The following is a 72,089-nucleotide window of genomic DNA, read 5'->3' on the forward strand; positions in this document are numbered from 1 at the left end:
AAAGATGATTTCTTACTTATTCATTTATCTGCCCCCAGATGTTTTTCTGCTTTTTTCGTAGTCCGGACATGCACTTTAGGGCATGCCTCCCAGGGAAAGGAACCCCTAACGGAACTATTCTCCCTGGAAGATGTTTCTTACTAACCATGTAATATAACATAACTAGTTGGGCACTTGTCTGATAAAGCACTCATGACCCCTACGCCTGGTCTCCATGCATGCCCCGGTTCTTACATAACCGCGAGGGTATTCGGACACACTCCGGACTGTTGGGTCCCGAGGTTGAAGCGAAAAGGTCCGCTACGACAAACGATCTACAATCCGGCTAGAAGGCATTTTACATGTCATTTTAAATTACATAGTCAAATTGACTGATTATATTCCTCTTCAATACCATCTAATAGGCTGTCTAGTTTACAATCCTGCTGGGAATACTTTGCGGCCAACTCTACTTGGCCGTACACTAAGCTCACAGGGATCTCCTTCCCATCGGGCCCCACAGGTCCAACCTCGGCCATGTGGTTTGGGTCAGCCTTCGTGTACCGCATCTTAACCATGGCCCAGGCCTCCCTGGCGCCTTGACGGCAGGCCGATATCTTCCATAGCCGGAAGCGCCGCCGTGCTCCCTGAAGCCTCTCTGCAAGCTCTCCAAGGCCTTCGGGTAGGGAGATGGATGGCCACAAGGCCTGGGCGACGCCTCTCATCACCTGCCGAACTCGTTCATGCAGTTGCAGCAGCTCGGGAAGTAGGTCACCCGTTGAACCGGGCATTTCCTCGGCAGGATGACCTGTGAGCATACCTACAGACATATTTCTGTTAGTCGACTTCCTCACCGAACTCTTTTTTCAAATTTAGGTTTATGCTTTGTCACTCTCGCAACCCATCATCTAATAACTACTCCATAATACATTCCCTTAGTCCCAAATATGGTGAAGTGTCATGTAGTCGACGTTCACATGACACCACTAAGAGAATGATAACATACATATCATCAAAATATCAAACACATATCAAGTTCACATGATTACTTGCAACATGATTTCTCCCGTGACCTCAAGAACGAAAGTAACTACTCAAAACTGATAATTATGCTCAAGATCAGAGGGGTATTAAATAGCATAATGGATCTGAACATATAATCTTCCACCAAATAAACCATATAGTAATCAATTACAAGATGTAATCAACACTACTAATCACGCGCAAGCACCAATCTATAGTTCCGGTACAAAGATTGAACACAAGAGATGAACTAGGGTTTGAGAGGAGTTGGTGCTGTTGAAGATGTTGATGAAGATAGCTGATACGTCTCCAATGTACCTATAATTTTTTATTATTCCATGCTATTTTATTATCAATTTTGGATGTTTTATAATCATTATATAGTCATTTTATATCATTTTTTGGTACTAACCTATTGACATAGTGCCAAGTGCCAGTTGTTGTTTTCTGCATGTTTTTTACATCGCAGGAAATCAATATCAGATGGAGTCCAAATGCCATGCCAATACAATGATTTTTTATGGGCCAGAATGAACACAACGGGCCCTGGTTGCACCTGGGGGGGACTCCCGAGGAGGGGACAACCCACTAGGGCGCGCCAGGAAGCCCAGGCGCGCCCTGGTGGGTTGTGCCCACCTCGGGTGCCCCCTGGACCGACTCTTTCCTCTATAAATACCCCAATATTCCATAAACCATAGAGGAGTCAACGAAATTTTCATCCAGCCGCCGCAGAGTCTAGAACCACGAGATCCAATCTAGACACTATCACGGAGGGGTTCACCACTTCCATTGGTGCCTCTCCGATGATGCGTGAGTAGTTCTTTGTAGACCTTCCGGTCCGTAGTTAGTAGCTAGATGGCTTCCTCTCCCTCTCTCTCTCTTGATTATCAATACAATGGTCTCTTGGAGATCCATATGATGTAAGTCTTTTGGCGGTGTGTTCGTTGGGATCTGATGAACTTCGAGTTTATGATAAGTTATATCTTTTTATATCCATGAAAGTTATTTGAGTTCTTTGATCTCTTATAGCCTCATATTTCTTCTCCGATATTTGGTTTTTTTTGGCCAACTTGATCTATTTATCTTGCAATGGGAAGAGGTGTCCGGTAGTGGGTTCGATCTTACGGTGCTTGGTCCCAGTGACAGAAAGGGAACCGACACGTATGTATCATTGCTACTAAGGATAAAAAGATGGGATCCATATCTGCCGCAATAGATAAACGGATCTTGTCTACATCATGTCCTCGTTCTTATTGCATTACTCCATTTTTCCATAAACTTAATACACTAGATGCATGCTGGATAGCGGTCGATGTGTGGAGTAATAGTAGTAGATGCAGGCATAAGTCGGGTCTACTCATCTTGGACGTGATGCCTATGTAATGATCATTGCCTAGATATCACGATTATTTGAAGTTCTATCAATTGTCCAACAGTAATTTGTTCACCCACCATTTGCTATTTTTCTCCAGAGAAGCCACTAGTGAAACCTACGGCCCCCGGGTCTTCTTTCTCATATATTTGCCTTGCAATCTACTTTTTCCTTGCATTTATTTTCAGATCTATTAATCCAAAAAATACAAAAATACCTTGCTGCAATTTATTTGTTCGCGATCTATTTATCCCATCTACAAATATACCTCACGTCCTTTGCCTATCTTGAGGCGCCGTACCCCGAAAGGGCTTGACAACCCCTTTAACACGTCGGGTTGCGAGGTGTTGTTATTTGTGTGCAGGGGCTGTTTACGTTTTGTTGCTTGGTTCTCCTACTAGTTCGATAACCTTGGTTTCATATCTGAGGAAAATACCTACCACCGATGTGCTGCATCATCCCTTCCTCTTTGGGGAAATACCGATGTAGCTTCAAGCGACATCAATAGCCCTCCCCAAGATGGGAGAGTTGTTGATGATGATGATGACGATGATTTCCCCCTCCGGGAGGGAAGTTCCCCCGGCGGAATCGCTCCGACGGAGGGCAAAAGTGCTTCAAACCCCAAGTTTGTCTATGAAGAGCTAATATTTTAGGTCAAAATGACTTATATACCAGAAGATGGGCAGCCGAGGTGGGCCGAGGAGGGAAGCACCCACCAGGGCGCGCTTGGGCCTCCAGGCGTGCCCAGGTGGGTTGTGCCCACCTGGTGGCCCCCATCTGGTACTTATTGGCCTAGACACGCCCTGGTGGGTTGTGCCCACCTGGTGGCCCCCCTCTGGTACTTATTTCCTCCAATATTTCTTAAATATTCCATAAAAAATCCTCGTGGAGTTTCAACTCATTTGGAGTTGTGCATAATAGGTAGCTTGACATAACTTTTTCAGGTCCAGATTTCCAGCTGCCAGAATTCTCCCCCTTTGTGTATACCTTGCATATTATGAGAGAAAAGGCAATATAATTACTACAAAAAGCATTATTATACAATGAAACAACATAAATAACAGTAGGAAAACATGATGCAGAATGGACGTATCAACCATCGTCGCCCCTGCCCCATCGTTGGTGTCGTCGTCGCCGCCCCCGACGCCGTCGTCGCGCCCCTGCCCACGACCCCATCGGCGCGCCGCCCCTGCCCCGAGCCCTCGCCGACGCGCTCGGCACCGTCGCCGCGCCCCTGCCCCCGACGCTGTCACCGTGCCACTACCCCGAGCCCTCGCTGACGGTCCGCGCCGCCCCGCGATACTGTCCGGCCGCCCCCCTTTTCCTCCCTGTCCTCTTCTTGTGTTCATATAATTTTGTTCATATATGATGATGTTGTTGATGATAGATATGATGATGTTGATGATAGATGATGTATGCTTTTTTTGTTCATATGATGATTTTTTTTGCATTTTTAGAAAAATGTATGTATGTTATGTTCTCTGTATATGTTCATATATATGTAGAAGTTACATTTTTAGAAAAGTTTTATGTATGTATGTTCTCTGTATATGTTCATATGTGCACTTTTGGAAAAAACAAATTGTGTATGTATGTTCATATATGCAAAAGTTATGTTTAAGAAAAAAAGAAAATGTTTATATGTTCATATGCAAAGAATATGCAAAAGTTAGAATTTTTTATGTTCATCGATTTCTTTTGGTGATATTGTAGAATATGAACATATTGAATATGGAAGGATGGATGGATGAACATTTTGAATATGGATGGATGAACATTATGTCCATGTATGCATGTATGGATCCGGATGTCGTTGTCGATCTACCCCCCTCCCCGATAACTTCGACATGAGGGGGGGGACATCGGACATGCATGAGGAGGGAGAGAGAGATGTTAATAGAAAGTTTTCTCTCGAAATTTTACTAAGTTAAAATGTTACTACGTTACTAAGTTTTCTCTCGAAATGTTACTAAGTTACTAAATTACTAAGTTAAAATGATGTTAATAGAAAGTTTTCTCTCGAACGTTAATAAGTTACTAACTTAAAATTATCATATATTCAAAACTTATCAAGTGTTATACTTTCTCTCGAAACATATTCCTGATAACTTCGACATGAGGGGGGAGGTCGATCAACCCCCTCTCGCCCGACCAAAATCTCGAGTCCACCCATACCGGGAGTGAGATGTGATAGGTAGTTTTTTTTTCTTCTTAGAAAACTCCGGCAAGTCTTCAACATGAGGGGGGACGTCGATCGAGGTCACCCCAAACTCTAGAAGTGTTATCGAGGCCGCCGTACCCCGAACCTTAGAAGCATTGTCGAGGCCACCCAAAACCGTAGAAGCGTCGAGGCCACTAATATGATTCCTTGTTGTGATATTAGCTAGGTTATGTTTGCCACTAATATATACATCTCTCATGTTTGTATATTAATTGCCATGTTGTAATATTTGTAGAAACTATGGATAAAAGAGATTTGGAACAAGAAGAGTTGTTGGGCGACATAATCTGCGATGGACGTGATGTCTTATCGTATCTCAGCGACACCGATGGTCAGGAAGGAGAGGATGACGGCTCCGATGATTGAACAATGGAGGAGGAAGGACATGATCATGACGGCTCCGGTGACCGAATGGGGGAGGAAGAAGGAGACCATGATGATGGCTCCGGTGACCGAACGGAGGAGGTAGCTGTTGCAAAGTCCTGGACCCATTTCTGTAGGCAGACAAAATTACTATGTCAGTTTTGTTGATGATTTCAGCAAGTTCAGTTGGATCTATTCGTTCAAAAATAAATCTGATGTGTTTGAGAAATTTCACCTCTTTCAAGCTCATGTTGAACGTCTTTTCAATCGCAAAATTCTTGCTATGCAAACAGACAGGGAGGTGAATACCAAAGGTTAAACTCCTCCTTTGAGCGCATTGGCATTGTTCATCATGTGTCATGCCCCCATGCTCATCAATAGAATGGATCCACAGAAAGAAAACATAGGCACATCGTGGAAGTTGGTCTCTCCCTTTTGGCTCATGCATTCATGCCACTGAAATTTTAGGATGAAGCATTCCTCACCGCTGTCTATCTTACCAATCGTGTTCCTAGTAGAGTTATCAAAAATCAAACTCCCCTAGAACGTCTCTTTGGTACTAAACCAGACTATACTTTTCTTCGCATTTTTGGGTGTGTCGTTGGCCCAATTTGCGCCCTTTCAACAAGCAGAAACTTGAGTTTTGCTCCAAGCAATGTGCCTTTTTGGGTTATAGTAGTCTTCACAAAGGATATAAATGTCTAGATATTTCCTCCGGACGTGTCTACATTTCTCGCGACGTTCTTTTTGAAGAACAAGTCTTTCCATTTGCTAAACTCCATTCCAATGCCAGCGCACAACTTCACAAAGAACTTGTCCTTTTACCCCCTCATCTTCTGCCATCTAGCTTGCTTGAAGGAGTGGATTCAGCTGCGGGCCCTATGTCAATATCTAATACTTTTGGTGATAATCATGCTGAAAGTGTGCAGGGAACATGGCAAGAAATCAGTGAAGGAACAGGTGAAAATAATCTTGATTTTATGCAGCAAGGTATGCATGCAGCAGAGGATTCGGGCGCAGCTCCTGGAGCTGATTTTGGCGGGAGTATCTCCTCGGGATCGGTTCCTGACGCAATGGCAGCACAATCTACCACGGGGTCGGCGTCGCCAGACGCGTCAGGCGGGCGGCCAGGAGGGCCCTCTGCCGCGCTGTCCCCTAGTCGGTCATCATCCGCACCAAGGACAAGCGGGGCACCTGGTCGGCCCGCTTCTGCGGCTTAGGGCGGCCCATATGGCGGTCCCGGTGCTGTGCGTGCGGGCTCAGGTGCGCTCCCGCCGTTGCAGTCTCTGGAGGCCAGCCAGGATCTGCCAAGTGGCAGTTCCCCACGGGCGGCTATGCTGGATCTTGCTGGCTCGCTGCAGGAGTTCGCCTCGGGATCTGCTGTGGTCGGGTCTGGATCTTCTGTGGTTGCATCCGACTTTGCCATCTCCGCTCCAAAAAATCGACTTCAACTTCAAGCCGCACAACCGGCTCCGCCTCCTCCTATGCGTCTACAAACCCAGGTCACAAAGTGGTATTGTTGAACACAAAGTTTATAAAGATGCTTGCGTTCGTTGGGGGTCTTTTTGTGCCACAAGTGAAACAAAGAATGTACCTGAAGCTTTTGTTGATCAGAAGTGAAATAAGGCCATGGATGAGGAAAACTTGGCTCTCATGGACAACAAAACCTAACATTTGGTTCCACCAATCAGGGGTAGCAATGTGATTGACTGCAAATGGGTGTACAAAATAAAGAGGAAGTCTGATGGCACCATAGACAGGTACAAGGATCGTTTGGTTGCCAAAGATTTCAAACAAAGGTATGGACTTGACTATGAAGATACTTTCAGTCCTGTAGTGAAGGCTACCACCATTAGGTTAATTCTCTCAGTTGCAGTCTCTAGAAATTGGTGCATTCGACAACTAGATGTAAAGAACGCGTTTTTGCACGGTGTTCTGGAAGAGAAAGTCTTTATGAGGCAACCTCCTGGGTATGAAAGTTCAAGCTCACCACATCATGTTTGCAAGCTTGATAAGGCTCTATATGGTTTGAAACAGGCACCCTGAGCTTGGTACTCTCGTTTATATTCCAAGTTACAGTCTCTTGGGTTTATTGCATCAAAAGGAGATACCTCATTGTTCTTCTATCGTCGGCATGGAATCATCATCTTTATGCTTATCTATGTTGATGATATTGTTGTTACAAGTTCCTCTCCTGCAGCAGTTGAGTCCCTTCTCAAGGACTTACGTATGGATTTTGCGCTCAAGGATTTAGGGCCTCTTCAGTTCTTTCTTGGAATTGAGGTGAAGCCGGTTGCAAGTGGTATTTTGTTGTCACAAGAGAAATATGTGCAAGAAATCCTTCAGCGCATTGGGATGAAAGGTTGCAAATCTTCGCCTACACCTTTGTCTCTCTCTAAAAAATTGTCTCTTCATGATGGAGAACTACTTGCACCAGATGACTCCACTTGGTACAGGAGTGTTGTGGGAGCACTACAGTACCTTACTTTGACTCGACTAGATATTTTCATATGCAGTTAATAAGGTCTGTCAGTTCTTGCATGCTCCCACTTCTGTTCATTGGACTGCATTAAAAAGGATCCTTAGATATCTTCAAGGAACGCAGGGTCTTGGACTTAAACTTTGCAAGTCTGACTCCATGCTTGTCAGTGCTTTTTCTGATGCTGACTGGGCAGGTTGTCCTGATGACAGAAGGTCTATATGAGGTTTTTGCACTATTTCTTGCAAGTAATCTAGTTTCCTGAAGTGCTCGTAAGCAAGCTACTGTATCCAGGTCAAGCACGGAGGCTGAGTCTAAAGCCTTAGCTAATGCAACTGCTGAGATTATTTGGGTGCAGAATATGTTAACAGAATAGGGCCTTCATCATCCTTGGGCTGCATCGCTTTGGTGTGATAACCTTGGTGCTACATATTTGACTGCTAATCATGTTTTTCATGCTAGAACAAAGCATATAGAGATAGACTATCACTTTGTTCGAGAACGAGTGGCCAATAAACTGCTGAATGTTCGGTTTCTCCCTACGGGTGATCAGGTTGCAGATGGGTTTACTATAACTCTTTCTTTGAGGCAGCTAGAAGCTTTTCGACACAATCTCAAGTTAGATAAGTTGTGATTGAGGGGTAGTGTCAAGCATTCTATAATACGGTGTATCTATAAACCGCATATAGCTATAGATTGTGTGTGTGTGTTTGTTGTAACCGTGTTAGGATATGTCAGGGCTGTTGAGATCTGATTTGGTTTAGCTAGTTTCCTTGTACATCAATCCACAACTCTAACCTTCTAACCTTCTCTGTAATCTTGTGCCCTTATATAACACGCACGCGTCCCTGCTTAACTGCATACGCTTTAGCCTCATATTTTACAGGGTTCGTGGTTCGTGGATAGCATGTGTGGTTTCCTCCTTCAACATCTTAGTCATGCAAGGGTGTGAGCTGGAGTTCGATGGCAATGTCGGGGTGTTGCCTCTGTCTGATTCGTTCAACGGTAATGGTTTCACCTTTGGTGAGCCACCTTGGAGGTCCACAAAACTGCATATCAGCGATGGAGCCGTATCGAGCTCGGGTGAGAAGGTGATCCGTCATTTTTTCTTTCTTTCGTGGCTGTTGTGATGGTGTCAGAGGCATGTGACGGATGTTGGTGTCAAACTTAGAGGATTCTTCGGTCTTGATTATAATTTTCGTTTTTGGCTGGTGTTACTTTGTGAAAAAGCTAGCGCTTTAATGTTTTTTTTTATTTTGTCAGGTCAATGTTTATATGGCTTTTACTATGATTCTTATATGATACAAATGAGACACTTATTATCATAAAAAAATACAACTGATTTATAGACCGGCCAACGGATCTATAGCAGCCGGTCGACCATGTGCAGCGCATGCATGGCCGCTGGTATTGCAAGTTTGTATATCAAGGCCGCTGGTATTGCAAGTTTGTATATCAAGGCCGCTGGTATTGCAAGTTTGTATATCATTGGTCGAGAGCGCTGAATACGTTCAGCTCTCCCTGTCTCTCCTGTCTACTCACTTATAATTAGTGCTAATTCTTCACCGCTGGATCTCAGACATCTCCGTGCCCCAGACAACCACTCCCTCTCCCCCTCGACTATTCTTTAGATCAATCATGTGCCTCTAGCTGGTCATGGTTGTTGATGATGCAACTTGCTTCATAACATAATGCACTGCTGGTGGGCTCTAGAGGCATTTTAGAACGCCTCGGATGCTCTACCGTGTTGTAGTGATTGCAAGTTTGTATGTCATTGGTCAAGAGCGCTGACCACGTTCACCTCTCCCTATCTCTCCTGTCTACTCACTTATAATTAGCGCTAATTCTTCACCGCTGGATCGCAGACATCTCCGTGTCCCAGTCAACCACTCCCTCTCCCCTCGACTATATTTTAGATCAATCATGTGCCTCTAGCTGGTCATAGGCTCATGGCTGTTGATGATGCAACTGGCTTCATAACATAAGAGCAACTCCAACGGGCCGACCCAAACGGATGGCGGATTTGTCCGTTTTTTGCCCGTTTGGGTCGGCCGTCCGTCTGACGTCCGCTCTGTTTTATATTTGAATCGGCAGTGCGCTCAACGCGCGGACCCATTTCATGTACGCACTTAGGCCCGCGGCCGATCATGCCAGCGGCCATGTCTCATGCCGGCACCATGCCAGCGCCGGCATACAATGCCGGTTTCAAAAAATATCACCACAGTTCATGCTGGCATGGCCGACACACATGTCAGTACACAAAAAAAGGGACTTGAGTTCGGCCACGCCATCGCGGCCCCCGTGGTCATGCCAGCACACCTGCCGGCATACAAAAAAATGGCACTCGCCGCCATAGATCACTCATCGTCGAACTTGAGCATGTCGGCCTGCATCTTCTCGAACCACGGCCTCTTCCTTGGCGACACGGTGTTGAGATCCACCTTCATGATCTCCACCCTGGTCATCATGCTCGCGAGAGCCACTTCTTTCGCCTTAGTCTTGGCATTGGTGGCCTCGATCTCTAGCATCTTGGCTTGCTTCTCCGCCTCCATATCAAGCATTCTTGTTTGCTTCTCCGCGTCCATCTTAAGCCCCCTCCTTTGGATCTCCATGAAGGCATTCATTTGTTCTTCGCTTTCTTGCTGGCGCTTCTCCTCCCTTGAGTCCTTCTTGGTGATATGCCCTTCACGGTTGCGATCAAGGCGATCGGTGCCGCATCTCGCTTGTCCTCCTTCTTGGAGTTGGTCTTCCCCCGCGGCCGAGCCTTCTCGCCGTCCCCAACCTCCTCCACAGCTTGCTTCCCACCATGCAACTTGAGGGCGGCATATTGCGCCTTAAACTTCTCCTCGTCTTTGATGACCCTAAAGCAATGGGAGAGGTTGAAGCACTTGCCATTGAGTTGGACCTTGAGTGCCTCCAAAGCTTGAAATGCCTACAAATGTATTTCATGCAAGCATATTGGCAAAATGGTATGCAAACAAACACGCAAGCATAAACTTGATGACACAAAAAAGGGCGGCTTGCTAGCATACCATGTCTTGCATGCCGATGCCGCTCACGGGGCGGGCCTTGACGCTCTCAAGATTGGCACAAAACTTGTTGCACTCTTGTTGGATCACCCTCCATCGCTTCGAACTGGACACGCACCCGCGCGCGCTTACTAGTGGTACGGCGGAAACTTCTTGCGCTCATGGACCTCGCGGTGGACACGAATCCAAAAAGTTGAATGCTTTTGTTCGGCGCCCGTCTTGGGGTCTTGCCCAATGTCTATCCAACACTCGCAAAGAAGCTTGTCCTAGGCCGCCTTGTATGCCTTGGTCTGCTTGCTCTTGCGCTTCGGCTTCGCCCCGGCGGCTTGGTTGGCGAGCTCGTCCTCGAACAAAGGCTCCCCTTCGATGTCGCACTCGTCCTCTTCCTCTAGCCCGTAGTCCTCCGGAAACTCATGGTCGAGAGGAAAGCCGTCCAGGTCCAGGCCGACCTGATCACGCATGAAGGCTGCCTGATCTTCATTGTAGCCAGCGGACTGCGTGAACGCCCCTCGGTCATCCTGGCTTTGTGTCTCGTCGGGATCGAAGCCAGCGGCCTGCGCACCAGCCCCGAAGATCATGTTCTGCATGTAGTCACCGTCGCCGGCGGCCGGCATTCCGTCGAACAGGTTGCGTGCGCCCGGCAGCACGTCGGCTGGCGTCTGCGTGCGCGTTTCCTTCGCTCCTCCGGTTGACGAGCCACCAGCCACCAGTGTGGCATTGAGGTCGATGGGCGCGGGCGCGGGCGTGGAAGGCACGACCACGCTCACCTCGCGCGAGCACTCTCTGGAGAGGTGGGAGGCCTGCGGGTAGACGTGGAATCCGGACACTGGGGTGCAAGCCGATGCGCGGGGCGAGTCGGGTAGCACCGTCCGAGGGAAGGTGGATGAGCCGGTGCTAGCCGCGGCCACGGTGGCGTTGACGAGGCCGTGCTGGCCAGGGTTTAACCCTAGCATATAGAGCACCTCCCTCGTTGCCACCGCGACGCGGGTGTTGGTGACCTCCTGCTGCGCGGCGGCGGCGGCGGCCTCCCGTCCGCCGCGTGCCTCTAGTCCTTCCTCTTGGCCGACTCCTTTGCCCGTTGTTCGGGGATCAGCACCTTTTTCGGCTTGGGCGCGGCGGTATTGCGGGGGGCGCGAGGCTTGCCTTTGCCGAAGGGGGTGGCCGGCATGCCGGACGAGGCGAGGAAGCGAGGCCGGCGGAGGCGTCGAGGTCATCGTCCATGGCGGGGTGGGACGGGAGCGCGCACGGACGGGAGGGTTTTGGGGGGAATGAAGGAAAATGGTGGCGGCTGCCACCGACTAGCGGGCCCGAGGAAGGAGAAGGCGCGCGCACGTCGACCTCGTGTCCGCGCCGATGCAAATCCGCTCAAAAATGGGACGGGAATGGGTCGTCAAGTGGACGCCAAACGGACGCGCGTCCATTTGGGTCGGCGCGTTGGGCCGACTTTTGTGTCCGCGTCGATCCAAACGGACGCCAGCGGACAAAATGAGGCGCCCCATTGGAGTTGCTCTAATACTCTGTCAGCCAAGGACTCGTCTTTTCTTTCTTTTCTATCTTCTCAGTCTTGATAAAGCATCTGCAAATCGCGAAGAGTAGCACAAAACTCTGCATCTCCGATCCAGCCATCCACCCTCCCCACAGAGTCGATAATCAAGAGAGCGGGAGAATGGAAGGCGTTGATCGAAACTTAAAAACACCTTGAATCATAGAGAAATACACACAAAAACAAATAAATTTAATGAGTTGTTAACATGATTATAAGATAATATTATTATATTAGCAGCTTAGCATAGTATTGTAGTAATAATGGACAGTTGCGTATAGAGTCAAGCTGATTACATGTTTTGTAGTAGAAGTTGGACCTAAGATCCATTCTACTAATTGTGTCATTGTGTTTTTTTGGTGGTTGGGTTACAAAGCAGCCATAAGTTTATAGTAAAAACAGAAATTTCATATTCACAGAAATGGAAAGTTCCGTTTCCATGCATGTTACACCGGAAAACACCGTTTCGTTTTTGTTTTCGGTTTCGCATAAAAAATTGCATTTCCACTTCCGTTTTGCAAAATTCCATTTCCATTTTGATATTTCCTCTTCATTTCTATTTTTCCTCCGAAAAAATGAAAAGTTTCCACTCCATTTTCATCCCTAATCCCTCGCGCCCGCCGTGTGCCCCCGGTCCTTCCTCTTGGCCGATTCCTTTGCCCGATGTTCGGGCGTCAGCACCTTCTTCGGCTTGCGGGGGGCGCGAGGCTTGCCTTTGCCGGAGGGGGCGGCCGGCATGCCGGGACGAGGCGAGGGAGGCGAGGCCGGCGGCGTCGAGGTCGTCGTCCATGGCGTGGGTGGGCCGGGAGCGCGCACGGGCGGGAGGATTTTTGGGGGGATTGAAGGGAAATGGTGGAGGCTGCCACCGACCAGCGGGCCCGGGGGAGGAGAAGGCGCGCGCGTCCGCCTCGGGTCCGCGCCAACGCAAATCCGGCTCAAAAATGGGCAGGGAATGGATCCGCAAGCCGCCAAGCGAACGCGCGTCCGTTTGAGTCGGCGCATTGGGCCGACTTTTGTGTCCGCGCTGATCCAAACGAACGCCAGCGGACGAAATGGGTCTCCCCGTTGGAATTGCTCTAATGCTCTGTCAGCCAAGGACTCGTCTTTTTTCTTTTCTATCTTCTAGTCTTGATAAAGCATCTGCAAAGTGTAGCACAAAACTCTGCATCTCCGATTCAGCCATCCACCCTCCCCACAGAGTCGATATTCAAGAGAGCGGGAGAATGGAAGGAACGACCGCCCAGCTTGTGTCCATCGTCGGGCAGCTGGTGGGTAAGGAGTACCGGCAGCTCCGCGGCGTGAGTGCCCAGGTGGCTGAGCTCAGCGACGAGCTGGAAACCATGAAAGCCATCCTCCGTATGCTGTCCGAAGCAGAAGAGGGCGCCGTGGACCACTTCATCCGGGTGTGGATGAAGCAGGTGCGCGAGCTCGCCTACGACGCCGAGGACTGCGTACACCTCTACATCTTCCGCATCCGGTGCCGGCCAAGAGACCGCTTCCTCGTCTGGTCCAAGCGTGTCCTCGCGACGCTCTTCCCTCGCCGCCGGCTGGCCCGTGAGATCCAGGAGCTCCGCGCTCGTGCAGTCGTCATCAGCGAGCGCCACGCGCGTTACGGCGTCAGCCGTGAGGCGCTACTGCGATGCACTACTTCTTCTTTAGCCGCTCCCACGCCCGTGCCCCGCCATGCGCTCGGCCTGCCGGCAGCAAACGACCCCGACCATCTCGTCGGCATCACGGCGCAGGCTGATAAACTGACCAACATGGTGAAGGCAGTTGGTGGGAATCTCAAGGTGTTATCCATCGTGGGATTTGGCGGGCTCGGGAAGACTACACTGGCGATAGAGGTGTGCCGGAAGCTGGAGGAGGAGTTCCCACACCAAGCGCAAGTGTCTGTGTCTCAGGCGTTCGGCGGCACAAAGGATTTCGAGGGTTTGCTGAAGCGCGTGCTTCTGCAGATTGTGAAGCCGAAGGCAGATAATGCCCAAGGCATGAAGATAGAGGAACCTCTAGATAGCGTGGACAACAAGGATGAAGGCGCCCTCATCAGGATGCTCCACGAGCTTCTCAAGGACAAGAGGTAAATACAAACACACACAAACTATCTATCCATATATATTACTCCCTCCGTTCCATAATATAAGAGCGTTTTTGACACCACACTAATATAAAAAAAAGCTTTTATATTGTGGGACGCAGTGGCGATTCTACTCAACAGGCTTCAATAGGCTCTAGCCCTACCCTCAAAATTTGCCACACAAAAAAACACCACCAATGATCAGCACACTAGTAGTTAGGTGCGCGCATAAAATGGCTTCCAACACCAAAAAATTAGTATCCTTGAAGTTGAGCCTGCCCTGCAATTACGTCCTAGATTCGCCACTGGTGGGACGGAGGGAGTACTTAGTCTAGCCAACAGTTCTCGCGGCATTCAATGAAAGACAAAATAAGTGTAGCTAGCCTATAAGATAAACCCAACAAATCATATGAAGATAAACAAAGTATGGCTATAATTTCAACATGAGCAAGGTAGTTTCATTTTTCCCAAGCACCTATCCAGTTATACCCAAGATCTTCTTAAATGTAGGTAAAGATCTTCTTAAATGGTTGGAGTCAGTTATACCGAAGACATCATTATTAGCCCCCATGAGTTGACCCTTTCTGAATGATGGCTTAGAAGGACCATAAATGCATGAAGAAGAAGAAGAACAAGCTTATTATTTGAACCAATAAAAAAACATCAGTAATGTAATTCTAAAAAACCATACAACTATTTTCTCTTATTTCAAATACTTATTGGGATATTCCTATTGCACTATAAATAATTAGTGAAGGCATACACTACAGCAAAAAAGGGGACTCTGCTTCTCTTTACACGAGGGATGACAAGGATTATACCTCTGCAAGCTGTACCCATGGTTTTACCTAACAATATAGGATCTGTAGAAATAGAAAAATGCTAGAAATAGTACAAAAAAAAGTGATGCACCTCATATTTTTCTATTTTGGAAGGTCACTGTCGCAAACAAAATCAAGTGCTCCATCTTAAGTGTACCACAAAACAAGGCAGATTTAATTAATAGGTAGGCCACCTACGACTGGAATATGACACAAATCATCCTGGACTAATAACTAAGACAAACAAGCGAGCAAAATATTTAAGATGCCATATTAATATGGTTCCATGGCTCCTCAATGAGCACCAGCTGACAAGAGGAAAAAAGTTGAACCTGCTGTCATGAGAAGATAACGAAGGTAATCAAGCCACTGATCGATAAATTCCCTAATTAGTCACTGCACATATACAACTAAGCTTTCCTGTAACTCGGAAGAAATTGATGTGATCCTGGCAAATGAAATACATATGCAACTATGCTTTCCTGTAACTCCAAAGAAATTGATGTTAGCCCGGCAAATGAAATACTCCCTCCAGTCCATATTAATTGTCGCTCATTTATTACAACTTTGAACAAAATCAGCGACAATTAAGATGGATTGGAGTGAGCAAATGCAAGTATGCTTTCCTGTAACCCGGAAGAAATTGATGTGAACCTGCCAAATGAAATAAATATATATGAAACTATGCCTTCCTAACTCAGAAGAAATTGATATCATCCTGGCAAATGAAATACAAAAGAACAATCCCAAATGTAATAAACATACATCATGTATGTATGCCTCAATGTAACCACCAACAGCATCAGTTTAGATTCATACTCACTCTTGAATATTGACTTCTTTACATTTGCTCCTTGCTGTAGTGCATACTCCCTCTGTAAAGAAATATAAGAGTGTTGAAATGCAACACTCTTATATTTCTTTACAGAGGGAGTACATAATATTCCTGAAAATTAGTTGTCATGTTGACCTTTTTTCACTTCAAAACAAATCAAGAATTATCATGTAACATGGGGTAGAAGCATATCAACATCAAAGCAAGTGCTGGAAACATCTAATATAGAAACGGGAAAAATATCTCACATATCCATATGAAAACAAATTGTAGAGCTCTTTTTGTTCTTCCTCACAACCCTAGATATCTGCTCGAGAAAATTAACCAACATGGAGCATGGTGGATGGACGAAGTGGAGGACATGAGCAACAGAGAAAGTGTTCTGCCGCAAGAAAAGGAAGCCTACGTCTTTTTCAAGTAGCGTACTACGGACACCCCTTATCCTTACCCTCCAACATTGTTTTAAGATCCGTGCTAGACAACTAACTTACTACACCAAATTTTCTTTTTTTGTTTCTTAAAAAAAAAACATGAACTTCAAACTTTCCAAGACACCAAAACATTCTAACTAGAATGTGGGAAAAAACTTTCAGATTTTTTGGGTTCAACATAAATATATGAAATGGGATTTTTTATTAAAAAATGTACCTTTTAGTATTTAAGTTGCACGAAAAATTCCGGAAGTTTTTTCTCACATTCTAGTTAGAATGTTTGGTTGAGCTGCCAAGTTTGAAGTTCATATGTTGTTCTATATGGGAGAAACAAAAAAGACAAAAGTACTTGCACAAATCGCGATGCAAAAATGAGTGGCTAGATAAGAGCATCTCTAGCAGACCCTGTATAATGCCCCGACCCACAAAATAACCGCCAAAATCTGGGTCCAAGCTAAAAATGCTACCCGATCAAACCCCGCAAACGCGTCGGACCCATAAAATTTTTGGCGGGGCGCGGCAAAAGTTCGCCATCAACCTTTAGATTCACGGGGTGGGAGGCCGACCCGAGCTCACCCCCTATCCACAGCGAGATTCGGCGCGAGGAAAATTTCCGCGCGGCCGTTCGTGCTTTCCACCCCGTTTGCCACCATCTCTCGGCCTCCACCTGCTCCGGCCCCTTTTCCCTGGCCATTCTTCGCCGCCATGGAAGCCTCCTAGCGTCCCCTGTCATCATGGATGTCGCGCACGTGCAATCCCCTCCGGCAGATCTCGTCACCGGCCATGTCGCCCCCGCCGTCACTCAAGGCATCACCGCGCCTGCTCGCAAGCGGCATGGCAATGTGGTCGTGCAGGGCGCAAATCCGACTGGCCCCGTCGGGAAGGCACGTGCACCCGGCGCCGCTGCCGCTGCGTGATCTGCCCGGCCGCCGCCAGAGAAGATGGGGAAGGTTTCGGGCATGAAGCATAAGAATATTCCTACGAAAAGGCCGGCACCTTCATCCTCTCCCTCCTCCCCGGCAAGAGGTAACCCGACGATGCCGTTTAACGGCGCTGCTTCCACCGCAGGCGAGGTGTTTGATGAAATGGCCAGACGGTATGCTTCTTCGATTTCTTCTACTTTATTCGCTTTTCGCCAATGTGGTATCTCGTGACTTGATGTCACTTACTATAGCGGTGGTTCAAACGATGCCACTGCCGAGTTTGTCAACTTGTTGGACTCCAACACCGTGGACGTCGATCAAGCCCCGTTCGCTGATTTCGATTACAATGAAATGGAGGGTGGCGTGGATGATCACGGTGGTGAAGATGAAGTTGAGGAGATAGACGAGGGGGTGTATGAGAAAGCGCAAGCAAAAAAAGGTGCGAGATCGAAGAGCTGCATGATGTTAGAAGACCAAATATTGATCAACGCTTGGAGTGCGGTGTCTCTTGATGCTTGCACCGGTACATCTCAAACCACCAAGAGGTATTGGCAAAGGATCGAAGATCAGTACTTCCGTATGATGGGAAAGTATCCCAATAGGACTCCACGCACCTTTGGGTCACTCCAAGGTTGTTGGGACGTGATCAAGCCGATTTGTAGCCGTTGGGCTGCTTGCTTGGAACAAGTTTGCAATGCACCTCCAAGTCTAACCGTGGAATCTGACTATGTGAGTTCGTTTTCACGTCCCACATTGTGCAAATCATTTGTACCATTTGAAGAGACTGCATCATTTGACATTGTTTTAATTGTGTAGGAGAAAATTGCCCAACAAAGATACAAAGGCATGGAAGCTTCCGAAGGCAAAAAATTTAAACTAGAGCATTGCTAGGAACTGCTCAAAGGGTGTGACAAGTGGAAGTTGATTGACAGAGAATCCCCACCGAAGAGAGGTTCACTTACGAACATGGATGAAGATGAAGATGATGATGGCCCACGAAACTTGAACAAGCCCGATGGAGACAAGAAGAGAAAGGAGAAGATCAAGAGGGAACACGATGCATCGAGCTTGCAGGACAAGATAGATACATGGTGCAATCAAATGTGTTGATGTTGGAAAGACATTGGAGGCAAAGAAAGAGTTGGCCGAGAAGAAGGCGCGAGAGAAGCAAGAGAAGTGGTAATTGCTCAAGGACAAGGGGTTGCGCAAGGCGGCCATTGAGGAGAGAAGAGACAATGCCGCTGAGAACAAAGCCATGGCCAAGCTTCTTGCCGAAGAGAACAGGATCATGACATTGAACAGTTATGGCATGGACGACATCACCAAAGAATGGCTTGATATGTCAAGGAGAGACATCTTGAAGAGGAGAATGCTAGCAGCGGCCCGTGGGTGTTTCGGTGCCGGCGATGCTTTCACATTCAGTGCGCCCGGCGATGCTTTCGGTACCAGAGTTGGAAGAAGTGCCGGTGATGGATTCGGAGTCGGTGATGGAATTGATGGCGGTGGTGCGGAGTGAAGATCATGACCACGGGTGAAAAGCAACCAAGATGATGATGGACGTGATCGTCGCTTTTGCATGAAGTCCTTTTGCATCTGTCATACAAAACTATGCTTTTATTCGCGCGTGAACAATGTTTTATTCTTCGAATTTGCACACAATTGTCGGACTCGCTGTCAAATTCGCTAATCGAAGGTTTTGGTTTGCGGGCAGACGCAGACTGCGGCCAAGCAGATCCTGCGTAGCCGACCCGTAAAACAGCATAAATCATTTTTTAGCGAACTATAAACAAATTTTGCGGGTCGACATTATAGGCTAGAGATGCTCTAAGAGGGTGTCCTGAAGCCTATGCTCTACAACATGTTTATCGCTAGCCCCCACTAACTTATTTCTCTTAAAATGCAAGGATGCAACCTACATGGAAAATCTTCCACTATGACCATGCATAAGAAAACGTCCATCAAAATGTAAACATGCATGATAATTTTCATTATATTATAATATTCATATTTAATAAAAAAATATAACTAATCGTACACAATAAATCATATAATTTTCAATTTTCATTCTCATATTATTACTACATATATTCATGTCTCATACAACCAAATATCATTGAAATATATTGGAACATATTCCCGCAATAACATGCGGGGTATCCTGTTTCAAAAGCGCCCACGCTAGATGGGCATGCACAAAGTGCTTAAGGTGTCCTGTGTTGGGGAACGTTGCAGAAAATTAAAATTTTCCTACGGTTTCACCAAGATCCATCTATGAGTTCATCTAAGCAACGAGTCAAGGGAGAGAGTTTGCATCTACATACCACTTGTAGATCGAGTGCGGAAGCATTCAAGGGGATGGTGATGAGGGAGTCGTACTCGCCGTGATTCGGATCACCGACGACCAAGTGCTGAACGAACAGCACCTCCGCGTTCAACACACGTACGGGACGATCGACGTCTCCTCCATCTTGATCCAGCAAGGAGGAAGGAGAGGTTGAGGAAGGCAGCTCCAATGGCAGCACGACGGCGTGGTGCAAATTGGTGCAGCAGTACTCCGACAGAGCTTCGCCAAACTCGTACGGAAGAGGAGAGGTGTTGGGGAGGGGAGGGGCTGCGCCTTGGATTGTGTGTTGCAGCCCTCCCCTCACCCCTCTATATATAGGGGGAAGAGGGCAAGAGGGGCCGGCCCTCTAGGGGAAACCCTAGAGGGGGCGGCGGCCAAAGGGAGAGGGGAAAGAGGGGTGGCTTGCCCCCCAAGCTAGGGGGCGCCCCCTTTAGGGTTTCCCCCTCCCAAGCCCTAGCCGCATGGGCCTAGGTGGGGAGGCGCGCCCAGCCCACTAGGGGCTGGCTCCCTCTCCCACGCAGCCCATGTGGCCCCCGGGAGGGGTGGCCCCTCCCGGTGGACCTCCGGAACCCTTCCGGTGGCCCCGGTACAATACCGGTATGCCCCCGAAACTTTCCGGTGTCCGTTTAACAACTTTCCATATATAAATCTTTACCTCCGGACCATTCCGGAACTCCTCGTGACGTCCGGGGTCTCATCCGGAACTCCGAACAACATTCGGTAATCACATACAAGTCTTCCTAATAACCCTAGCGTCACCGAACCTTAAGTGTGTAGACCCCACGGGTTCGGGAGACATGCAGACATGACCGAGACGACCTCAGGTCAATAACCAACAGCGGGATATGGATACCCATGTTGGCTCCCACATGCTCCTCGATGTTGTCATCGGATGAACCACGATGTCAAGAGTTCAAGCAACCCCGTATTCTATTCCCTTTGTCAGACGGTATGTTACTTGCCCGAGACTCGATCGTCGGTATCCCAATACCTCGTTCAGTCTCGTTACCGGCAAGTCACTTTACTCGTACCGTAATGCATGATCTCGTGACCAGACACTTAGTCACTTTGAGCTCATTATGATGATGCACTACCGAGTGGGCCCAGTGATACCTCTCCGTCACACGGAGAGACAAATCCCAGTCTCGATCCATGTCAACCCAACATATACTTTCGGAGATACCTGTAGTGCACCTTTATAGTCACCCAGTTACGTTGTGACGTTTGGTACACCCAAAGCACTCCTACGGTATCCGGGAGTTACACGATCTCATGGTCTAAGGAAGAGATACTTGACATTGGAAAAGCTCTAGCGAAACGAACTACACGATCTTGTGCCATGCTTAGGATTGGGTCTTGTCCATCACGTCATTCTCCTAATGACGTGATCCCGTTGTCAATGACATCTGATGTCCATAGTCAGGAAACCATGACTATCTGTTGACCAACGAGCTAGTCAACTAGAGGCTTACTAGGGACGTATTGTAGTCTATGTATTCACACATGTATTACGATTTCCGGATAATACAATTATAGCATGAATAAAAGACAATTATCATGAACAAGTAAATATAATAGTAATGCTTTTATTATTGCCTCTAGGGCATATTTCCAACAGTCTCCCACTTGCACTAGAGTCAATAATCTAGTTACATTGTGATGAATCGAACACCCATAGAGTTCTGGTGTTGATCATGTTTTGCTCGTGAGAGAGGTTTAGTCAACGGATCTGCGACATTCAGATCCGTATCCACTTTACAAATTTCTATGTCTCCATCTTGAACATTTTTACGGATGGAGTTGAAGCGACGCTTGATGTGCCTGGTCCTCTTGTGAAACCTGGGCTCCTTGGCAAGTGCAACAGCCCCAGTGTTGTCACAGAAGAGTTTGATCGGCCCCGACGCATTGGGTATGACTCCTAGGTCGGTGATGAACTCCTTCACCCAAATTGCTTCATGCGCTGCCTCCGAGGCTGCCATGTACTCCGCTTCACATGTAGATCCCGCCACGATGCTCTGCTTGCAGCTGCACCAGCTTACTTCTCCACCATTCAACATATACACGTATCCGGTTTGTGACTTAGAGTCATCCAGATCTGTGTCGAAGCTACCGTCGACGTAACCCTTTACGACGAGCTCTTCGTCACCTCCATAAACGAGAAACATGTCCTTTGTCCTTTTCAGGTACTTCAGGATATTCTTGACCACTGTCCAGTGTTCCTTGCCAGGATTACTTTGGTATCTTCCTACCAAACTTACGGCAAGGTTTACATCAGGTCTGGTACACAGCATGGCATACATAATAGATCCTATGGCTGAGGCATAGGGGATGACACTCATCTCTTCTTTATCTTTTGCCGTGGTCGGGCATTGAGCTGAGCTCAATCTCACACCTTGCAGTACAGGCAAGAACCCTTTCTTGGACTGATCCATTTTGAACTTCTTCAAAATCTTATCAAGGTATGTGCTTTGTGAAAGACCTATGAGGCGTCTCGATCTATCTCTATAGATCTTGATGCCTAATATATAAGCAGCTTCTCCAAGGTCCTTCATTGAAAAACTTTTATTCAAGTAGGCCTTAATGCTGTCCAACAGTTCTATATCATTTACCATCAAAAGTATGTCATCTACATATAATATGAGAAATTCTACGGAGCTCCCACTCACTTTCTTGTAAACGCAGGCTTCTCCATAAGTCTGCATAAACCCAAACGCTTTGATCATCTCATCAAAGCGAATGTTCCAACTCCGAGATGCTTGCACCAGCCCATAAATGGATCGCTGGAGCTTGCATACTTTGTTAGCATTCTTAGGATCGACAAAACCTTCCGGCTGCATCATATACAGCTCTTCCTTAAGATAACCGTTAAGGAACGCTGTTTTGACGTCCATCTGCCATATCTCATAATCATAGTATGCGGCAATTGCTAACATGATTCGGACGGACTTAAGCTTCGCTACGGGAGAGAAAGTCTCATCGTAGTCAATCCCTTGAACTTGTCGATAACCCTTAGCGACAAGATGAGCTTTATAGATGGTAACATTACCATCCGCGTCCGTCTTCTTCTTAAAGATCCATTTGTTTTCTATCGCTCGCCGATCATCGGGCAAGTCTGTCAAAGTCCATACTTTGTTTTCATACATGGATCCTATCTCGGATTTCATGGCTTCGAGCCATTTGTTGGAATCCGGGCCCGCCATCGCTTCTTCATAGTTCGAAGGTTCACCGTTGTCTAACAACATGATTTCCAGGACAAGGTTGCCGTACCACTCTGGTGCGGAACGTGTCCTAGTAGACCTACGAAGTTCAGTAGCAACTTGATCCGAAGTACCTAGATCATCATCATTAATTTCCTCTCCAGTCGGTGTAGGCACCACAGGAACATTTTCCTGAGCTGCACTACTTTCCGGTTCAAGAGGTAGTACTTCATCGAGTTCTACTTTCCTCCCACTTACTCCTTTCGAGAGAAACTCTTTTTCCAGAAAGGATCCGTTCTTGGCAACAAAGATCTTGCCTTCGGATCTAAGGTAGAAGGTATACCCAATGGTTTCCTTAGGGTATCCTATGAAGATGCATTTTTCCGACTTGGGTTCGAGCTTTTCAGGTTGAAGTTTCTTGACATAAGCATCGCATCCCCAAACTTTTAGAAACGACAGCTTAGGTTTCTTCCCAAACCATAATTCATACGGTGTCGTCTCAACGGATTTAGATGGTGCCCTATTTAAAGTGAATGTAGCTGTCTCTAGAGCGTATCCCCAAAATGATAGCGGTAAATCGGTAAGAGACATCATAGATCGCACCATATCCAATATAGTGCGATTACGACGTTCGGACACACCGTTACACTGAGGTGTTCCAGGCGGCGTGAGTTGTGAAACGATTCCACATTTTCTTAAGTGTGTACCAAATTCGTGACTTAGATATTCTCCTCCACGATCTGATCGTAAGAATTTTATCTTTCGGTCACGTTGATTCTCTACCTCATTCTAAAATTCCTTGAACTTTTCAAAGGTCTCAGACTTGTGTTTCATCAAGTAGACATACCCATATCTACTCAAGTCATCAGTGAGAGTGAGAACATAACGATATCCTCCGCGAGCCTCAACACTCATTGGACCGCACACATCGGTATGTATGATTTCCAATAAGTTGGTTGCTCGCTCCATTGTTCCGGAGAACGGAGTCTTAGTCATCTTGCCCATGAGGCATGGTTCGCATGTGGCAAATGATTCATAATCCAGAGACTCCAAAAGTCCATCAGCATGGAGCTTCTTCATGCGCTTGACACCAATGTGACCAAGGCGGCAGTGCCACAAGTATGTGGGACTATCGTTATCAACTTTACATCTTTTGGTATTCACGCTATGAATATGTGTAACATTACGCTCGAGATTCATTAAGAATAAACCATTGACTATCGGAGCATGACCATAAAACATGTCTCTCATATAAATAGAACAACCATTATTCTCGGATTTAAATGAGTAGCCATCTCGTATTAAACGAGATCCAGATACAATGTTCATGCTCAAACTTGGCACCAAATAGCAATTATTAAGGTTTATAACTAATCCCGTAGGTAAATGTAGAGGTAGCGTGCCGACGGCGATCACATCGACCTTGGAACCATTCCCGACACGCATCGTCACCTCGTCCTTCGCCAGTCTCCGTTTATTCCGCAGCTCCTGCTGTGAGTTACAAATATGAGCAACGGCACCGGTATCAAATACCCAGGAGTTACTACGAGTACTGGTAAGGTACACATCAATTACATGTATATCAAATATACCTTTAGTGTTGCCGGCCTTCTTGTCCGCTAAGTATTTGGGGCAGTTCCGCTTCCAGTGGTCTTTCCCTTTGCAATAAAAGCACTCTGTCTCAGGCTTGGGTCCATTCTTTGACTTCTTCTTCCCGGCAACTTGCTTACCGGGCGCGGCAACCTCTTTGCCGTCCTTCTTGAAGTTCTTCTTGCCCTTGCCCTTCTTGAACTTAGTGGTTTTATTGACCATCAACACTTGATGTTCTTTCTTGATTTCAACCTCTGCTGACTTCAGCATTGAGAATACTTCGGGAATGGTCTTCTCCATCCCCTGCATATTGTAGTTCATCACAAAGCTCTTGTAGCTTGGTGGGAGCGACTGAAGGATTCTGTCAATGACCGCCTCATCCGGGAGGTTTATGTCCAGCTGGGACAGGCGGTTGTGCAACCCAGACATTTTGAGTATGTGCTCACTGACTGAACTGTTTTCCTCCATCTTACAACTATAGAACTTGTCGGAGACTTCATATCTCTCGACCCGGGCGTGAGCTTGGAAAACCAGTTTCAGCTCCTCGAACATCTCGTATGCTCCGTGTTGCTCAAAACGCTTTTGGAGCCCCGGTTCTAAGCTGTAAAGCATGCCGCACTGAACGAGGGAGTAATCATCAGCACGAGACTGCCAAGCGTTCATAACGTCTTGGTTCTCTGTGATGGGTGCATCACCTAGCGGTCCTTCTAGGACATATTGTTTCTTGGCAGCTATGAGGATGATCCTCAAGTTTCGGACCCAGTCCGAATAGTTGCTGCCATCATCTTTCAGCTTGGTTTTCTCTAGGAACGCGTTGAAGTTCATGGTGACATGAGTGTTGGCCATTTGATCTACAAGACATATTGCAAAGATTTTAGACTATTGTTCATGATAATAAAGTTCATCTAATCAAATTAATTCAATGAACTCCCACTTAGATTAGACATCCCTCTAGTCATCTAAGTGTTATACGATCCGAGTCGACTAGGCCGTGTCCGATCATCACGTGAGACGGACTAGTCATCGTCGTTGAACATTCTCATGTTGATCGTATCTTCCATACGACTCGTGTTCGACCTTTTGGTCTCCGTGTTCCGAGGCCATGTCTGTACATGCTAGGCTCGTCAAGTTAACCCTAAGTGTTCCGCGTGTGTAAATCTGTCTTACACCCGTTCTATGTGAACGTAAGAATCCATCACACCCGATCATCACGTGGTGCTTAGAAGCGACGAACTTTAGCAACGGTGCACAGTTAGGGGAGAACACTTCTTGAAATTGTTGTAAGGGATCATCTTATCTACTACCGTCATTCTAAGTAAACAAGATGCATAAACATAATAAACATCACATGCAATTATATAGTAGTGACATGATATGGCCAATATCATATAGCTCCTTTGATCTCCATCTTCGGGGCTCCATGATCATCCTGTCACCGGCATGACACCATGATCTCCATCATCATGATCTCCATCATCGTGTCTTCATGAAGTTGTCACGCCAACGACTACTTCTACTTCTATGGCTAACACGTTTAGCAATAAAGTAAAGTAATTTACATGGCATTCTTTAATGACACGCAGGTCATACAAAAAATAAAGACAACTCCTATGGCTCCTGCCGGTTGTCATACTCATCGACATGCAAGTCGTGATTCCTATTACAAGAACATGATCTCATACATCACATATATCATTCATCATTCATCACAACTTTGGCCATATCACATCATATGACAATTGCTGCAAAAACAAGTTAGACGTCCTCTAATTGTTGTTGCATCTTTTACGTGGCTGCAATTGGGTTCTAGCAAGAACGTTTTCTTACCTACGAATAACCACAACGTGATTTTGTCAACTTCTATTTACCCTTCATAAGGACCCTTTTCATCGAATCCGCTCCAACTAAAGTGGGAGAGACAGACACCCGCCAGCCACCTTATGCAACTAGTGCATGTCTGTCGATGGAACCGGTCTCACGTAAGCGTACGTGTAAGGTTGGTCCGGGCCGATTCATCCCACAATACAGCTGAAGCAAGATAAGACTAGTATCGGCAAGCAAGTTGACAAGATCCACGCCCACAACAAAATTGTGTTCTACTCGTGCAAAAGAGAACTACGCATAGACCTAGCTCTGATACCACTGTTGGGGAATGTTGCAGAAAATTAAAATTTTCCTACGGTTTCACCAAGATCCATCTATGAGTTCATCTAAGCAACGAGTCAAGGGAGAGAGTTTGCATCTACATACCACTTGTAGATCGAGTGCGGAAGCTTTCAAGGGGATGGTGATGAGGGAGTCGTACTCGCCGTGATTCGGATCACCGACGACCAAGTGCTGAACGGACAGCACCTCCAGTTCAACACACGTACGGGACGATCGACGTCTCCTCCGTCTTGATCCAGCAAGGAGGAAGGAGAGGTTGAGGAAGGCAGCTCCAATGGCAGCACGACGGCGTGGTGCAAATTGGTGCAGCAGTACTCCGACAGAGCTTCGCCAAACTCGTACGGAAGAGGAGAGGTGTTGGGGAGGGGAGGGGCTGCGCCTTGGATTGTGTGTTGCAGCCCTCCCCTCACCCCTCTATATATAGGGGGAAGAGGGCAAGAGGGGACGGCCCTCTAGGGGAAACCCTAGAGGGGGCGGCGGCCAAAGGGAGAGGGGAAAGAGGGGTGGCTTGCCCCCCAAGCTAGGGGGGCGCCCCCTTTAGGGTTTCCCCCTCCCAAGCCCTAGCCACATGGGCCTAGGTGGGGAGGCGCTCCCAGCCCACTAGGGGCTGGCTCCCTCTCCCACGCAGCCCATGTGCCCCCCCGGGAGGGGTGGCCCCTTCCAGTGGACCTCCGGAACCCTTCCGGTGGCCCCGATACAATACCGGTATGCCCCCGAAACTTTCCGGCGTCCGTTTAACAACTTTCCATATATAAATCTTTACCTCCGGACCATTCCGGAACTCCTCGTGACGTCCGGGATCTCATCCGGGACACCAAACAACATTCGGTAATCACATACAAGTCTTCCTAATAACCCTAGCGTCACCGAACCTTAAGTGTGTAGACCCTACGGGTTCGGGAGACATGCAGACATGACCGAGACGACCTCAGGTCAATAACCAACAGCGGAATCTGGATACCCATGTTGGCTCCCACATGCTCCTCGATGTTGTCATCGGATGAACCACGATGTCAAGGGTTCAAGCAACCCCGTATTCTATTCCCTTTGTCAGACGGTATGTTACTTGCCCGAGACTCGATCGTCGGTATCCCAATACCTCGTTCAGTCTCATTACCGGCAGTCACTTTACTCGTACCGTAATGCATGATCCCGTGACCAGACACTTAGTCACTTTGAGCTCATTATGATGATGCACTACCGAGTGGGCCCAGTGATACCTCTCCGTAACACGGAGTGACAAATCCCAGTCTCGATCCGTGTCAACCCAACAGATACTTTCAGAGATACCTGTAGTGCACCTTTATAGTCACCCAGTTACGTTGTGACGTTTGGTACACCCAAAGCACTCCTACGGTATCCGGGAGTTACACGATCTCATGGTCTAAGTAAGAGATACTTGACATTGGAAAAGCTCTAGCAAAACGAACTACACGATCTTGTGCCATGCTTAGGATTGGGTCTTGTCCATCACGTCATTCTCCTAATGACGTGATCCCGTTGTCAATGACATCTGATGTCCATAGTCAGGAAACCATGACTATCTGTTGACCAACGAGCTAGTCAACTAGAGGCTTACTAGGGACGTATTGTAGTCTATGTATTCACACATGTAGTACGATTTCCGGATAATACAATTATAGCATGAATAAAAGACAATTATCATGAACAAGGAAATATAATAATAATGCTTTTATTATTGCCTCTAGGGCATATTTCCAACATCCTGATCTAACATATGTGAGCCCTAGCGGGCTCGCTCCCCCGCTCCCCTTCTGCCTAGGGTTTCCGCGCCGCCGCCGGCGGCTTCCCCCCGTGAAGCCGCCGTCGCCGCTCGCCTCACCCGCTCCCCCGCTCCTCTCCCGTCCCTGTACCCCCCGCGTTGCCTCCCGGGCGAGGCGACCGGGGGGCCCCGACGCTGCTCTCCTCTCGCGTGCCCCCAAGCTCCTCCCTCCTCCCGCCGCCGCCAGTGCGCGCCGCCGGGCCTTGCCCGCATGGTGCCGGCGGTGGCGGGCCTGCCTGTCCCTGCGCGCGGCCTCCTCTGCTCGGGCGATGGTGGCTGGCGATGGTGCGTCCTGGCGGCGGGGTTCGCGGGGCGCGGGCGTATCTGATGCGGTGGCGCGCGGTGGTGCGGCTAGCCGCCGGCCTCCGCTCCGCCCAGATCTGGGCTCTTCTGGGCCCCAGCTGGGTTGGGGCGGGCCGGTGTTCCGGCGTGCGGCGGCGTGGCTCCCTGGTGGTGGTGGCGCGGCTTTGTCGGCCGATGTGCTGCAGCGTGGCGGCAGGGGTTGTCTGGATCCTTTGGGGTCCGGTCGGGCCTATGCGGGCCTGGTAAGCTCCTGTCATCACGTCCGGTCGGCTCCGCATCGGCGGTGGTGGTAGTCCCCTCCCATCGGCTGAGTTGCGGCTGCCCCCGAGCCCGTTGGCCCCTCGTCCCTCCTCCAGATCTCGTGTCGGTGGCTCAGCGAGACGGCGTTGATGGTTCAATGACTGTGGTGGCACATGTTGGTGGGCGGCAGTTCTGGTGGAGCACTTCCGATCGTCCGGGATGGTGGTGGTTGTTTGGGTTGGGAGAAATCCCTGGTGGCTCGTCCATCACCGACGCGGTGACGCCTGCGGGCGCCGCCGGACCTTCCTGAAGGGCGTCGGATCTGCCTCTTCCCCACTACCCTCTGCGTACCGGGGAAAACCCTTGGACTTGTCCGGGCAGCAGCGGCGTCGTCGTCGCATTCCTTCCTGAAGGTGCTGCTCGGTACGCGATGCCTCGGAGTGCTAGAAGCGCGGTGGTACTTCTCCGGTGGGTGCAGCGGTCACTGGTCATCTTTGTTTCATCGACCTGCCGTTGTCGGCATTTGTTTCTTTTTCTTTTTCTTTTTCTTTTCCTTTGGGCGTGCTTGTGCTGCTTCCGCCCCAGCACCTATCGTTGGTTGTATCGGATGGTTGCTTTGTAATACAAAGCGGGGGGAAACCCTTTTTCTCACATCTAACGTCTGTGACCGATCTGGTGAACTCTTATTAGAATAGTTGGATATCCATTATTGATGGATCTTCAAAACTGCACCTAAAACCCTTCAGGCGATAGGTCTGCTGAACTCTTATTACTACCTTTCTCTCAGTTTACAGGGCATGCGCCTACCCCTAGGTCGTCAATTTGACCAACCTAATACAAGTCATATATTACAAAAAAAATACCAATAAAAACTTTAGATGTTCTATTTTCAAACGATATAATTTTTGTGTTATATAGTTTATATTAGGGTGATAAAATTGGCAACCTAGGTATACGTACGTGTAGGACTTGTAAACTGAAACGGAGGTAGTAGAATAGTTGGATATCCATATATTTATTATTACAGTAAATAGTATAAAACATTAATTATTTATAATATTGAATAATTTTTACAATAATATAAATCTATTCAAGAAAATCTACATTGCATATCTCATGTCCCGAAAATGAGTAGTTACCTAATACCATGCCTTTGTATATGGCCTTATGTTGCCGTGTTTATGCAGTTAATGACGATATATTATTAAAGGTAGCCTTCAGTTTTCACACGTCCTAGTTAACTATGGAATTCCTATGATGAAACCAGGTACCTTATTGTAGTCGATGATGTATGGACAGCAGCCACATGGGATGCAATCAGATTCAAGTTACCAGAGAATGAAAACGGCAGCAGGGTAATTGTGACCACTAGGATACAGACGGTTGCCGAAGCATGCAGTGTTGATGGAGATCTCATTCATCAGATGAAGTGCCTTGACTTTGATGAATCCAAAAAGTTGTTCCTCAGCAGAGCATTTGGTTCAGAGGACGCCACTTTGCATGATGATCTGAGAAGTGAAATGAACAAAATCTTAAAAAAATGTGGTGGGCTACCAATGGCCATTATTAGCATCGCGAACCTCTTGGCCAGCTACAAATCATCGGAGAGCAAAGATATGTGGGAAAGAGTTTGCAAGTCAATTGGTTCTCAAATGGAGAACAACCCTACTCTTGAGGGCATGAGGCAAATAGTTACTCTCAGCTATAACCACCTGCACTATTATCTCAAGGGTTGCATGATGTACCTCAGCATTTTCCCAGAGGATTATGTAATCGTCAAGAAACGGCTGTTGAAGAGATGGATTGCAGAAGGACTGGTTGCTGAGATCCGGGGTTTGACATTAATGGAGACTGCAGAAGCCTACTACGACGAGTTGGTGAGTAGGAACATGATTGGTCGGGCCGATGATATTGTCACCTGGTGGGATGGGACCGTGGAGACGTGTCGAGTACATGACATAGTACTTGAGGTCATGGTGTCCAAATCCCTGGAGGCTAACTTTGTTAGCCTAATAGGTGGCCCGTATGAAGGGATGTCGTATGGTAGCATGCGCCGCCTGTCCATCCATGGCGGAAAAGAGGTAGCGCCTGTGGACTCGCCGTCTAACAAAATTGCAGCATCACATGGTAAGAAGAATGCAATCGAGGGGATGGACATGGAGCATGTCCGATCATTGAGCATGTTTGGCCCTGAAGATCAAAAGAAGGTGCTTGACCGTTTGTGCAAGTTCACCCTGCTCAGGGTACTTGACTTGGAAGACTGCATGGCCATAGAAAACAAACATTTGAGAGATGTCTGCCGGATGTACCTGCTGAGGCTCTTGAATTTGAAAGGAACAAGTATCAGTCATATGCCTCCGGAAGTCGGTGACCTGGAGAATTTGGAGACCCTTGATGTTCGTGGGACGCAACTTGAAGATCTACCGGAAACGGTGACAAAACTAGAGAAACTAGAACACCTGCAAATCAACAAGAAGGCCGACATTTACTTCAGCTGTTGGAAAGCAAGAAAGGGCCTGGGTAGGATGAAGGCACTACGGACGCTGAATGTAGTAGTTTTCGATAGTGATGCTGATGCCGCCGAAGAGCTCGGTGAACTACAACAATTGGGAGAGTTGCGCATGAAAGTGGAAACTGATCCCCTTCATCTGGATGTTAGGCAAAAGCTTGCCAAGTCCCTGAGCAAGATATATTCCCTGCGGTGGCTGAACGTTACCGACCGTGTTAGGGACGGTCAATATTTGGACTTTATACATGACATCAACCCACCGCCGCGGCTCCTCAGGTATCTTAGGATCGGCTCCGGCATTAGCAAATTGCCTGAGTGGATCCGGTCACTGAATTATCTTACAGAGCTTTTCCTGTCTTGGACATACTTGGATGGTGACAAACTGTTTGGCCCAGTATGTAAGCTGCCAAATCTGTGGCACATACACCTGGAGGCTTGCTACTACGTGGGTAGAGAACTAGTTGCAGAAACTGCCCACGACTTTCCAGCGCTCAAGTACCTGTACCTGAACTTTGATATTGAAGGTATGGAAGTTCTCAGATTTGAGGAAAAATCAATGTCAAAGCTCGAGAAACTCCAGGTGAGGTTTCTACACAGAGAATCTAAGATAATCCAAGGCATGGAGAATTTGACAAGCCTTAAAGATGTGGTGCTCGAAGGAAACAAAGACAACCCTGCATTGGACGGTGCAGTGGAGCAATTAAAGACAATGAATACGAAGCGCCATGAATCCAATCATATCAAGGTTCTAGTTAAATACGAGACCGTGCAGTGGCTCGGTGTGTAGTTAGATGTTGTGATCACTCTGTTTTGTCACTCTGCTTGATTACAGGAGGTTGGTTTGGTTCTCTTTCGTTCAGTGTCTGTTTCACAAGTGTTCTTTTTCAAAGTTTTTCTTCAGATCTGTTTACTACTTTCCTGTAAATTGTTGTGATGTCGTTTGCTTATTACGTATCATGTAAAGCTAGCTGGGGGTCCTCGGCAGCTTAAGACTTGTGTTTGTTAAACACGAATTATAATTATGTAATAAAGGCAGTGATTGCTGCAGTTTGTACTGCTGTTGCTTTCTTGGACATTGATTTATCTTTCCAACAAATGTACATTTCTCAACATCTGTTTGAGATTCACAGGCAGTCAGAGTTCATTGGTTTAATTATTGTTATTGTTCTCACTGGTATTTCATAAGCTTGTGGTCCAAGAATAGGATCCTAACTCAACTTAACCAGACTCGTATTGTAAATAAGCTAAAACTAAGGAACCAAACAATCAAGATGCCACCCTTGTACAATTCAAGCTTGTCTGAGCACACCACAAAGAAAGCAATTATGACAAACAAGGGAGATTAGTCGAGCGTACCAGGCCTGCAACAACACCTTTTAGCATGCCAATAGCTTGCCTCGAACACAAACGATACCCCTCCGTGTGAAATATAACTGTCACAATATATATGAACGAATGGTCTATGGGTGTTGTAGGAAACACTGAACTCATACAGATTTGTTGACACACGAACACGTCACGTGTACCCTCGACGCCGGGGGTGATGCACCGCAGCTCACGTCGAAGGAGACCCGACCGACAGCGCGATACGCAAGACAGTCGGCGGGTGCTTTTGCAGACCCGAAACCCCGCGCACCCGGGAGGGACCCCGTCAGGGATTGCGGCGGCTATGGGCTGCCCTAGGTCGATTCGCTCGCCCCTAGAGCCTCGGGATTCGCAGCTCTCAAACACGAAGAACAGCGAAGAACGAGAGAGAAAAACGGTGGAGAGATAAAACGTAGACAGAAAAAAGTAGTATATTGATTTGTTCGATTGTGTGTTGTTTCAATCGGCCGTCACCCCCAACATATATAAGAGGCGGCTGGACTTCCCGTACAAGAAAAGGATTCATCTAGGCTTTCTTTACAAAAAAATTACATCAATTCACGTCCAAAACCCTAGTCAAATTCGGACTGGTTTTGTCCGAACTTTCCAAAACTGTTCGGTTTAAACTGACTGTACCTTGCGGGTCTTTTTTAATGGTGGTAAACGATCTCGGATGAAAACGAGCCCAAAAGCAATCTTGACCGTTTCGACGATACGAAAAACTTTCATGTTGAACGTTTTCCGATTCGAGGCCATCTTCTGGGGCAAAACACTCACGCATTACATCAGACACTTGCCAAAACATGTCTGGTCTCCCGCGTCATATTTCGCCTCTTGAGAGGGCTGCATTCAGATAGCTCTAACTTTTGCATACGAACTCGGATTGAGATGATTTTTATATAAAAATCGACCGATTTGACGAGACGAAGACAATCATGTAGAGCATTCCTTCATCCGAGATTGTCCTGGAGGCTTAATTGACCAAAAAGCACTCAGAACACCTAAACATGACAATCTGAGTGTAGTTTTGGTCTTTGACATGATGCCGAATAATTATGGTCCAAACATTAAAGTTGTTCCATTCGGTGATGTGAAACTTTTGATGCTGAAGACCCTTTCACTCTGTATCTTGCCAAAATCAGGCGTCAACACATGCCCCCCTGTTTTTCGGCAAAGCTTGCATGCCGAAAAATAATATGCATAGTGTTCGTTCTAAGGACGATGTCGACACTCCATCGGCCATTTATTTTCCTTAGGGCGATAATTATGTATCGGCCATGTTTGTGCTAAGGGCGATAGTCATATATCGGCCATTGCCTACTCAGGCTTCCTGCCACACACTCGGGTGGTACTTCTTCAAATATTTCCCGTTGAGAGCTCGGGGTAACAATGCCCCTTGTATTGATTCCACCAAATATGAATTTCCGGGAACAACCCTTGTAATTCTAAAAGGACCTTCCCAACTCGGAGACCACTTCCCGAATTTCCTATCCCTTGAACCAATCGGCAGAATCACCTTCCAGACGAGATCACCAACTTGAAAATTCTTCAACTTAACTTTCTTATTGTAAGCTCTTGCAACCCTCAACTTGTCTCTCTCTATGGACTTCAAAGCAACCAAACGTTTATCGGCAACTTCATCAATATTGTCCATCATCAAGTTATAAAAGTCTATTGCCGATAAATCATTTTGTTTGGCTATTCTCAAAGCATTCAAATTTACTTCCACTGGTAAAACAGCCTCTTGGCCATATACAAGCTCATATGGAGTCACCTTGGTAGCACCATGCCTTGAAATTCTATGTGCCCACAAAGCTTCAGACAACAACTCATGCCATCTCCTCGGATCACCTTGAAATTTTATTGCTAGACTCAGCTTGTCCATTAGCTTGGGCATAATACGGAGAGGAATTGAGCAACTTTATGTTATAAGATTCGGCAAACTCTCTGATTTGGTGTGACATGAAAGATGAACCTTGATCCGTAGTTAACGTTTGAGGAATACCGAATCTATGAATAATGTGCTCGGTTATGAATTGAATTACCTCCGTATGTGTCATGTTCTTGAGAGGTACTGCTTCAGACCATTTAGTGAAATAATCAGTTGCCACCAATACGAACCGATGCCCTTTTGAAGAAGACGGGTGGATTTGTCAAATGAAATCTAAACCCCAACCTCTGAAAGGCCACGGTTTGATAATAGGATGTAACATAGCAGCAGGAGCCAATTGAATATCACCAAACTTTTGACAAGCTTCACATCCTTTATAATATCTGAAGCAATCATTAATCATAGTCGGCCAATAAAACCCAGCACGTCGCAATAACCATTTCATCTTGGGAGCCGACTGGTGAGTGCCACAAATACCTTCATGTACTTCCCCCATAGCAACTCTTGCCTGGTCCTCATCCAAACACTTTAGAAGAACATCATCGACTGTTCGGCGATAAAGACCATCATCTCTCATTGTATACTTAAAAGCCATACGCCGAACAGCCCTGTCCACCCTTTCACTCGGATTGCACAAGTAATCAACAATGGGCTTTCTCCAGTCGGAATTATCACCTGCACTAGATTTTTTGTTAATGGCCGAATCAGTGGGTTCAGGTTCGGCCTCTCCCATATTGGCAAGACAAGACATCGGTCTTTGAGAGATATGAAACATGCCACGATCAACATGATATCCAGATGCTTGCTGTGCCAACTCATTTGCTTTCCAGTTGTCATGCCTAGATATATGTGTAATGCTAAAACAATCCAAAGTAGAAATTATATCTAGACATTTATCAAGATAAACATTAAGTGATTCGTCCAAACACTGAAAGACTCTGGATATTTGCTGCACCACTAGTAACGAATTACCGTAAGCCTCAATATGTGTAACACCTATAGCAAGTAGCATCTCTAAACCGAATAACAATGCTTCATATTCGGCTTGATTGTTTGTGCAAAAATATTCTAAGCGGCATGAGGCTTCAAAAACAGCACCATGAGGAGATACATAAACAATACCAACACCTTGGCCATTGCTACAAACTGAACCATCAAAGTACAATCTCCATGGCACTAATGAAACAAGGTTTATATCAACATCATGCTTGTCATTAATCCGATGTTCAACAATGAAATTAGCAACAATTTGGCCTTTCATGGATTTTATAGATTCATAAGACAAATCATATTCAATCAATGCATAAGCCCACTTTCCAATTCTACCACTAAGAATTGGCCTATGCAACATGTACTTAATGACATCGGTTTGACAAGCTACTACACAAGCACTCGGTACTAGGTAATGTCTCAATTTTGTGCAAGCATAATATAAGAATAGACATAGTTTTTCAATAGATGTATACCTTGTCTCGGCGTCCAATAAGCGTCTGCTCAAATACGTAATGGCATGCTCTTTTCCTTCGGTATCTTGAGTCAAAACAGCACCAATAACACCTTCCTCTGCTGCGATATAAAGCTTAAAAGGCTCTCTATGCTTGGGTGCTTTCATTACCGGAGGAGTGCACAAATAATTCTTGATCATATCAAAGGCTTCTTGCTATTTTGCCCCCCAAGTGAAATTAGCATCATTCTTTAACCGAAGGATAGGAGTAAATGCATCAACTTTCCCTGACAGATTGACTATGAACCTTCTCAAATAATTGACATTGCCAAGGAACTTTTGCATATCTCTCTTGCATGTTGGAGCCTCCACTTTCTGTATGGCCTCTATCTTTTTGGGATCAATTTCGATGCCATCTTCATGAATAATGAAACCCAAAAATTTGCCAGCTGACACGCCGAATGCACATTTCAAAGGATTCATCTTTAGTCCATAGCTTTTCATTCTCTCAAAAGCTAAACACAAATCGGCCAAGTGAGATTCAAAAGCATCCGATTTGACAACAATATCATCAATATAAACTTCAAGTATGATACCGAGTAAATCATGAAAAATCAAATTCATAGCTCTTTGATACATGGCTCCAGCATTTTTTAATCCGAATGTCATCACTGTCCACTCAAATAAACCAAGGAAACCAGGACATCGGAAAGTTGTTTTGTACATGTCCTCTTCAGCCATAAAAATTTGATTATATCCGGCATTACCATCTAGAAAGCTAATAACCTTATGTCCAGAAGCATCATTAATAAGCATATCGGCTATTGGCATGGGATACTCATCTTTGGGTGTAGCCCTATTCAAATCTCTGAAGTCAATGCACACCCTCAACTTGCCGGATCCTTTCTTCTCCACTGGGACAATGTTAGAAATCCACTCGGCATACCTGCGAGGTCGAATGAAATTAGCTTCAAGCAGTCGACCGATCTCTTCCTTGATCCGGTCATATGTTTTCGGATTAAACTTTCTGGTCGACTGTTTATAAGGCCTAAAACCGGCCTTTATAGGCAACCGATGCTCCACTAGCTCTCGGCTCAACCCTGGCATCTCATGATATTCCCATGCAAAGCAACAAACATATTCTTTCAATAGCTCGATTAATTTAGCTTTACAATCGGCTTTTAAATTTTTGTTTATAAATGCCGGTCGGCTGACTGATCCGTCTCCGATATCTACCTCTTCTAACGGATCGGCCGATGTAAAACCTTGTCCAGGTTTATCCATGTCATCCAACTCCTCAATAGACTCATACCTATCGTTCTCGCCGGACCGATATTTTACAAGATGTTTTTGTAACCACTCGGTACTAGAATCCATTTAAACATATCATACCTTGGAGCCGATTGCATTCAGTCGGCTTTAAAGACACGGGCACAAAACCATTCTTGGTCGCGCTGAGAAAATCAAACTCTGATAAGTCACGTCCCGTCAAGCAAGTAGCATTGGGATGTTGCCAATCCACCGATGCATCGGCCAAAGCAACACAGACCGAGTTATCCGCATGAATGACTTCCACTTCATCATCAACCCACTGAATCAAAAACTGGTGCATAGTGATGGCACGCACTGGTTTGCATGAACCCAATCATGGCCTAGTATAACGTTGTAGTTACCTTGCACCTCAGCGACAAAGAATGCAGTAGCCAAAGTTTTGCTTCCGACTGTAAGCTCCACATACATCACACCTTTGGCTTCAGTTCTCTCTTTGCCTTCAAACCCGTTGAGCACCATATTGGTCTTGATCAATTCTTCATCAGGCAAACCCAATTTCCTGAAGACCGAATAGGGCATAAGATTTACCACAGCACCACCATCAACAAGCATTCGACTGAGTGGCGATCCATTGATATGACCTCTGAGATACAACGGTTTCAAATGTGTTACTGGTTCTTTTGGCTTCTCGAATATTGCATTTTTAGGGCCAAAATCCAGTTGAGCCACTTCCCCTTCCTCATCTACAGCACGAAACTCAGCAGGTAAGTAATATATCATATTGATATCCATACCTTCATGGACCGGTGTAGACTCATAGTCTAACATATCAGCCTCTTCTTCAAGTGGATCGACCGATTCTGAAATCTGGTCGAGTGAAGGAGAAGTAAGAAGTGTTGCAGACGATGTAATAGTTGTCGCATTGTCCTCCTTGGGTGGTGTAGGCACCTCTGTGATAGATGTAGAAGCTGATGTATCTTGTATTTGTTTAGGCCTCCACACTTGTTTTGCTGGAACCATGGGTCGAGTGTCATTGAACAACTTATCCCTTTGCTTCTCGGCCTCCTGCCCTGCCATCTCTTGACTCCTTAACCTCTGTAGTTTCCTCTTCTGTGTCTTTGTCAGCCCTGGAGGACACCACTTTGGTAGAGTGTATTTAGCATCTCTCACCTTTACTTGGCTGGTGCTTGCTTCATGGTCATTAACCGAGTGCTTTGGCGTGATAGCAAGTATCGGCTCAGTCGAGTGGTTATGCACAGTCGGCTGCTGTATGGGGAATGTTTCGGTGCCCAAGATAAGTGAGTCGACATCCATTTTCTCTTTGCCTTTTCCTGAGTCAACTGCTGCAACACTTGGTGACTTAACACGCCATTCTTTTCGACTTTCCAGATGCATGAAATTTCCACTCGGGCGCACCTTTTTACTCGGATGGAATCCACTCGGATGGACGTCACTCTGATGGAATCCACTCGGATGGAACTCGGTCGGATGGAATCTACTTGGCCACATTTTTTCACTTGGATAGCTTCCACCAGGGTGCATTCTTACACTAGGATATTTTCCACTCGGTCGCATATTTTGACCAGCCGACTGATAGTCACCGATGTTCAGTCGACCATTATATGAGTAATCAAGTCGATTCCACACAGATTGCCTCTGCTCTTCTGAAAACTACGCCCTTGGTCCACTCGGTTTCACATACTGACTGAACATATCATTCGATGGTGACCTTGGTCGCTTCAAGTGTGATGGCCGGTTAGAGCTGGGACCAGCCGACTGATTAGCATATTTGGACAGTAACATATCAAAAGTTGGCTTGACCCACTTGCGTTGCACTTTAGCTTCATTCCTCTTCCATTTGCCAACTTCTGGACTCTTGGGCTTGACAAACTTAACTCGGGTGTCCTGCTGCACCTGTGTTTGCCCCCCGAGTGTAGGATTCTTGATGGTGATCTTGATCACTTCCTTGCCATCGGGTTGCTTATCAAGCACAACATGTCTCCCCATGACCTTGTCACCCTCCTTGTCTTTCCTGGGCTCACCAACAATGACATTAGCTTTATTAGCAGATTCGGCTACCTCCGGCCGAATGAGCAGCTTCTTCCCTTCTAAATCCATTGTGTTCATTGGATAGGGTTGTTTATCAACTTGCATCTCAGAAAAGTTCAATCGTCCATCATTAATGGCCGATTGTATCTATCGTCGAAAAACATTGCAATCGTTAATAGCATGAGAAAAAGAGTTATGATACTTGCAATAAGCACGCCGTTTCAGCTCTTCAAACGGCGGTAAAGTATGAGACATTCTAATAATCTTAGCCTGCAGCAAAGCATCAAATATTCTATCACACTTAGCAATGTTAAAAGTAAACTTCATATCTTCATCACGATTCTTATGAATCGGTTTCAGATCATTGCAAGTAAAGGGTTTGGCCTTAGATGGCCAAACAAATTCAGTAGCAAAAACATCACCCTCATCGTCCGAGTGATCACTATCATATTCCACCATATTCATCTTTGGACGATCGGCTTTGTATCTATGCACTTCTTTGAGATCTTTGCTTCGGCTTTCCTGAGCCAAAGCCCTTTGTAAGACTTGGTTAATATTTAAGAACTCATAGCCCTCTAACTTTTCTCTAATGGGAGTTCTCAAACCACTCAGCACTAGGTCTACCAAGTCTCTCTCGGTTATCACCAAACTAAAACATCGGTTTTTTGTTTCTCTGAATCTCTTGACGTAATCGGAGACCGATTCATCATGCTTTTGTTTAACCGATGTTAGATGTGACAACTTGAGTTCATTGTCGCCGCTGTAAAAGTGATCATGAAATTTCTGCTCTAGCTGCGACCAAACTCGAATGGAACAATGTGGTAAAGAAGAAAACCATGAAAATGCGATACCAGTTAATGATAAAGGAAATAAACGCACTTTCAACTCATTTAGTGAACCTACTTCACCTAATTGTGCCAAGTATTGACTAACATGCTCCCATGTGGTTTTTGTGCCTTCTCCATTGAACTTAACAAAATCTGGAATTTTATATCCTGGAGGGCACTGGATGGCATCAAAGTACTCGGGGTACGGCTTTTGGTAAATCCGATTCCGAGGTAACTCAACCCCAAAATTCTCTCGAAGCATCTTAGCCATCTCCTCTCTAAAATTAGCTAGACCATCATCCATAGTGGACGATGAAGCTTGTGGCAGTGGCATAGGAGGAGTATGATTACTAGCTGTAGGTAGGAATTGTGGCAGGTATGTCGACCCATAATTTGCTAGTGGTCGAGTGGTTGTAGCTGTAGGTAAGGTTGGGTTCGGCGTTGCCACCGAACCTGGCATGCTCATAATAGGATTAATGGGTGCAGCCACAATCTGATTTGTTTGGGTAGGATAATAAGCCATCGGCACGGGAGGCGCCGATGCAATAGGTAAAGCCTGATTAGGGTTTTGCACACTAGCAGCTACACCATCATTACCACTAGTCGATTGAGATGTATTCTTCTGAGCATTAGTATTTTCTATGAAAGTTTGATAGACTAGATTGTTACCATCAGCAATACGACTTTCAATCTCAGCCCACTGCTCAGGAGAAAAGGTAGTACTCACAGAAGGTTTAACCTGCTCGGCTTGAAGAGGAGGGAACTTGATTTCTTCAATCGGAGTGATGTTGCCTTGGCGATCCTTCTTGAACTTTGCAAGGAACTCCTGCAAATCCTTCTCTTCGCGCGCCTTCTTGTACTCCTCATAGACTTGGCGATGATCAGCCGATATCTCATCAAGACTGGGCTTAATGATGTTGCCGGCGTCTACCTCGGATGGCTTGGGAAGATCGGACATGGTGGATGATGATGATTGATCTTCGTTCCCCAGTGGAGTCGCCAAAAAGTGTGTTGACACACGAACACGTCACGTGTACCCTCGACGCCGGGGGTGATGCACCGCAGCTCACGTCGAAGGAGACCCGACCAACAACGCGATACGCAAGACAGTCGGCGGGTGCTTTTGCAGACCCGAAACCCCGCGCACCCGGGAGGGACCCCGTTAGGGATTGCGGCGGCTATGGGCTGCCCTAGGTCGATTCGCTCGCCCCTAGAGCCTCGGGATTCGCAGCTCTCAAACACGAAGAACAGCGAAGAACGAGAGAGAAAAACGGTGGAGAGATAAAACGTAGACAGGAAAAAGTAGTATATTGATTTGTTCGATTGTGTGTTGTTTCAATCGGCCGTCACCCCCAACATATATAAGAGGCGGCTGGACTTCCCGTACAAGAAAAGGATTCATCTAGGCTTTCTTTACAAGAAAATTACATCAATTCACGTTCAAAACCCTAGTCAAATTCGGACTAGTTTTGTCCGAACTTTCCAAAACTATTCGGTTTAAACTGACTGTACCTTGTGGGTCTTTTTTGTGGTGGTAAACGATCTCGGATGGAAACGAGCCCAAAAGCAATCTTGACCGTTTCGACGATACGAAAAACTTTCGTGTTGAACGTTTTCCGATTCGAGGCCATCTTCTGGGGCAAAACACCCACGCATTACATCAGACACTTGCCAAAACATGTCTGGTCTCCCGCGTCATATTTCGCCTCTTGACAGGGCTGCATTCAGATAGCTCTAACTTTTGCATACGAACTCGGATTGAGATGATTTTTATATAAAAATCGACCGATTTGACGAGACGAAGACAATTCATGTAGAGCATTCCTTCATCCGAGGTTGTCCTGGAGGCTTAATTGACCAAAAAGCACTCAGAACACCTAAACATGACAATCTGAGTGTAGTTTTGGTCTTTGACATGATGCCGAATAATTATGGTCCAAACATTAAAGTTGTTCCATTCGGTGATGTGAAACTTTTCATGCTGAAAACCCTTTCACTCTGTATCTTGCCAAAATCAGGCGTCAACACGATTATGGCCAATACTCCTACAGTACATCATAAGGTCAACAGATTTACATGGTAACTTTCATTAAAACCACATACAGCAAGCAAATACTGCGGCCTCAACTGATTTCAATAAATTTTTACATAAAAAACCCCACTTGGTACTCTTCATGTCTGTAACAAACCTTCCGTCCCGAATACATCGACACATAGGAATGTGTTTGCCTTCCCTTGTTCTGTCCAAGAATAAATGGCAGTCTCTCTGTGCAGACAGAGATACACAAGATTCTGCTTTTCTAGCGCCTCTGGTCTACACTGAACCCTACTTTCTTGCCCAGCTTGACAAACACGATCACGACCATGCTTCTGTTAGAATTTTACCGGCCCATTCCGGTTAGCCAGCATGTGCGAGGCGACTGGCAATGAGCATGCATGTGTCTTTTGTTCTCCGGTTGAGATTTGAGAATGAGAGACCTATTTCAAGAAATGTGGAGTACTGGTTGCCTCACTGCACGCCTGAGAGTTGGGAGTCATTGTTTTACTTGCGTTGTCTACAGAAGAGTTGGAAGAAATGCTAAGAGATGGGGTTCGGCGACAAATTAACCTGGCAGTGTGGGTCGTTGGAGAATTCGGGAATGCAGAGGCGCGACGAACGACGGAACGAGCTCGTAGAATTGCTCTTACGGCAACGTCGTCTCCGTCTCCTCTGTTTGTGGGCAACTTTAGAATTGCTTCTGATGGAGAAGTCTCAGCCCAAGCTTTTTTTTTTTGAGGGGAAAACCAAGTTTTATTCCGAGAAATCCACATGGTGTGGGATACAGTTCGGGTTGTGGGATTGGCCAAACCAGACGTGGCATCCCGAACCCAATGAAAGTGCGAACTTGGCTAACCTATGTGCTTCAAGATTGAAAGCACGACCTTCAAACTCAAAATTACAATGAAAAAAACTAGCTCTATCGATGATTTCACTAATAATAGCTCCGTAGTTCCCTCTACTTATGTCTTTGATATCAACAACAACTTGTTTTGAGTCCGACGAGACGATGAAGTGTTGTATATGTAGGTCCTCCGCTAGTGCCAATGCCTCCCGGCACGCAATTGTCTCCATCGTGGCCGGGTCATCCACCCCGCCGATGACAAGGGCAGAACTCCCCAAGAAAGTGCCATCTGTGTCTCTACATACCGCTGCTGCAGCTCCTCCCCGACCAGGTCTGATGCCCGCATCAACGTGTATTTTTGCATGTCCAGGTGGTGGTGCCTTGGGTCGTCTCGCAGGAGCATGAGATACGCCCCTGGCTTGATTTAAACGTGGTTCGCCCTCCTGTACCATCTGAAGCTCAAGGATGAATCTGGCAATGAAAGAATTAGTAGCTTGAGGGCTTTGAAACACTCCTTCGTGGATCGCTTTTCGCCTAGCTGACCAGATCGCCCACAGCGTTACCGTTATTTTTATAAAGACAGTATGTGAGCATGACTCCATGAGAGTGAAGAGCCAATTTTTTGCGTCAGGTTCAGAAGTTGCAACCAGCATCTGCGCTAGCTCCTCGTCTCCCAGTGCCCATATACATCGTGACATTGTACACTCAATGAGGGAATGTCGCCACGAATCTGGTGATCCACAGAAACCACATGCGCTACTGTCAGACATATTTCTATGCGCCCGAACATCATTTGTCGGTATAGATTGCTTCGCGAGACGCCATAAGAATTGCCTAATTTTCCCTGGCACCTTTGTTTTCCATAGCATCTTCCAACAGCCTTCCTCTTTTGACCCTGTAGATGATCCGGATGAGCCTTCCAGCCATGCTTCTCTCCTATGACGTGTTGCTATTAGCATTCTGTAGGCCGATTTTACTGAAAAAATCCCGTTCCTCTCGTAGCTCCAACTCCAGAAATCCTCAATGTTTCTGGTACACAGTGGTATCCCCCGGATAATATTCACATCCATGGGCAGGAATACTTCCTCTACCTTTTGTCTGTCCCAACATGCCGAAGTGTGATCAATCAGTTCAGAAACATAAATTGGGGGGTTCGGTACCCTGCAGCCATACGGTTGCATCATTTCATGTCTCGGAAGCCATCTATCATTCCAGATTCTTGTTGATGCACCGTTTCCAATTCGACGTATCAGCCCCTGTTTTAGTGTATCCCTGCCTTCTATTAGTGCTCTCCATATCTGGCTTGGATGCCCTCCAAGGGGCGCTTCCAGAATAGAAGTGTTTGGATAATAAACACTCTTAAGCAGCCTGGCGCTAAGTGACTGTTCATTCTGCAGTAGCCTCCATGCCTGCTTCGCCAACATCGCCATATTGAACAGTTCAAAGTCTTTAAAACCCAAGCCACCCATTCCTTTCGGTTGCGTCATAGATTTCCATGAGACCCAATGAGGCTTGTGTTTCCCATCCTTGTATCCCCACCAGAACTTCCTTATGAGCATGTTCAAATGTTCACACAATCCCCTTGGAAGCTTGAAGCACGACATTGAAAACACTGGCACTGCTTGTGCAACTGCTTTGACTAGAACCTCTTTGCCAGCCGATGACATAGTGTCTGCTATCCACCCCTGAATTTTGCTCCACAGGCGGTCTTTGAGGTACTTAAAAGCCCCATTTTTCGAGCCTCCTACATCTGATGGCATGCCCAAATACTTCTCATTCAGCGTCTCATTTGGCACATTGAGTAAATCTTTAATCTCCTGCCTCACAACATCTGGCACACCCTTACTGAAGAAGATGGAAGATTTCCCATAGTTTACACGTTGTCCAGTTGCTTGACAATAAATATCCAGGACTAGGTTCACCTCATTAGCACCCGTACTGTTTGCCTTAAAGAACAGCAGGCTGTCATCAGCAAATAAAAGATGGTTTACTGGTGGTGCAGAATGTGCCACCTGTATCCCAAGCAAATTGGATGACTCCCTTCTTGATTTTAGTAGGCACGACAGGCCCTCTGCTGCTATCAAGAACAAATACGGGGATATTGGGTCCCCTTGTCTGATTCCTCGTGAAGGCTTGAACTCTTCTAATTTTTGACCATTAAATAATACAGAGAAGTTAACAGTGGTCACCAATCCCATAACAATGCTTACCCATCTCTCTGAAAATCCGAGTTTTAGCATTATTGCTTTTAAATATGGCCATTCAACTCTGTCATACGCCTTCATCATATCTAGCTTAAAAGCACAAGCTTGATGTTTTTTTGCTTTGTTCCTTTTCATAAAATGCAGACATTCATACGCTGTTATAATATTATCTGTAATTAACCTTCCTGGAACGAAGGCTGATTGTTCCTCAGAAATAATATCAGGTAAGACTACCTTCAGACGGTTAGAAATTACCTTTGAAGCAATCTTGTAGAGGACATTGCATAAACTTATAGGGCGAAACTGTGTCAGCTGGGTAGGATTTTTCACCTTGGGGATGAGGACCAGCAATGTTTCATTTATGCATTCAGGAGACTCCCTGCCCTCCACTATTTTTATAACCGTTTTTGCCAACCGTTTTTTGTCACCTCGTCACCACATATGTCCCAGTGACGTTGGAAGAAATGAGCTGGAAATCCATCAAGCCCAGGGGCCTTAGTGGGAAACATCTGAAACAGGGCGGTTTTAACTTCCTCTTGCGAGTATGGTGCCTCCAGGGCTGCGTTCATTTCCACTGTTACTTTCCTCGGCACTGTATCAAGAACCTGGTTCATATTCTGTACTCCTTCTGAGCTATACAGGGTTTTATAAAAGGCCGTGGCCATTGACTCCATCTCGCCATTATCATCTGTTAACTGACCATCCGCTTTTAGCAAGCTTTTTATTTTGTTTTTCCTCCTGCACCTGCTTGCACGTAGGTGAAAAAAAATAGGTGTTTTGTCGCCATGCATCAGCCAGTCAACTCGCGCCCGTTGTCTCCATAGAATCTCCTCCCTGTGATAAAGTCTCAACCCAAGCTAAACGGAACTTCTCTTTTGTTTAATTTGGGCCTGTACCAACAAATCAACCAGCTTCAGCCCAAAACGAAACTGAAAACGCCAGCTTCAGCCTAAACCATCCCCGGGCGTTTGTTTGGGCCCATCTTGCTCGTGTCCGCTCTCTAGGGTTTTCTCAAAAAATTAATCGATCATTTTACCAGTGGAGATCCTAAAATAAAAAAGTTAAAAAAATATTACATGAATTTATAAGGTATCTTCCATTGCAATAACTTTTGAAAACACAACTATTTTGAATCATATTTCAGTAACGAAAACCATGCATGGTCTAAGATACACTGTCATTTGGTTTTATGCTCCCGTGACTCACACACCATATCCTTGCAAAAACTACACACCCTAGGTGGTCAATATCACTTTCCTCATAGGACCCATGGGCGGATAGTTGAAATCTCCACACAGTATACAGTTGCAGCCGTCGGGAACACAGTAGGACACTGAGTCACACTTGGCACCTTCTTTGCATTTCTCCCTTCCCCTCTGGTTATACCAGTCACTGCATGAACTGCTGCAAGTGTCGGGACTACATGATGTTGTCAGTGGCGGGATAATAAATGGTTGGCAACCTTTCCAATCTGCCGTGTCTGAAAAGCATCTCCGCAAGGAAAAAAAAACACCCATTGTTACTATAATTTGCTACGATGGATCGCTAGAGCAAGTTGTTGCATGAATGGACTATATACCTGATGGTAGGATGACGAAAGTGAGTGTCAGGAGTAGCGTAAGGGTTGCCCTCATCTCGGTAATGTTGTGGCGTAGATATGAAACGTCGATAGTTGTGTTGGTAGGTTGTGATGGAGAAATTATGCAATGGCAACCATTATATAATGGGTGATATGAATGGTTGCTAATGTAACAAAGGAATTCATTAAAAATAAAATGGTGACAAATTAATGGAAATTAAATGCATTAATTTGTCTCTAGATACACATATACCAGTAATTAAGTACTCTAGTATAGCAAGGAAGTGTGAGTTTGGACCTAGATCCAACACTAGATAGTTTTGCACTAGACAATACTCCCTCCGTTCCTAAATATAAGTCTTTTTAGAGATTCTAATATGGACTACATACGGAGAAAAATGAATGAATCTACACTCTAAAGTACGTCTATATACATCAGTATGTAGTCCATATAGAAATCTCTAAAAATGACTTATATTTAGGAATGGGGGGAGTAGGAAAAGAACAAGAGTAGTCCTAACTTTTGAACTTCCAATTTTTCTATGAATTTTTTTTCCTATCACGTGTTCCAAACAAGGCTTTAATGTCCCACTTGTTTTTCTATTTTTTCTAATTAAAATGTGTCATAATGAAACCTAAGGTGTTGGTTCTATTTATGTTTGACATGTTTAAGACATACCGCATAAAATGTGTTGAGGGATATGGTGTGGTAATATAGCATGTTCATCAAGTGATATATCTTCAAACTTCTATAAATGCTTAATCTTTGGCTAAGTGATCTATTTATATCTTACATGGTTTGGCAAGACTAAATAGTAAATTTAGGAATTTCTATGTATATATAGGTTAGAGCAAGAAACTTGAGGGTGCATTTCGAGTTCATTATAACTATGTCAACACCAGTTTGTTAGATTCGAAGACGATCGCGCTGAAAAGCACATGTCACGTGGTTTGTTCCCATTGTCATAGTAATGAAACTTTTTTTACACAGATCGAAGGTTGAACAATTGTTTTTAAAACATTGGATTTAACGTAAGCGGTGAGGCTTTCCTCCCAATTCCATACTATTTCTCCCAGTTTTTGTTCTTTTTATGTCTCATCATTCATTATTCCATCCTCCTCTCATCGGAACAAGGTACATTTCTTTCACGTGCATGGCTCCTTCCCTTTGCCAACTAGATATGTCATCATCAAGGAAGCGTTGTATGAGCTATTTGCCACAATTGATGTGCTGCGAATGAATAATCTACCAAATAGATGGAAGGCAACGAGTGTCAGAAAACTTAATATGAGATGTTGTTGCATGAATGGACTATACCTGATGGTAGTATGACGAAAGCGAGGGTCAAGAGTAGCGTCAGGGTTGCCCTCATCTTGGTAATGTTGTGGTGTTGATATGAGATGTTGATACTTATCTTGATAGGTTGTGATGGAGAAATTATGCACCGGCAACCATTATATAATGGATGACATATGAATGGCTGCTAATGTAATTGGGGAAACCATTAAAAATAAAATGGTGACAAATTAATTGTATTTAAATGCATTAATTTTTCTCTAGATACACATATACCATTAATTACGTTCATGGATTCTAGTATTTAGCAAGGAAGTGCAGGTTTGGACCTAGATCCCACACAAGATAGTTTGCACTAAACATTAGGAAATGAACATGAGTAGGCCTACGTTTTGCACTTAGAAAATTAACATGCCTTTATTGATATGACAGACATGCCATCTAATTCCTGCAATTTTTTGAATTTTTTGAAAGTATAGATAAGTGTTTGAATAATTAGACAAATTAAAAAGTAACAATATGCAAAAAGTTTCACTGAATTTGGAGCTACCATAGCAAAAACTTATGGTAGTTTGGAGTTCTAGGGGCTTTTTCTGCAGAGGTGATAGTCAGCCTGAGGGAGCCGAACATGTGGCTCATCTTGGTACAGCGGAACGGTTTTGAATTAGCACGCTCGATCTAAGATTAATGGCCATGGTTGCGTGTCAATTCAATGTGTTAAGTGATATAGTTTAGATCATCATATCTAGACCTAACAAGGCTCGGGATGCTCGATTCCTAGGGTTTCGAGGGGTTCAAGTTGTGCCCCTTGGTCGCGGTGGTCGTGGCCTATTTATTGGTAGCCTCGGCATTGCCGAGGAGGCACAGGAAGGCGGTGCATGAACGTGTCCAGGACGAACATGCCATGGATGTTGGGGTGAGCTTGGACCCCGAAGGAAGGAGACGGCGGGTGGGCCCCACATATTAGTGAGAGAAAAACAAAGGAAAGAGATAGAGGGGATGCAGGAGACGTTGGATCTCGACCGGGTGATCCTCGTGCGCGTGTGTGTGTGGGGGGGGTGCTATGTATTGCTTAACCCGAGCAACCTTCTAGCATTGGTCACGCCGCTCAGCCGTGCGTCATGTACATGGAGCTGGCCCGGTGCGCCAGCCCATGGCTAGCACAATGCTTCCCATCGGGCCAATTTTTTCACATCTTTTTTTGTTCAATTGGTTTTATATAATTTAAAAAAATCATAATTTTTTTCATGAATTAAAAAACAAAATTTTGAAAACAATGTTTGCAAATTTAGAAATTTCATAACTTCAAAAACTGTTCACATATTTTTAAAATATTTGTTAATTAATAAAATGTTCAGGAATTTAAAAAAATAAAAATTTCAAATATATTCATGAATTATTAAAATTTCATAAATTTTAAAAATTTCATGAAATTTTTAAAGTCATGAATTTTAAACGAAATTTTAAAAGTACATGAATTTCAAGAGGGCTAAAACCAAAGAGAAAAACTATACGTCAAAGCGGATTGCATGGAGGTGATTGAGGTTATGCAGAGCGGTGGGAACTCCCTCGGACCGGCGGCGGCCATCTATGAAGAGTGCTCTTTCTTAGCTCGTAATTTCAGTTTTATAGTATTTAATCATTGTCCTAGGGAAGCCAATATGGCAGCAGATGTATTGGCTAGGAACTCGGAGACAACTCGAACTATTGTTTGGAAGACCGAGCCTCCAGGGTTTCTAGTGGATGTTTTATCGAACGATGTATCCTTGTTTTCATATGGAATATAAACCGCCATGATGGCTTTTCCTCAAAAAAAAAAAACCAAAGAGAAAAACTTTTAGAAAATCTGCAAAGGAAACTTAATAGAAAAAACTAAAACCAAAAGAAAAATAACTTGGGGAACCGGTCAGGGAGCTTCCCAACAGATGAGAGCAGCTCAAACCTTCTCAAAACAAATGCGCTCGTTCCATCCTCATGGGCCGGCCCTAGTTGAGACGCCTGTGGCCGATTTCCCCCTAACACATATCACTATAAGCGATCATTCGCCAAGATCATTAATAATTAAGGAGCACTCTTTGAAAGCTTTCTCTTTTTGTCATAAATCCGTTTATTCAAAATGTTTTATCTCTTAAATCATGCTTCCAGATCTTGAACCATTTTTACCGTTGGATTTGCATTGAGATGTTAAAAAGTAGATACTATGTTGATAGATTTTGATGTACTTTTTTTTCACGAAAAAACGGACAAAAAAAGAACCAGGGGCACTTTTTTCCTTTCTGAAAAAGCGTTTTTTTCCGTGCCTTTCACGGAAGCAAAAACAAACTTTTTTTCCGTTTTCGTGTGGCATGACTGTGCCGCTCGCGGAAGCGAATCCGTGCCTCTCGCGGAAGCAAAAAAACCTGTTTTTTCGTTTTCGAGAGGCACAGCCGTGCCTCTCGTGGAAGGAAAAAACACATCTTTTCTGCGTTTCCGAAAGGCACGGCCATGCCTCCCCGCGATAGCAAATCTATGCCTCTCGCAGAAAAAGTATATGTTTTTTCCGTGAAAGGCACGGTCGTGCCTCTCGCGGAAGCAAAACCATTCCTTTCGCGGAAGGAAAAAAATCCATTATTTCCGCCGAAGTTTTTTTGTCCAGAAGATAGGAAAGACTGATGGAAGACCAAAAAGCCAATAAAAACCATTTTAAAAGCGAAAAACGCGTGCGAAAAAATAACAAAATAAAATCCGAATGAAGCGTCCAGAGCGCGACACTTCAGGCCACCACAAGTGACCCTTGGGGAGGTTCCCTAAGGAGCTCTCCTTGGTTAATTGCTCCCATCATTCGCGGGGAGCTCCCTGGCACCCATGGGTCAGGCAATGGTGGGCCAGCACATGTACACAATCACATTTGTGAAAAAAAACAAAAAATACAAAAAATCATTAATTTGAAAAAGTTCATGGATTTGGAGAAAAGCTCACGAATTTTAGAAAAACTTCATCGGATTTCAAAAGAATTCATCGAATTTGAAAAAGTTCATTAATTTGGAAAAGGATCATTAATTTGGAAAAAGATCATTAATTTGAAAAAAGTTCATCAGTTTTGAGAAAAGTTCATCAATGTTGAAAAATGTTCAGCAATTTTAAAAAAATCAACGGATTTGAAAAAAGTTCACCAATTTTGGAAAAAGTTTATCAAATTTGGAAAAATTCATCGATTTGAAAAAAAGTTCATCAAATTTGGAAAAAAAATCATCTAATCTGAAAAAAGTATATCAATTTTGCAGAATCCATAAAATTCATCGATTTTTTTAAAAGTTCATCGGTTTTGAAGAAAGTTCATCAATTCGGTAAGAAGTTCACAAATTCAAAAAAGTTCGTCGATTTTACAAAAACTTCACCGATTTTGGAAGAAGTTCATGAAATTTTAGTAGATAAAAAACAAGAAACGAAAAAACCAAAAAGGAAAGAAAAAAAGAAGTTAAAAAGAAAAGAGAGAAGTTAAAACAACAAAGTGTTGAGGTTGGTGTGTTTAATGCAGTTTATCAGGGACAAGAGAAAATAATTGCTAAACTCGACTTATTTATGTTCTAATAAATTAAATATTGTTCTCTTTGATTCCTAGACGACCATGGCATGGAAACCATCATTTAGCAAGAAAAGAATGTTACACTGAAACCAGCTTGAAAATAGCCATCGAAGCTTTACAATTGTATAAACATTATTCCAATTGTATAACATTAAGAATAATATACACTGTCAGTCTGTCATGTCAGTTTCCTAGGAGTGGCAACATTAAGATCAACACCCAGATGCATATATCTAATCAGCACAAGATCCATATATACCTCATTAGGGCATCTCCAGCCGGGTCCCCAGGAAGGCCTCCCCAGGCGTTTTTTTCGCGCCGGCGCCGAAAAAACGGCCCAGTCGCGGCCCCAGGAGCCCGATTTTCGCCGGCTTGAGCCGAAAACAGTGCCGGCGGACCCAGCCCGAACCCGGCGCACTGGGGGGCGCCCGGGGGCGCCGGGCAAACTGTTTTGGCGCGAAAAAGCCGCGGGCCCGCCGCGTCAGCGACACGGCTCTCTTCTCGGCCCTTCGTCGTCCTCATCGCCTCGTTTCCCGTGGCGAATCAATGCCAAAGCTGCTGCGCGCTGCCGCGCCGGTCAGCCTGCACCATTGATGCCTCGGCGGCGCAGTGAAGACCGGACGACACGCGTCCCTCGCCCTCCCTCGCCCGCCACGCGTACACACGGTGGCACGCGCGCCTCGGCCTATATATGACGCACCCCGGCGCACTCGGCGACTCACACTCTCCCGCCGTCGTCGTTCCTCCCTCTCCTCTCCTCTCTTTCGTCGTCTCCAGTTCACACCCATGGCCGAGCGCTTCCCAGGCGACGGCGCGGCGGCGAACGGCTTCGGCCGCCGCCATCTTCATGAAGACGAGGCTCGCCTCCTTTACGAGGCCGAGTACCCGGTCCCGCCGGACATGCGGGTGCCCGGGGCATGGAGGATCAGCGCGGGCGGCGTGCCGGTGCCCCCGGTACCCACCGGCGCGGCGCGGCGTGCGGAGATCGCACGCATCCACTCGAACCTGCCGCGTGCGGCGAGGGAGGGGCCACGGTACGTGCCCGACAGCCCGCTCTGGGACCCTTACTTCCGCCGCCGTCACGCCCAGCAGCTCGAGGCCACCAACGGCGTCATGCCCTACGACAGGCTCAACGCCGCTGGCCGGCGTCGGTGGTGGGGCGTGCCCGGGCGCACGTTGGAGGCCGTCCTCGAGTACATCGAGGGCGGCAACACGCCACGCCTCGAGTACCCCGCTCCCCCTTCCTTCTCACGCCGCCGGGGAAGCTCCTAGACCCCGAGGCTCATGGAGACCGGGGGGTCCTCCTCCTCGTCCGGCGGCTCGCCCTGCCTCCGCCCCGTCAAGCCGGAGCCCCAGGGCACGCCGATCAGCGCGCGCACCCGCAGCTCCTGCGTCCGCATCGGCGCCAACGCCTCTCCACCCACCGGCCGCTTCGTCCTCGTCGAGCCCAAGCCGGAGCCCGGCTTGCCCGCGGAGTACGAGGAGATAGCCCGGCGCGGCTTCTCCGACGAGGACGCCATACGGTGGGCGCGGGACGACTACCTCCGCGACGAGATGGTCCGGCAGCGCCGGGCCCTGGAGGAGATCGCCGCCCGCAAGCGTGGGCGCGAGGACGCGCACGGCGTTGTGGTCCTGACAGCGATGACGACGACGACGACGACGCCCCCGGACCGTCCAACCCGCCGCGCCAACCGGGGGAGGGATGCAGCAGGGACGGCGGAGGCGTAGGCGGGGGTGGCGACGACGACGACGACGATGACGACGACGGCGGTGCTGCGTGGGCGGGCGGCGAGGGAGACGGCGGGGGTAGCCCGCGGTAGTTTTTTTTTCTTTTTTTGTAAAATATGTTTAAGTTTGAACGAACTCGCCGATGTTTACGTTAAATTTGAGTCGTTTTTGCGCCGTATTTGACTTTTTTGACTAACCGTGGGCGCCGCGACTGGGGGATTTTTTGCCCCTCCTGGGGGGCCAACGGCTGGAGATGCCCTTAGCCCACATGTGCAAAGATGACTATCTAATCAGCACATGATCCATATATACCTCATTAGCCCACATGTGCAAAGATGACTATCTAATCAGCACACAACCGGAAACATATTTCCAAGAAAACTGACATATATGGGCAAGTAATTGCAGAATGTAAAAGATATATACCTTATAAAAATAAAAAGTATATCAGCCAGCTATAAGAAAAACACAAAGCTTCAAATTAGTTTCAACCGATAACCAACCTCGGATCATTATCTGGCAATGTTGTTTATAATCTGGACAAGCATTCCATATTTTGTGTCGAGTGAAGGTGCAGATGGCATTTTCACCTTAGAGCATCTCCAACAGCCGCGCTAAGCGCCGCGCGCAAAAAACCTATTTGCCGGCGCGCTTCGGCTGGCTTAGCGCGGCCGCCAGCGCTGGCTCCAGCAGCCGCGCTATAATGCAGCGTGCGCGCGTCGCTCCAGCAGCGCGCAAAAATACAGCGCGCGCGACTCGCCGGGCATAAAATGCAATGAACATGATATTTTGAAATGAGTTTGAAACATTCATCAAAATGCAATGAACATGTGAAATGTGACACAAACAAGTTGATGATTAATAAAATTTCATGCCCACAAGTTCAAAATCATGCCCACAAGTTCATCCAACCAAGTTTAAATGCAAATCAAGTTCAAGACACAAATGAAAGACACATCAATCCTCTTCCTCGTCTTCGTCCTCATCATCTTCCGAAGACGATTCTTCTGCCTCCGAAGATGAATCTTCCTCCCTCTCCTCATCACGCACCGCATCACGCACCGCATCATGTGAAGCTCCGACGGAGTTGGCAAGATCTTCAACGGCATCTTCATGGGAATGTGTGTGAGAAGGCACATCGAAAGACATTCCACCCACGGCGGCCGGAGGTGCACCCATGCCTCCGATCAGAGAAGCAAAACTCATGCCTCCCATGGCGGCCATAGCGTCAGAGGGTGCTCCAAAGCCACCCATGCCTCCCATGGCTCCGAAGCCACCCATGCCTCCCATGGCGCCAAGGCCACCGCCACCCATGGCGCCGAGGCCACCGCCACCCATTGCACGAACCATGGCTCTTTTTTGGATCAAGACTTCTTGTTGGGCAAGATTGACATACTCCTTTTGCGCCGCATTGAGGTTAGATGTGTCCAAGAAGAACAAGTGCTTCTCCCATTCCAACAACTTAGCTCGCTCCTCCATGCCCACCTTCCTCTCCTCCAATGCCACTTTCCACTCCTCGGCGGCCACCCTCCTCTCCTCGGCCGCCAACCTCCTCTCCTCGGCCGCGGCATCTTGGTTCCTTGCCATTTTCCTCACCTCATTGGCTTCGACCCTTGCCTTCACAATAGCTTCCATAGCATTTTTGAGCTCATCATCTCCTTTCCTCTTCTTCTTTTCGGTTTTGTCTTTCTTGCACCCATCCGGTCGTTTTGGCTCCGAGTATGAAACCGAGTTGGGTGTGGGGCTTCTCTTGCCGTCATCACTTGATGCATCCTCCTCCTCATCATCATCATTCAACTCAATTGTTCGCTTGCGTTTGTTGCTCAAATGCAAATCATCCAAACCATCACGCTTCTTCCATTTCTCATCATCCTTTAACACTTCATAGCAATGAGGCAAGGTAAAGACCCTTCCTTTCTTGATCTTCCCCTTCTTGGTTGTCCTCGTCTCTTCTTTGAACAAGTTTTGTGCAATGTTGTACTACAAGAGAAACAAAACAAGTTAGCACTTTGGTCACCAAAAACAAGTATGATGAACATATATGAGATGCCACTTACTCGATCATCCTCATTTGTGCCACTTGGGTTAATCTTGTCAACCGCCTTTTGACAAGCCGCCCACTTTTGACAATCCGAGTTGATTGTCGACCATCGGGACCGAAGTGATCTCTCGGAGCGGTCAATTCCACTCACGTTGTGAGCATCAAAGTGTTCTTTCATTCGCCCCAATAAGTGTCTCTACTTTGATCACCTCCAATGGATGGATCCCTCGACACTTGCAAATAAGTATAGCATACTAACTTGTCATCGTTGGTGGTGTGATTGCCCGCTCTTCCTTTCGGCGCGTCGACAATGCCCTCACCCTCCTCGTCCACCTCAAACTCATGGTCATCAAAATGGATGTCATTGGTTTGAGACCAATGCGAATTGTTGGACCCAACACCCATAGTTGACATGTATGCATCATCGTTGAGACTACAAAGTTTTTTGAACAATGCAAATAAGCTATCTATATGTGATGATGCATTGAAAAAATAACAAGAAAAGAAAAGTTGGAATTTTTTTCACCTTGGGGGGGGGGGGGGTCGCGGCTGTACAACAGGGTGAGCGGGGCACCGGTGTGCGCGTCCATGGATGGCCAGGGTGCCGGACTCCTCTCCGGACTCCGAACCCTCCGCGCCCCTGCCAACCGAATCCGATTGGGCGCCGGTCATGGAGTTCACGGCCGCAGACATCTTCCAGCACTCGCCCTTTGGCGACATCCTGAATTCAATAAAGTCTCTCTCTTTATCCGAAGAGCCCTGGCCGGACTACGGTCAGGAAGGTGGGGATCCGGACGACGAAGAAATTCAACGCCCACCCACCACCCACTTCGTAGCCACTATCGAAAGCTTACACGGCGTGCTCGATTTCGACTCCGAAGACATCGACGGTATGGACGACGATGTAGGAGACAACAATGAGCCAGAACCTATAGGATGCTGGACAACCACCTCATCTCATGATATATACATGGTGGATACACCTAAAGGAAATGAAGACGAGGAACAACGGGACGCTACGAAGGATAAATCCCTCGAAAAGCAGTCAAAACGGCAACGTAAACGCCGAACAAAGTCCCGCCTCAACAAAGACCCAGCCATAGAGCAGGGCGAACCGGTGGACAAGGAACAAGCTATCGAGCAATCGTCTGAACAAGACAACTTGGATAAACAATCTGTCCCCGGCGAAGACAACAGTCCGGACGATCTGAGGCCGGACAAACTATTGGAGCAAAATGACCTCCAGAAAAGGCTCGTCGCCACTGCGCGTAGCCTGAAAAAGTAGAAGCGGAAGCTCAAAACAACGGAAGATGCACTCAGGATCAAATGGAGCAAAGTATTCAGCACCGCAGACAAGTACGGCGACGGTCGCCGAACAAAGAGCTACCCAAAAAGAAAGCTACTGCCCGAATTCGACGAGGAGGCCTTTGAGCCCCCACAATTAAAAAGCAAGAAGGCCACCCGGTCGGATGGACGACCTCACGGCAAAAAGAGAGCGGCGAATGGGGCCGCACACAAGCCAATATGCGATCCGCATAAGGATTCACATCAAAAGGATGGCCCAGTTAGGTCCATTTATGGGCCAAGAAAGCATGCTCGTCAAAGCAATGCAATACGCCAAAATTCCAAAGATCACGACACACCCAAATATAGGGGCGCCACACACCCCCTATGTTTCACCGATGAGGTGTTGGATCATGAATTTCCAGCAGGATTCAAACCCGTAAACATAGAGGCATACGACGGAACAACAGACCCTGGAGTCTGGATCGAGGATTACATCCTCCACATACACATGGCTAGAGGAGATGACCTCCATGCCATAAAATACTTACCCCTTAAACTCAAAGGGCCATCTCGGCATTGGCTTAAGAGCCTCCCCGAAAATACCATTGGAAGCTGGGAAGAGCTCGAGGATGCATTTCGGGCAAATTTTCAGGGGACTTATGTCCGCCCTCCGGATGCAGACGATCTAAGTCACATAACTCAACAGCCCGGAGAGTCAGCACGGAAATTCTGGAACAGGTTCCTTACTAAAAAGAACCAAATAGTCGACTGTCCGGACGCCGAAGCCTTAGCAGCTTTCAAACACAACGTCCAAGGCGAATGGCTCGCCAGACACCTTGGCCAAGAAAAGCCAAGAACAATGGCCGCATTAACAAATCTCATGACCCGCTTTTGCGCGGGAGAGGATAGCTGGCTAGCAAGATGCAGCACCAGCGACCCAAGTACATCCGAAATCAGGGATGGAAATGGGAAACCACGGCGCAACAAGGACCAGGGCCGGATTAAAAGGAACAGTCCAAAGAGCATGGCAGTCAACGCCGGATTCAAAAGCTCACGGCAGAACAACAAAAAACTGCCCCTTAAGGACAATATATGTCAAATCCACAGTACTCCTGGACAAGATATCCAACTTCAACAAAATCCTGGACAAGATATGTCAAATCCACAGTACTCCTGGGAGGCCTGCTAACCATACCCACCGAAATTGTTGGGTCTTCAAATAGTCCGGCAGACTGAACGCTGAACACAAGGGGCTCGACACACCAAGTGAAGATGACGAGCACCACAAGCAGAGCCCCGGAAAACAAAAGACTTTCCCACAAGAGATGAACAACGTGCTACACCCGTCCAGGATACGGCACAATGGAGACACAGGCGCAGACATGCAGTAGGGACCCGTTGCAAGGATTCTTTTCAGATTAAGACCCTGCGTAAACCTTTTTTATTGTCTCTTGTTGATGTACATCCCCCGGTTCCTTACTATAACCGAGGAGGAGGCTGGCGTTTTGGCATTGGCCGCACCAGAATTTTTGCGCGTACCTGGACATCAGGGGCTTAGGGCATTATTCTGCCCATTTTCATAAAGACCGAATACCTTAGGGAGTATTCGGCGTCTCGAGTTAGGCCATATATGCATCAGCTCCGAATCATGTCTTTGGTCAAATGTTGGGTTGCCCGGCTCCTGTGTTTTGCTGCCTTACGTTCCGTTTTCAGGCTAACGCGACACCAGGAGAACTACTGCGATTGTGCCCCGGTTCGGCCGGGCGAGCACCTCAGTAGAGAAAGCCGAAAACTGACTGTCATGATATAGCGAGAGACTGTTCAACCACTCGATGACTCACAGGAATGTTTAGAATTCCTCCACATTAACGAAGGACCGGTTTTCGGTCAGGCACATACGCACCCCAAATTCAGGAGAGTGCGGTGCCCCCAGGGGCTATATAGTAGCCCCACCCTCGAACTCCTATGGCTAAGTGAACGTGATAAAGCATTATAGTCCGGTTGCCTGGTTTGCTACGCTATCACCTCCTTAACGGAACCAAGACGTTGGATTAACTGTGAAAAAGCGCTTTCTTTGCAAACACCCCCGCACTATGTGCGTGGGGGCTGAAGCCAAGGACTGCCATCTTTCAGGTTATATACACATATACATAAACGGCCGCACAGGGAGTAGTTTACTACTTGAACGCACAAGTATAAAAAGCTCTTATATTATATTGAAACATTGTTTTCACAAATCATACATGTCATTTAAACATAATATCCTTCGAGCACTGCGTCTTTATTAAACGAGCGCCCGGCAGGACTTCTTCAAAGTAGTGCTCGGCAGGTACTCGGCTTGTGTCCGAGTCGTGGGATGCAACGTCGGTGGCCTTCATCTCAGCCCAGTATGTCTTGACACGGGCAAGAGCCATCCACGCTCCCTCAATACACGCCGATCGCTTCATTGTGTCGATACGCGGTACCGCACCAAGGAACTGCTGCACTAAACCAAAATAGCTCTTCGGCTGGGGTTCGCCCGGCCATAAGTGAGTCAGGACATGCTTCATGGCAAATCCGAACAACCGATTCAGCTCGGCCCATTCGGCCAACCGATCGGTCAGCGGCAGAGGACGCTCCGGACTATGGAATTGCGACCAATATAGCTCTTCCCTTCTGTGCCCCTTCTGGCCCCGGAAGTGCTCAACCGCGTCCGCAGCGCTCGCCGCCAAGTCCAGATAAGCATCCTCTGAACTCCACAACTTATCCAACTGAGCATACTTTGGATCTGTATATTTCCTCCGCAGCAGAAACGGTTTTCCAGCCGCAATTGCCCCGGCCTGACTCAGCTCCTCCTTGGCAGCTCTCAAAGCCGATTGGGCATTCTTGGATTCGGCGGCGGCCTTTTTTAGGTCCTCTTGTTCCGCTTGACGTTCTTTTTCAAGAACCTCGCAGCGATCGGTAGTATTCCTTAACTTGTTGGCCATATCGGCCATTTCCTCTTTGCTTCGGCAGTGAGCAGCCCGTTCGGCTTCTAGCTCTTCGGCCGCCTTTAAAGCGGCCGCATTACTGACCCTGGCTTGCTCTTTTGCTCGGGCGAGTTCCGCCCGCAGCTCCTCCACGGCAGCGGCACCATCTGCATTACGCATACAAATAGTAAGACATGGGCGTCAAGCCCCCTTACCAGGTGTCCGCATAGAAGTCGCATACCTTGTGACTCGTCAAACCGTTTATTGACCAGCGCGATGTCCGCATCCGCCTCGTCAAGTTGCCGCTTTAGTTCGGCATATTCATCAGTCCGGCTGGCCTCCGGACGCCCCGCCACCTGTTTAGGAGCGGCGATATGTTATAACTGAGAATTTGATCCTCGGCACGTTGTCAATTTTGACAACATACCGAGTCTCAGGGGCTACTATCTATACAGGGCGCATTTTATATGCATAACTGTCAGAAGGTACATCATTTTTGCGTACCTCAAACCCCGTCAGTAAGCTTCTGACGGCTTCATGCAATCCGCTCTCCGCGGATGCAATTCTTTCAATCACCATACCCATTAGAGCACGGTGATCCTATGAAATAGCCGCTCGCCCGAGCAGATCCTTCAGCTCCTCCGACCGCACACCACTAGGCGTCGGACCTTCCGGCACCGCCGGACTTGGGGGAACCCTCCGCGACGACACCTCCGGGTCGACCGCTTCACATGAGGGTGCGACAGGTGGAGGCGTTTCGCTCTCCATCATCTCCGGAAGAAGATCCCCCGAAGACGAGCTCTGCTGAGAAGGGCTGAGGTCCGAACTACAAGGTACAATTTCGGTTATCTTCATGAATAAATACAGGGATGTTCCTTATTTACAAGACCCCTTCTTTTTTACTTACGGCTCGCTGGAGGGCTGATTCCCTTGGGGAAATAATGCGGCTGGGTTACTTCCCAGCGCCGGACTCTTTGCCGAAGATTCCTTTCCCCTCTTTGAGGCCTTGACCTCCGGATCTTCCGAAGCGGTCCTCTTCTCACCTCGGAAGGTGGGACTCTTAATCCCTCCTTCCTTGATAGCCTCCTTCATAGAGGCAGTTGCTTCCCCGCTCCCCCCTTCGCCTTCTTCAAAAGGCGCGGCTTTCAACATCTTGGTCAGCATGGGATCCGGCGTGGTCTCTGGGAGGGGAGCCGGACACCTTATTAACTTTGCCTTGGCTATCCACTCCTGTTCAAGAAACGGCTCCTTTAAAGGGCATATATATAAAATAAATGAATGAACAGCTTGTCCGGTTACAGGACTACTTACTTGAGTATCTGGGCAATTGCAACTTAGTCCTGCGTCCTCGGTCAAGTCCGGACACTTCTCTTGTGATCCGAAGAACAGTTTATACATCTCCACGGGCGTCGTGCCCATAAAATTTTGGAGAACTCGTGGTCCCTCCGGGTTGAATTCCCACAGGCGGAGGGGGCGATGTTTGCAGGGTTGAAGGCGCCGGATCACCATAACTTGCGCCACTGCAACCAGGTTGATTCCTCTTTCCTGGAGGTCTCGAATACGGCCCTGCAGCAAGGGAACGTCCTTGGACGGCCCCTAGTCGAGCCCCTTGTTGACCCATGATGCCAGCAGCTGTGGTGGACCTGAGCGGAAGGCAGGGAGCGCCGCCCATTTGGTGCCCCTGGGAGCGGTGATATAAAACCACTCCCGTTGCCACAAACCAAGCTCCTCTTGAAAAGAGCCCTCGGGCCACGGAGCATCAGCACATTTGCTTATGACCGCCCCTCCGCACTCTGCTTGTTATCCCTCGATCATCTTTGGCTCCACCTTGAAGGTCTTGAGCCACAATCCAAAGTGGGGGGTAATATGGAGGAAGGCCTCACATACGACAATGAATGACGAGATATGGAGGATGGACTCCGGATTCAAGTCATGGAAATCAAGCCCATAATAAAATATGAGCCCCCGCACAAAGGGATCCGTCGGGTAGCCTAAACCCTGAAGGAAGTAGGACACGAACACCACGTTCTCGTTGGTCTCAGGAGTGGGAATGACCTGCCCTGGAGGAGGCAGCCTATGCGAGATCTCGCCGGTTAGATACCTAGTGTCGTGCAGCTTTAGCACATCTTCTTCTGTGATGGAGGAAGACATCCATCGGCCGTGCTAGTCGGATCCGGACATCGTCGAAAGTCCGAAGCGCCTGAATCTGAAGATTTGGGTGTTGGAACTCGAAGCGCGAGGCGAACTCGATGGAGGGTGTAAAAAGAAGAGGGCCTTGGTCTCATTATAAAGAGGTTGAATACCAAGAGCCCACCCCATGGTCGATTAGGATTCGCCTTTGATAGAGGAGGCAGGCCAACGGGCACGGTTGGGTTACCCATGCCCGTATTGATGAGAATCCCGGAATAAGGGGGCACGATCTATGCTTTGATAAGACGTGCCAAGGAAACCGCCTCGCTAAACACGTTGAGGTGGAACAGTAAAAACAATTCATATAAACGCCTGGTCGTGGTGTGATGTCACGCCGCAGAATACATCAACAGATCTGTGCAAAAATTATTCTCTCTACGGTGTTATGTGGAACTTGTTTTGCAGAGCCGGACACTATCCTTGTGTTCAAAACCTTCTATGAAGTATTCGGAGGAGGAACCCGCCTTGCAATGCAGAAGACAATATGCGCGTCGGACTCGTTGTCATTGAAGCCTGGTTCAGGGGCTACTGAGGGAGTCCCGGACTAGGGGGTGTCCAGATAGCCGGGCTATGGTCACGGCCGGACTCCAAGACTATGAAGATACAAGATTGAAGACATCGTCCCGTGTCCGGATGGGACTTTCCTTGGCGTGGAAGGCAAGCTTAGCGATACGGATATGTAGATCTCCTACCATTGTAACCGACTCTGTGTAACCCTAACCTATCCGGTGTCTATATAAACCGGAGGGTTTTAGTCCGTAGGACGAACAACAATCATACCATAGGCTAGCTTCTAGGGTTTAGCCTCCTTGATCTCGTGGTAGATCTACTCTTGTACTACCCATATCATCAATATTAATCAAGCAGGAGTAGGGTATTACCTCCATCGAGAGGGCCCGAACCTGGGTAAAAACATTGTGTCCCTTGTCTCCTGTTACCATCCGCCTAGAAGCACAGTTCGGGACCCCCTACCCGAGATCCGCCGGTTTTCACACCGACAGTCGCCCTCGCCAGAGGGGAGCGGAGCATGGAGGCGGAGGGGAGATCTGGGGAAGGAGAACGGTGACAGTTGCGGCCCGTCGTCATCACTGGAGGGGCGGAGCTTGGATCCTTGGCACCGGAGGGAGGGAGTCGGGGGCGTCGCTTCTGTTGCCGGAGGGGGAGCTCGGAGGTGGTCGGGGGCGCTGGATCTTGGTCGACGATGTCGTGGTCCTAAGCCTGACAGTAGAATAGGGGGTAGGTATGGAGAGGCAAGATCCTAGCTATGGAGCAGTTGTATACGCACGAGTTTTACGAGTTCAGGCCCTTCTCGGAGGAAGTAACAGCCCTACGTCTCGGAGCCCGGAGGTAGTCGACTGGATTATATGCGTATGGATTACAGAGGTGCGAACCCTTCTACCTGTGGAGGGGGTGGCTTATATAGAGTGCGCCAGGACCCCAGCCAGCCCACGTAGTGAAGGGTTAAAGGTACATTAAGGCCAGGCGTTACTAGTAATGCCTTACATAAAGTGCCATCATGACCATAAAGACTACTTAATTACAGACCGTTTGGACACCGGGTGGTTCTTGAACTCCTGGTGGTCGAGTGGCTCTTCATGGTCGAGTGTCTTTGAGTCCGTCGAGTGGAATCCTACCAGGTCGACTGGAAGGCAGTTTATTCTAAGGTTGTCCTTGGGGAGGGTATCTTGGACAGGTCCATGACCCTACCCTAGGTACATGACTTCATCATCAGCCCCCTTATGGATCGAGGTTTGAGTGAGGAAGGAGTTGATAATCTTTCTGACCTGCTTTTCCTGTTGCGAGTGTGTTTAACTCTGGATCAGTGACCTTTTAGTGATGGTGTAAACTTCTCTTTCATTCGCCTTGATCCATTCTTTACATCTGTCGAGTGAACTTTAGGAACTTGGAGATTTCCGAGCGACGGATCGAAGGAAATCTGTCGTTTGACAAATTGCTCTGCTGTTAGCGGATTTTGCGGGATCCAAATTTCGGGAAGCGCGCGAAGCGGAGAAGGCCGCGGCACTCAGATGGGATAAGGCAAGGACACCTCGATTTCCATGCCACCTTTTTCGCCACGTACCGCGTGCGCGGCTGTTGCGGGATTTGACAGGATTGCCCGAGCCTACCAAACAGTCACTCGGAAGCGGCTTCATATAAGGCATCGGGCGGGGGTCTTTTGAACAGTGCGCCCTCATTTTCCCCTCTCCCGTCCTCAGATTCATCAGCCGCGCCCGTAACCTGCTTAGCGCGGCTGCCCTGTTCTTGCTCCGCTGGCGACAATGGTGAAGGAGAAGACAGCGGCCTTGGAGCAGGCGAAGAAGGCGACGACGAAGGCAAAGGGGAGAGCCACTAGTCGGGACGGATCCTCATCGCGGTCCAGCCTGCCGCAAGGTTGGGTCTAGGGAGATTGGATCCGCTCGACCATCACCCAGAAGGACCTCGACGACCTGGCCAACGAGGGACTGATCCCCCATGGGTCAACACGGCTTCCGGGAACGGAGTGGCAGCCGCAGCCTCAGGAGGGTGAGTGTGTCCTTTTAGCCACACATGTCGATCGCGGATTTTCTCTACCACCGAATCTTTTCTTTCGGGGTTTTCTGAATTTCTTCGGAGCACAACTCCATCACTTCACACCCAACTCCATTGCCTATCTCGCTGCTTTCGTGTCTCTGTGTGAAAACTTCTTGGGCTGTCGGCCACACTGGGGCCTCTTCAAACACATATTCACTTGTCGCTCTCAGACGGTGAAAAAGGCTAGTCCGAACGATGAAAGAACCCAAGTAATCCAGATGTGTGGGGGTCTTGTGGTCCAGATGAGGGGAAAAGTGCCTTTCCGGCCATGATTCTTCCCGATTCAGTCAGAGGGTGGCAGTCGACCTGGTTCTACTGCCAAGACCAGTCGACGTCAGGGCAGTCGACTGGGCTCCCTCCTTTCTCCATGGATCGAGTGAACAAGCCCTCCTCTCTGAAGGTGCACCCGGAGGAGAAGGTACAGGTTAAGTTGTTGATGGAGCGTGTAGTCCAGCTCATTCGCTACGGAGTGACCGGCATGGATCTTCTGGAGGTTTTCCTTCGATGGTGCATTCAACCGCTCTAATACCGAGGCCACCCGATGTGGTTGTATTCTGGTACGACGACACCACTCGGGTCCACCCAGAGGAGGTCGACGATGCTACATTGGAGAGGTGGATGACAGCCATCACAGGGAACAAGGATAACCCTCGTGGAGCCAGGAGGATCCCACCACTCGACCAATCTTACGAACCAGACAAGGTAGGACCACTTATCTCCGACTGTGATCCTGTTGCATTTGCTTTGTTCCGCTGCGGATCGGCCGACTGACTTTTGTCTTGTTTTGCTGTTCTTCTAGATCACCACTGAGATGTACTCCTTGCCCAACGGGGCGCAAGAACAAGTCGAAGAAGAAGAAGGAAGCAGAGGCGAAAGCCAGGAGGAATGGGAGTCTGACGGTGAGGAGGGCGAGGGAAACGACAGCTCTGATGAAGAGGAGGAGGAGGAAGAAGAGGAGGAAGACGTGGATCCTCCCCACTCGGAAAGGCGGTCCAAGCTGACGCATGACCCGGCGGTCGAGCGCGGCAAGGCTGTCGCGCCCGTTGGGCGGTCGACAAAACGCCCTCGGACGACTTCCCCAGCGCCGACTGAGAAACCACCGAAGCAACCCCGAGCAACGTCATCAAAGCCAACGAAGGCCCTGCCCAAGATGAGGATGGTCATCCCAACATTTCCGGGTAGTCACCAGAACTTGTGTTTTCTGTTTATCATGAGTGTGCTTTTGGTCGACTCGTTTGACTGATCAATTAATTTCTGCAATCTGTAGTGCGGCCACCTCCGAGACCTTAACTAAGCACCAAGATCAGGACATGGAAGATGCCGCCACCTCCAAGCTTGGTATGATCTCTGCAGTTTCGCTTTATGGTCGATTGGATTTCTGTTTTTACCTTTGAATCTTTCCCGTAGTTCCACCTCATGTCATTGATCTCCCTGATGACGACGATGAAACAACGCTGAGGAAGAGGAAGGACAAAAGGGTGCCTGCTGGCAAGGCTACTCAAGTTGTATCACTGCCTGAGACGCTGGTTCACGAGGGAGGCGACACCACTCGGGCTTCTGTGACTTTTGCTGTGCCGATGACAAGTGTCCGGCCTTCTTCTCGACTGTTGACACGCCTTCCCTTTTTGCCACACACCACATCCCGGAAGATCAAGTGAGTGCTGCTAAGGAGGCCATACGCCAGGCAGGAATCATGATGGAGCAAATGAAGGTGGTCCGGGAGGCCAGCCAGGCAGCTTATGATGCAAGCTCAGCTCTTCAGAGCAATGTCCAAGTAAGTTGGTCGCTGCTTGTTCTGTTAGGATATGCTACCTGAAATTTCTTCTTTCTGAAGATTTCCATATATGTATCTGTACACCCACTGGGAGGGTGTGTTGATTGAATTTTTGTACTGGTGGGGGCACGCTAAGTGCACCCACTGGGTGTAGTCCCCGAGGCTATGGTGGACTGCGGGCAGTCGACAATAGTCTTTAGACTTTGCACTTCTTCACTCGGTCTGGTCGGGCCATGTCAAATGGATCTTTGGAACCGGTGGGGGCACTCTGAGTGCACCCACTGGGTGTAGTCCCCGAGGCTATGGTGGACTGCGGGCAGTCGACTATAGTCTTAGGAACTGTTTTTTTGGCTCTTTCGGTCGACTGATCGAACCGAATTGGTAAAACCAGTGGGGGCACGCTGAGTGCACCCACTGGGTGTAGTCCCCGAGACTACTGTCGAATGTTTTGATTCGGCTGTAGTCCTAGAAATGCTACGATTTTTTCTTTAGTCACTCGGAAGTGACTTGTCTTTGATGTTTTGTCGGTTGACTCTTCGCAGAAATCTTGCGAGCTCGTGGCCCGCTATACCGAATTGGAGAACAAACAGATCCAGCTCAATTGACTTGAAGCTTGCTCAGGAGAACTTGCAAAAGGCGAGAGACGAGGCCAAGGGTATGGCTGGTGAGAGCTTTTGACGACTGTCTTTATCCTTCTACCCATTCTCAACTCTGGGCTTATTGTTATTTTGCAGACAAACTGGAGGAGACTCTGAAGAAGAAGGACCAAGACCTTGCAGAGGCACAGAAGGCAGCTTTGGAGAAAACAAAGCTTGCGGAAGAGAAACTGGTCTCGGTCGGCAAACTCGAAGAGGAGAACACCCAACTGAAGGCTGCTCTCGACGCGGCCAACAAGGAGGTTAGGCGACTGAAGAATGACAAAGTTGCTCTGACTGACAAGACTGGCGAACTAGCGGGAAAAAGGAATGATCTGGAGACTTATCTGGGAGGGCTCGCCAAAAAGTTATTCCTCATGCTCGAAGGTAATCCCTTTTAACCGACTGTCTAGTTATCATCGACTGATCATAGAACTGTTAACTTGAACCCGAGCTGTGTTTACAGAATTCTGTCAGAACTTCGAAGAGGAGACCAGTCGAGTGGAAACAAGCCTGGACCCCATCAACTCCCCCGTGAAGGATGAAGCTGCCATGAACGTACTCCGACTGGAGTCTCGCATTGCTGGTGTGGTGGATTATCTCGCTCGACTGAAAGCTGCGGTGTCGCGGATCGACTCAACACTCTGGCCAGACCAGACGCTCCAGAATGACCTCGAGTCCTTAATGACTCGACTGAATGAGGTCCCAAGTCGAGTGCAAGAGTGGAAAAAGTCTTCTGCCAGGTGCGGTGCCGATGTTGCTTTGTCTCTTGTTCGTGTCCACTGCAAGGAAGCGCGGGAGGAAAGGCTGGCGTCCCTCAAAGTCGCGAACACCAAGAAGTAAGATTTCTCAAAGCTATGGAGACTTTCATCGCCGCTGCCACCCGGATTGCTGATGGAATCGACCTTGACCAGTTCGTGGCTCCTTCCAGTCCTCCACTTGAGGAGTAAAAAACTTCTATGCTCTGCCTTAAATTTGCCTCGGAATGCCGAGTGGTTTTGTAACCGATAAACTTTAACGGGCTTAACACCCGAGCACTTTTGAATCCATAGGACGTTTATCCGAATTTGGTTTATCACCGAGCGTGCTTTTATTTGCCTTCGATGCGAACTTTGCTTTTCATTCGGAGTATACTTCAACGCTCGAGCAGCATCTTTGAGGTGACTATCCAGTCGACTTGCACTTCATCGATCTTGCAGGTAGGGATGAAGTACAAGTTGCGGCTGACCTCGTCATCCTTGCGGATCGGGGTGGTCTGCACGTTGTACTTGTGGCGCAGCTCCAAAGGAGAAGGTAGCAGTCGACCTGCACCTCGTCGTCCTTGCGGATTGGGATGGACTGCACGTTGTACTTGTGGCGCAGCTCCAAAGGGGAAGGTAGCAGTCGACCTGCACCTCGTCGTCCTTGCGGATTGGGATAGACTGCACGTTGTACTTGTGGCGCAGCTCCGAAGGAGAAGGTAGCAGTTGACCTGCACCTCGTCGTCCTTGCGGATTGGGATGGATTTCTTACTTAGGCGAGTACTGGACTGCGGCTAAGCCCCCGAGTGGGAGGTTTGCTCTCCACTCGGTAGGGTTTTTCAATACTTAGGCGAGTACTGGACTGTAGCTAAGCCCCCGAGTGGGAGGTTTGCTCTCCACTCGGTGGGATATTTCAATACTTAGGCGAGTACTGTGCTGCAGCTAAGCCCCGAGTGGGAGGCTGGCTCACCACTCGGTGGGATTTTAAAACACTTAGGCGAGTACTTGGACTGCAGCTAAGCCTCCGAGTGGGAGGTTTGCTCTCCACTCGGTAGGATTTTAAAACACTTAGGCGAGTACTGGGACTGCAGCTAAGCCCCCGAGTGGGAGGTTTGCTCTCCACTTGGTAGGATTTTTCAATACTTAGGCAAGTACTGGGACTGCAGCTAAGCCCCTGAGTGGGAGGTTTGCTCTCCACTCGGTAGGATTTTTCAATACTTAGGCGAGTACTGGGACTGCAGCTAAGCCCCCGAGTGGGAGGTTTGCTCTCCACTCGGTAGGATTTTTCAATACTTAGGTGAGTACTGGGACTGCAGCTAAGCCCCCGAGTGGGAGGCTGGCTCACCACTCGGTAGGATTTTAAAACACTTAGGCGAAACGGATTCGCAGCTAAACCCCCGGGTGAGAGGCCGGCTCGCCACTCGGTAAGGATTTTTTTTACAAACTTAGGCGAAACGGATTCGCAGCTAAGCCACCCACTGGGGGGGAATGTTAACAAAAAGTAATGACAATCACTGGGAAAATTATAACTTTCTTGATTTAGATAAACAAACTACAGAGGTACTTTTATTACATCTCACCCGAGTGAGTTCTTAAGTGTAAAAGGGGCGGAGCAGCTCCGCATTCCAAGCTCGAGGCTCATCGATCTGACGTTCGACGTTGTAAAGATGGTAGGCTCCATTGTGAAGAACTCTGGTGACGATGAAGGGACCTTCCCAAGTGGGAGCGAGTTTGTGTGGTTTCTGTTGATCCACTCGGAGGACCAGATCTCCTTCTTGAAAGGCTCACCTCCTCAGATTTCTAGCGTGGAATCGACGCAAGTCCTACTGATAGATGGTCGAGCGGATCAGGGCCATCTCCCTCTCCTCCTCAAGGAGGTCGACTGCATCTTGCCGGGCTTGCTCCGCTTCAGCTTCAGAGTAGAGTTCGACTCGGGGCGCATTGTGAAGCAGGTCACTCGGCAGAACTGCTTTAGCTCCATAGACCATAAAGAATGGAGTCCTCCGAGTCGACCGATTAGGAGTGATCCTCAATCCCCAAAGAACCGACGGAAGTTCATCAACCCACGCTCCTGCTGCATGCTTGAGATCACGCATCAGTCGAGGTTTCAGTCCTTTGAGAATTAGACCATTTGCTCGTTCTGCTTGTCCATTCGACTGGGGGTGAGCGACCGAAGCATAGTCGACTCGCGTGCCCTGAGAGGCGCAAAAGGCTTTGAACTTGTCGGAATCAAAATTTGATCCATTGTCAGTGATGATGCTGTGTGGAACTCCATATCTGAATATCAACTCTCTGATGAAACTGACATCAGTGCACGCATCAAGGTTCTTGATAGGTTTAGCTTTGATCCACTTCGTAAACTTGTCGACTACCACAAGCAAATGAGTGAAACCACTCCTGCCAGTTCTCAATGGTCCGATCATATCCAACCCCCAAACAGCGAAAGGCCAGACGAGGGGAATGGTCTTCAATGCTAAGGCGGGTTTGTGTGACATATTGGAGTAGAACTGACATCCTTCACACTTGTCGACTATTTCCTTTGCCATTTCATTTGCCTTTGGCCAGTAAAAACCCGCTCGGTATGCTTTAGCCACAATGGTCCGAGAGGACGCATGGTGACCACAGGTCCCTGAGTGGATATCATCAAGAATTATCCGACCTTCTTCTGGCGTTATGCACTTCTGGCTGACTCCAGTCACGCTTTCTCTGAATAACTGTCCCGTGATCACAGTAAAGGCCTTGGATCGGCGGATGATCTGTCTAGCCTCTTCTTCGTTCTCAGGGAGCTCTTTCCTCAGGATATACGCGATGTACGGTACTGTCCAGTCGGGAGTGATGACCACGACTTCCATGATCAGGTCGACCACTGCTGGGACCTCAACTTCAGTCGGATCAGTGGCACTTTTTGGTTGTGGAGCTTCTTCAGTGAAAGGATCCTCTTGAATCGACGTGTGCGGATGTGCTCCAAACACACATCACTGGGAATGGCTTCCCTCTTGGACCCTATCTTCGCCAAATCATCAGCAGCTTGATTTTTCAGTCGGGGTATATGATCGAGCTCTAACCCTCAAACTTCTTCTCTAGCTTCCTCACTGCATTACAATAGCCATTCATGGCTGGACTTCTGACGTCCCACTCCTTCATTACCTCATTAACCACCAGATCTGAGTCGCCATAAACCATGAGGCGACGGACGCCGAGTGAAATGGCCATACGCAACCCATACAACAGTGCTTCGTATTCTGCTTCATTGTTGGAAGAATCAAAGTGAATCTGGAGCACATATCTGAGCTTATCTCCTCGGGGGGAAACCAACACTACCCCACCACCGGGACCATTCAGCATCTTGGAACCATCAAAAAATATAGTCCAGTGCTCCGAGTGAACTTGAGTCGGTAACTGTTGTTCAATCCACTCGGCGATGAAATCTGCTATTGCTTGGGACTTGATGGCTTTCTTTGCCTCAAACTTGATATCAAGGGGAAGAAGTTCAATCGCCCACTTCGCCACTCGACTAGTTGCGTCTCTGTTGTGCAGAATCTCTGATAATGGGGCGTCGCTGACGACTGTAATGGAATGATCAGAGAAGTAATGAGCAACCTTCTTAGCAGTCATATAAATCCCATACACAAGCTTCTGATAATGAGGGTATCTTTGCTTTGATAGAGTTAATACTACAGAAAGATAATACACTGGGCGCTGAACTTTGAAGGCCTTTCCTTCCTCTTCCCGCTCGACCGTAAGTACTGTACTGACGACTTGTCCTGTGGCTGCAATGTAAAGCAGCAACGGCTCCTTGCTGATTGGGACAGCAAGCACCGGCTGGGTGGAGAGCAGAGCTTTGAGCTCTGCAAACGCTGCATCAGCTTCTGGAGTCCACTCGAACTTGTCTGATTTCTTCATCAGTCGGTAAAGAGGCAATGACTTTTCACCGAGGCGAGAGATGAATCGACTTAAAGCGGCCAAGCATCCAGTAAGTTTCTGGACATCATGCACACGCACAGGGCGTTTCATTCGGAGTATAGTGCCAACTTTTTCTGGGTTAGCGTCGATTCCTCGTTCGAAAACGAGAAAACCGAGTAACTTTTCGCCAGGAACTCCGAATGTGCACTTTGATGGATTAAGCTTGATATCATACCTCCTGAGATTGGCAAATGTTTCAGCAAGGTCAGTCAATAGGTCAGAACCTTTCCATGACTTGACCACAATGTCATCCATGTAAGCCTCCACATTCCGACTGATTTGAGTGAGTAAACACTTCTGAATCATCCTCATGAACGTGGCTCCGGCATTCTTGAGGCCGAATGGCATGGTGACATAACAGAAGCACCCGAATGGAGTGATGAAAGCTGTTTTGATCTCGTCGGGTCCATATAGACGGATCTGATGGTATCCGGAATATGCGTCTACAAAAGACAAACGCTCACATCCCGCAGTCGAGTCGACTATTTGGTCGATGCGGGGGAGAGGAAAATGATCTTTCGGGCAGGCCAGATTGATATGTTTGAAGTTGATGCACATGCGTAGTGACTTATCCTTCTTAGGGACCATGATAACGTTGGCGAGCCACTCGGA

General features: G+C 47.5%; 1 protein-coding gene across 1 annotated transcript; it reads left to right on the plus strand.

The window, feature by feature from the left end:
• Nucleotides 1-13,232: 13,232 nt before the first annotated feature.
• LOC123042762 (disease resistance protein Pik-2-like) lies at nucleotides 13,233-32,336 on the plus strand. The gene is made up of 2 exons (XM_044465153.1): nucleotides 13,233-14,086; nucleotides 29,984-32,336. Exons 1-2 carry the CDS (start codon nucleotides 13,233-13,235, stop codon nucleotides 32,010-32,012), a joined length of 2,883 nt encoding a protein of 960 aa, XP_044321088.1. The 3' UTR covers nucleotides 32,013-32,336.
• The last annotated feature ends 39,753 nt before the right edge of the window (nucleotides 32,337-72,089 follow it).

Source organism: Triticum aestivum, chromosome 2B, assembly GCF_018294505.1.
Source record: "Triticum aestivum cultivar Chinese Spring chromosome 2B, IWGSC CS RefSeq v2.1, whole genome shotgun sequence".
Lineage (NCBI taxonomy): Eukaryota > Viridiplantae > Streptophyta > Magnoliopsida > Poales > Poaceae > Triticum > Triticum aestivum.

Bases quoted from the DNA above. Each gene is read 5' to 3' on its own strand.
- LOC123042762 (XM_044465153.1), top strand. From the start codon at position 13,233: ATGGAAGGAACGACCGCCCAGCTTGTGTCCATCGTCGGGCAGCTGGTG. The intron at 14,087-29,983 runs GTAAATACAAAC...TGATGAAACCAG, and splicing joins GAGCTTCTCAAGGACAAGAG to GTACCTTATTGTAGTCGATG.